The sequence below is a fragment of the Pecten maximus genome, chromosome 5 (assembly GCF_902652985.1).
Source record: "Pecten maximus chromosome 5, xPecMax1.1, whole genome shotgun sequence".
Taxonomy (NCBI): Eukaryota; Metazoa; Mollusca; class Bivalvia; order Pectinida; family Pectinidae; genus Pecten; species Pecten maximus.
In genome coordinates this window covers 12698985-12754073 of record NC_047019.1, presented here as the reverse complement: position 1 = coordinate 12754073, position 55089 = coordinate 12698985, and the positions used below count along the sequence as shown (strand labels likewise).

Sequence of the window (55089 nt, the reverse complement as noted above, 5' to 3'; positions counted from 1 at the left end):
GGCTCTGATATCAGTAGGTATATGGTTATTATCTATTTATAGGCTGTTCTTAGTCGTGTACATAATTAAAGAACATATTTATGATGTTATTCGATTAATTATTGGATTGTGTTAGTAGTTTTGGTTAAGTAAGTGATGTCACTATTTCAGAATAGTTTTGATCTCAATATATAAAGGCCTGTTAACTTACAGTAGGGAGCTGGGATGGAGTTTTCTGGAGATAAATGACAGAGATATTTAGGGAGACAAGGCGGGTGCTGATGAGACTATTAGAAGGTATTATCAATAGAGAGACTTTAAGGTTTTGTGTACCGAGTTTGGGAAAAGATTTTAGAAAAGTGTCGAGAAGTTTTGCTTAAGTTTCTTTCGTAGTTTAGTAAGTAACGTTTTTTGTTATACAGTTGTTTCAATTACTAATTATAGTGATTCATTTTAGTTGCTTCTGAAGGAAGTTGTGTGCTTTCTTTTTAATATTGTTGGGATTTGATTGGCTTGATTTGTTGACATTTTATTTTGAAATTATTCGTGACCTCCTTCTCTTGGACTGGAACATACATTTTAACTCTCGAATGGCGAGTACTATGAATAAAACAGATATTTCAAACTTTTGAAGGAATTTGACTTATATGAGTTTGTTTTTACCGTATTTAATATTGTAACGATTCAGTTTCAGAAGTGCAGGTGAAATTCATATGAAATTGAAGAAAAAAAAAATACTCTCTGCTTTCTGAGAAATAGCAGTAATAAAACTGCAACCTATCGACAGTTTTGTTTAGTGAAGTGTGATATCCGTCGTAGCCACATTTTTCGGTATTAACCTACCATCAGGATGTCAGAAAATTATTTTTCTCCCCAAGTAATTTTTCGTGCACTGAAAAGTCGGGGCTATGGCGATATATTTTCGGTTGGCGTCGTTTCCCACATTATTCGGCGACTGTGTTTGTTAAAACAATACGTGTATATACATGCAATGGTCAAAACTTCACAAATTGAATCAGAAGTTGCAGCTGGTAATAGCCATTTCAATACATCCCGTACTTAAAATTCTGGTGAAAATTAAAATCACCATCGAGTGTTGACCTTCAATGAACCAAACTTTCTTAAATGTCAATAATGTTACAGATATATCAACATATTCTCAACAACCTTTAATCTCCATTTAAGATATGCTTATGATATGACACGATGTTTTTCCTGTCGAAATAGACATTTTTCGTTTTATTGTTTTATTTTGGTTACAGTCAGGGAATCGTAGTTAGTCTGACTGATTAGTGACATCGTGATAGAGCACGCCTACCATAGTATGTATCTGTTTGTATATCTGGTAACAAACTACAGAAAAATAATCCTTCTTTTAAGATATACTGATTTGTTTTTTTTCACTTTGAGCGTGCAACCTGTTATATTTTTGTACTATCAACAAGAGACACAAGAGTGATCTTGAAGCCCTCCAATAAAAATTCGCAAATGGTTATTTGCAAGATTATGTAATGTTCCTTTCTCTAGTTGCCTCATTTCTCGTCATATTTACTTCTTTATATGTATATCATATTGGCAAAATATTACTGTTCTTTAGTTCTTAACATCTTATTTAAGACCATGTATATCTAGTAATAACAAATGACATTTGAAACATCCATGGACTCATTTCTATGAAATTATTATTACAATTTAAATTCATCTATCTAAATCATCAATGTTTATTCGTTTTCATATGAAAAACTAACACAATCTACAGGTACAATACATACGCATTCTGACCTAGATCTGGCCGTCCCAAGTACTCTAGAAATGACGACAGAACCGTCTTTTCACCCGGCACTCATTACGTAAGAATGTGAAGATGGTGTGGCAGACACCTGGTTCCTTGTTCATCGTTAAAATAGTTACTGGAAGGGGAACATTTCCGTGTTCCCCACATCCCACTTTAAGTGCACACGCATTCTGACTAAGATCCGGCCGTGCTAAGTACTCTAGAAACAATAATAGAACAGGATTTTGTCCCGGCACCATTCCGTAAGAATGTAACGATGCTTGCGCTGACACGTGGTTCCTTGCATACCAAGAAAGTGGTGACCGGAATGAGCCCATTTATGTGTTCCCAAAATCCGACTCGAGATGTACACGAATTGTCATCAAGATCCAACCGTCCTCATTACTAAAGAATGGTGACAGAACCGTCTTTTCAGCCTTCACTATTCCGTAATAATGTGAAGATGCTGTGGCGGACATGTGGTTCGAATTCATTGCCCATCATTAAAATAGTTACCGGAATGAGTACATTTCCTTGTTCCCACATCCCCCTTGAGGTGCACACGAATTCCGACTAAGATCCGACAGTCTTAAGTACTCTAGAAATGATGACAGAACAGATTTTTCAGCCTTCATTATTCCGTTAGAATGTAACAATGCTGCCGGGGACACGTGGCTCCTTGTCGACCATAAAAATAGTTACCGGAATGAGTACATTTCCTTGTTCCCCACATCTTACTCGAGATAACACGAATTCTGACCAAGATCCGACCTACTAAGTACTCTTGAAAGTATGCTAGAACCGTTTTTTAACCCGACACCATTCCGTAGGAACGTGAAGATGCTGAGGCAGACACGCGGTTTCTTGTCCATCATTAAAAAGGTAACGTGAATGAGCATATTCCGTGTTCCCCACATCCGACTCGAGATGTACACGAATTCTGATCAAGATCTGACAGTCCTAAGTACTCTCGAAATGACGACAGAACCGACTTTTCAGCCTTCACTATTCCGTAAGAATGTAACAATGTTGCCGCGGACACGTGGTTTCTTTTCCACAATTAAAATGGTTACCGGAATGAGCACAATTTCGTGTCCCAACATTCCTTTAGAGATTACTCGAATTCTGACCAAGAACAGTCCTAAATACTCTAGAAATGATGACAGAACCGTGTTTTTATCCGGCAACTTTCCCTCAGAATGTAACGATGCTGCCGGCGACACGTGGTTACTTGTCCACAATTTAAATGATGACCAGAACGAGCACATTTCCGTGTTTCCTTCATCCCCCTTGAGGTGCACACGAATTCTGACTAAGATCCGACAGTCCAAATTACTCTAGAAATGATGACAGAATCGACTTTTCAGCCTTCACTATTTCGAAGGAATGTAACAATGCTGCCGGTGACAGGTGGTTTCTTTTCCACAATTAAAATGGTTACCGGAATGAGCACAATTTCGTGTCCCTCACATTCCATTCGAGATGTACTCGACCAAGATCCTACAGTCCTATATACTCTAGAAATGATGACAACCGTGTTTTTATCCGGCAACTTTCCCTCAGAATGTGACGATGCTGCCGGCGACACGTGGTTACTTGTCCACAATTTAAATGATGGCCAGAATGAGCACATTTCTGTGTTTCCTTCATCCCCCTCGAGGTGCACACGAATTCTGACCAAGATCCGACAGTCAAGTACTCTAGAAATTATGACATTACAGCTTTTTGTCCCGGTGTAACGTTGAAAATGGACCCCCGTGGAAAATGGAACCCGGTTCCATTTTCAACGTTGAAAATGGAACCGGGATGCCGTGGAAAACTGACCCTCCTGCTGAAAATGGACCCCATCAGGTCTCTCTTTTCCACGTGTAGCCTGTTGAAAACGGAACCCGTTGAAAAGTGAGGCACATGTACATGTTTCTCTGAATAATAGCACTGTTATAAGATGCAAGTCTGTATACAAGCATACAATTTTGATCGATATTGATTAACATTTCGATCTTTGGTGACCCATATAATGACCTTTGGTATATCTTCAAACTGTAGTATAATATGCATATAAAATGTATACAATATTGATCAACATTTGTAAAACATTTGACCTTTGACCTTTGGTGACCCATATTATGACCTTTGGTATAACTTATCACTGTTATCAGATATGCATATCACATGTAAACGATATCGATCGACGTTGGTTGATAATTTGACCTTTGACCTTTGGTGACCCATATAATGACCTTTGGTATATCTTCAAACTGTAATAGAATATGCATATAAAATGTACACAATATTGATCAACATTTCACCTTTGACCTTTGGTGACCCATATAATGACCTTTGGTATAACTTATCACTGTTATCAGATATGCATATGACATGTACGCGATATTGATCTACATTGTTTGATAATTTGACCTTTGACCTTTGGTGACCCATATAATGACCTTTGGTATATCTTCAAACTGTAATATATGCATATAAAATGTACACAATATTGATCAACATTTCACCTTTGACCTTTTGTGACCTATATTATGAACTTTGGTATACCTTATCACTATGATTAGATATTCATCTAACACGTACACGATATTGATCGACATTGATTGGCGATGTGACCTGTGGCCTTTGGTAACCTATATAATAGCCTTTGGTTTATCTTCAAGCTGTAATAAGATATGCATATAAAATGTATACGATATTGATCGATATTTACCATTGACCTTGGTTGACCCATATAATGACCTTTCGTATATATTCAAACAATAGTAAGATAATCATGTATATTATATTCATCGACATGAATAAGCAATTTCTTTTTTTTTCATAAACCGAGATCCGCTGTAACATTTGAATACGGAGCCGGTGTCATTTAAAACATATAATATGGAAATGGGTCAGTATGTTGAGGAGTCCATTTTCAACGTTGAATATGGAACCGGTGTCATTTTCAGCAAATGATATGCAAATTGGTCAGTATGCTGTGGGGTCCATTCTCAACGTTGAATATGGAACCGGGGTCATAAAAAAAAAATAAGCAAATGGGTCAGTATGTTATGAGGTCCATTTTCAACGTTTAACATGGAACCGGTGTCATTTTCAGCAAATGATGTTGAAATGGGTCAGTATGTTGTGGGGTCCATTTTCAACGTTAAATATGGAACTGGGGTCATTTAAAAAAAAAATGATATGGAAATGGGTCAGTATGTCGTCGGGTCCATTTTTAACGTTGAATATGGCACAAGTTCAATTTCCCTTCGGGCAGGTGAGCTAAAAACGTTTAATACAATGGAAATATTGAAACATACTATTGATAGTATTAAGGTTTATCGTTTAGGCGTGAATCAACATTGCATATAAAACAAACAAAAAATAAGAAAGAAAGACTATCATCAGGTCATTATCTGGGTCACCAAAGGTCAAAGGTTGAATTGTGTACCAATGTCGATCAATATCGTGTACATGTTAAATGAATATCTTATAACAGTAATGAGTTATAGCAAAGGTCATTATATGGGTCACAAGAGGTCACAGGTCAAATTATTAATCAATATCGATCAAAATCGTGTTCATGTTGCATGAATATCTTGTAACAGTGTTAAGTTAATTCAAAGGTCATTTTATGGGTCACCAAGGGTCAAAGGTCAAATTATTAATCAATGTCGATCAATATCGTATACATCCCGTATACATATTATATTTCAGTTTGAATATATACCAAAGGTCATTATATGGGTCACGAAAGGTCACAGGTCAAATTATTAATTAATGAGGACCAATGTCGTATACATTTCATATGCATAACTTATAACGGTGATGATTTATACGAAAGGTCATTATCTGGGTCACCAAAGGTCAAAGGTTGAATTGTGTACCAATGTCGATCAATATCGTGTACATGTTAAATGAATATCTTATAACAGTAATGCGTCATAGCAAAGGTCATTATATGGGTCACACGAGGTCACAGGTCAAATTGTTAATCAATGTCGATCAATATCGTATACATTCACTATGCATATCATAATTTAGTTTGAATATATACCAAAGGTCATTATATGGGTCACCAAAGGTCACAAGTAAAATTCTTAATTAATGTGGACCAATGTCGCATACATTTTATATGCATATTTTAAAACAGTGTAAAGTTATACGAAATGTCATTATCAAGTTCAATTAAGGTCACGGGTCAAATTATCGATCAATGTCGATAAATGGTATACATGTATAGGGACATCTTATTTAAAGTGATGCTAATGGTCATTATCTGGGTCACCAGATGTCACGAGTTAAAGTGTTAATCAATGTACATAATTATTATTTACATTTTATATACACTTCTCATAACAGCCTAATGTGATATCAAAGGTCACCTAAGGTCACGGGCGATTTTATTTTACCATTGCCCTTCAATATCGTTTATACATTGTAGCATGTAAGCATATCTTATCGAAACGTCTATGACAATATAAACTGGTACCGAGATCCAATACTTTTATGTGGTTCAATATTCAACGGGGTCCATTTTCAACGGGTATGTAAAGAAAATTTTATATTTTGTTCCGTTTTCCACGGCATCCCGGTTCCATTTTCAAACGTTGAAAATGGACCCGGGTTCCATTTTCCACGGGGGTCCATTTTCAACGTTACACCGGCACTATTACGTAAGAATGTAACGTTTTAACTGGCACCATTCCGATAGAATGCGAAGATGCTTCGGCGAACACAAACAAAACCAGCAGTTTTAGGGGTTTTATTCGTTATAAATTGATTATAACCTCTTTGGTTTTGCGTTAAGAATTCGGAGAGCGCTTCTTTTTTTTACCACCGGTAGTAGAACGTCATCATCGCCACCCCCGCCATTGTTTGTCTGGATGGACCAGTTTCTGTCGTCAACGACTACGACGCTTCTGTAGCCGTGGTAGATGGCTTGGAACGGATTTTTAGCGCAGCATCCGTCGTCATCATTGTTCAAATGAATAACCATGACTTACGTTCAAGGTCACATGGGTCGAATAGGCTAAAATGTTTTAACACCTTCTTCTCAATAACCAAGGGGCCTGGGGACTTGCTATTGGGTCTGTAGCATGCTGAGGTAAATAACTAATAAAGCTAAAATAATGCAACCTCTGAAAACCCGAAATAAATGTAGCAAGTCAGAGGGGTAAAACAAGAGGCCCATGGGCCTTAACGGTCACCTGAGATTTGAAATATTTCAGTTAATTTAATTTATCCTTTTTGGCCCCGCCCATCAGCCTTCAGGGGTCAGTCAGGGCCAACATATGCATATTATCAAACATTCATCCCATGCTGAAAATGTTAACCAAGTTAGAATGAATTCCAATAGAAATCAAACAAATCAGTCAAAAATGTAATTTCCCTATATAAACTATAGTAAAATTTAACCCCTCCCCAGGGTCATTAAATTACTAAATTTTAGTATAGCACCTTAAGACCCTTCCAACTATGAAGAGTATTTGATTCGACCTTATTTTGGTCTTGTGAAGAAGATTTTTGAAATTTCAGCCAATTTGACCATTTTTAGCCCCGCCCATCAGCCCCTCTGGGTCAATCAGGGCCAACATGTGCATACCCTCAAACTGTCATCCCATGCTGACAATGTTTACCAAATTAGAATGAATTCCAATAGAAATAAAACAAATAAAAGTCAAAAATGTTATTTCCCTATATAAACTATAGTAAAGTTTACCCCCTCCCCAGGGGCAAACTTGAGACCCCGGGGTCATGAAATTCACAATTTTAGTAAAGCATCTTAAGACCCTTCCAACTTTAAAGAGTATTTGATTCCAACTTATTTCGGTCTTGAGAAGATTTTTGAAATTTCAGTCAATTTGGCCCTTTTTAGCCCCGCCCATCAGCCCCTGGGGGTCAGTCAGGGCAAACATGTGCATGCCATCAAATTGTCAACCCATGCTGACAATGTTTACCAAATTAGAATGAATTCCAATAGAAATAAAACAAATAAAAGTCAAAAATGTTATTTCCCTATATAAACTATAGTGAAGTTTACCCCCTCCCCAGGGGCAAACTTGAGACCCCGGGGTCATGAAATTCACAATTTTGGTAAAGCACCTTCAGACCCTGCCATCTATGAAGTGTATTTGATTCCACCATATCTGAGAGTAGAGAAGAAGATTTTTGAAGTTTTAGTCAATTTGACCCTTTTTAGCCCCGCCACTCAGGCCCCTGGGGGGTGGGGACCATATAATTTACAATTTTGGTTGACCTTTAGCCATAGAAGCTTCCTGCCAAATTTCATTGAATTTGGTTTAGGAGTTTTGGAGAAGAAGTCGAAAATGTAAATTGTGTACGGACGGACGACGCACGACGCACGGCGACGGACAAAAGGGGATTAGAATAGGTCACTTGAGACTTTGTCTCAGGTGACCTAAAAAAGATAAAGTAAAATAATGCAATATTTTTAATTTATTATACATCGTAAAATTGACAAAATAAATAAACAATATGAGGTGGCTTTACACCTCAGTTTCAATAGCATGCACACACTGTAAAAACTGAATATTCCACAATCATTCCCACAACTGTTTTAAAATCAACGTCAGTTTTTCCACGAATCAAAATGTATTAGACTGTTTGCTGAGGTAAATTACAGTCAATCTATAAATATGATTACAGACTCTTTTGTTCGTAGTATATACTCTCTCATTTGCTAACACAAGAGCAATAATTTTAATCCGCACTCCATTACACACATGTATTCTATACACAAATTCATTTGCTCCATGTACAATCCAAAAAGTCACCAAACTTGTCCAGATCTATCATAAATAGATGCTGTCGTTATCGATTGGCATCTTTTCCGGAGGGATGAGTGCCGCAGCCACATTTCTCCCATCTGTACTTAGCATGTTAAAGAGACCACAAGCCTCTTCCTGAAAGAAAAAGACACTTTATGAAAAATAATGTGCATCTTGCAATATATTATGATAAAATGATATAAGTACAGAAAATTGCATGTGTTATCCTGTAAGATCGACATCAAGGCATTTTCCATGAACTCAATTTCCAAAGTGTGTGTATACTTTGTGAATACCTCCTATTTTGAGGCTAAAGTTGTCATATATAGATACTGGTATAACATACTGATCTCTTTATGAACATAAAAACCTGTAGATTCCGCTTTAACATGCATGTACATAGCTGTTTTTAGTGTTCTTATCCGCACAGTTAAAAAACATCTTCCCTGCCCAGGAGAACGGACATCTCTGTAGAATTACTTACTGTTGGTAAAATTTCTACATTGATGCCCTTCACTCTCAGAAAATTCTGAATTTCAGGATTGACCTTGTCGATAAACATTCCTTTTCCAATTACCAACATATCTGGAAATATAAAACAAGAGGCATATAGAGCCTGTATCACTCACGACATAGGTATTAGGAAATACAAAGTAGGCATAAATATGTTACATGCAGGATTTGATCCCCGCTTCGATTGTAGTATTGATTTATAACTATATGGTACAGAGCTCAGTTTACTTTAACAGAAGGCTGATTAGACAAAGACTGTTTTTTTAATCTTTGTTCAATTTGTTAAATATACTCGTCTATCAAAAATAAAAATATATAAATCAACATTGAAACCATTCAATTACAGTTTTGTGACACAACTGTCTAAGGTTTCGAAATTTTGCCTACACTACCTGATTATTTTTTACCTCTAAATTATATTTTGTACATCTTGTGTCTTACGTAATGATTGTATGTATTGTGAATATACATGGTATAGAAAATCGTACCTAGTTTTGGTTCCAGTAAATGGAAGAGGACAAGACTGTTTTTATCTATACGCTTTGATGACGCCACCTGCAAGAAGAAGATATTTTTTTTATAGCATCAATTCAATATACGTATATACATTTTCATATACAGTATCTACATATTCTAATGTTCAAAATATACAGTAAAGATTGATTTATTAAACATTTAGAGAATCAACTCTTGACTTAAGCTTGCTCAGTAGATACTCTCTTACAGTGGTTGTTTGAGGGAGTTGATGGGTACCAATACTCACATTTCAGCTGAAAAATCACAGAAATGTTGAATACATATGATACTAGATAATGCCATCCATCTTTTTTTTAAATCCTTTAAATTCATGTAACATTTCTGATGTAAAATTCTTTTTTGTGAATTCACTGAAATTTATAACGCGCTGCTTCCTTCATAAAAACTAGAAAATGTCTGCAACACATAATTAAATGCCCCTGCTGCCATTTGATACCCCAAAAACAGTTTGGTGAGGATCGAATCAGCAGTTTCTCAGATCAGTTAGTGACATTGCATTGTTATTGGACGGGACACATATGGATGGGACGAATATTGGTAACACTATATACCTCCCCTCCCCCCTTTCATGCCGAGGGCAAAACAAACATTTATTTAATAATATGAATAAAGGGGGATAACTCCGTATAAAATTATTCAAAAATGATTCACAATAACTGATCATGATGCATATTTTAATACATGGTGTCAGAAAAATTTCAATTATAGATTGTTGCACATTGCAGCTAAAAAAACAATACCAATTCATAGGAAATATTATTTACTTATTAGGAATACAGTGATTTGAAATGAAGTTTCATCACTAAAAACTTATCACAACAGTTCCATACTAAATTGGTTAAAAATGTATGCAGCATTACTTCAGCTTGCTGTACAGTTTGGAGATAAATTGAGCATAATTAATTCCAATAATTTCATTTCAATGAAAATCAAATTGTAGGTATAACAACTATTATATGTTGTTGTGGTTTTGTCTTTGGGTAAGACAACTTATCATAATTGCTCTGGATGGTATGTGATGGGTGTATGTTGTTCAGTGAGGTAGTCACCAACTAATTAATACAAGAAGACCCTGGCTCAGAATGACCCCAGCTGTTCATGAGGCGATAAACCCAGCAAACATACATGTGATAGATTTTCCTTACATTCCAGTGAAGCACTGTGTTGGGGAAGATTGCGATGGGCCCAATCACGTGGATCCCTGGGTTGACTCTAAATCCAAGGTTACTGTAGCTGGATATAGTCATGTGTTCCTCATCTAGTTCAAAGATGGGTTTCAGCTTAGTCGAGGCAAAATCTGAACGGTCACACATACCTCTCACTGTGGCACTACAAACATGAAAAATAACAAAAAGTGTGTAACACATAGTACATACAAGATTATCCATTTTAACTCAACTGTTTCATTATAATTAACTTACTTTTTTTTCAACAATTATTTCATTTGAAACACTCAATCCAACAAACTGCACTAATTTGCCATATAGTAATAGGCATTAATCCCAGCCATTCACCAAGGTCCATCATATTATATACAATGTACATACAATATGACTGGAGTATTGTGTAGCAGAACTGGACTGGTTCAATCACCGGCAACCAGATAGCTCAGTTGGTACAGTGTTTGTCTAGAGTTCAGAGGGACCCGAGTTTGAACCATGGTCTTACCGCTACATTTTCTCTTTCTCCTGTTACAATGGAACAGTGTCATCTGTACAGTGTAAACTTGTGTTTGTCCAGAGATCTTCTCCTACATTTTTCAACTGATCATTTTGAAATTTTTTATTAAGCCATGTGCCCATTATAATCAATAGAGGTGATAAAGTTGCAATCTGTGGCTTTTATGGGGAAAAAAATGACAATTAACTCATCATGAACTATTCCTTTTTGTGTAAGACTGTACCAATATGTTGCTTAGTTATAATTATATATAATCTGCCCTTTTTGTTACAAAAGTGTAAGACATTTTCAATGAGTTGGAATTCTATTTCAATTCATCCACTACACTTGATTAAGTTATTTATTACTCAAATTACAGCAGTAAATTGTTACTCAAATGCATATTTATTTGCATACATGCAGCATTTGTTATGACATGAAACTGAACTTACTCGGTAGCATTTGATCGTGATAATCTTATATTTCAGTATTCACTTGGTTCAATATTTATATTCAATACATGTATCTGCATTAGTAGAAAATTTTAAAGCTATATATCAAATCAAATTTCTTTTACAGTAAATGCTTAAGCATGTACTTTAAATCTACATCTATGAAATAATGTGATGAAATTTAATCTATATGATCTTTCACACTTTCTTTAGGAAATTTATTTGAACTTGAATAATATGTTTGCTTTTTCATGAAAAGAGTAACACCATAACCATACAGGCATACACAGCACATACATTATATGTATAATGTAGATCAGTAATCACATAAATTAATATCATTCATAAATTATCATTAGACTGCACTCTAACAATGTTACAGCCTAGGATTACACGGCGAAATTCCTATGACGTGTACAGTATGATCATGAGTAACGTTAACGGTACTCCTATAACATAAGAGGCCGCTGGTCGGCTATTTTTCTATCAGATATGATTTTGCCGACTGCCTGTCAAAAGTATCTCGCCGTGTAAAACCTCTAACATTGTTGGAGTAGTCTACTGTAGTGATACGCATTCTTCTTTACGATCAACAGACTAGTAATAACGATGTCATGACCACTCTTATACAATACTATGTGATTTGTTTTACCTGTTGCGAGGCATCAGCCTCCGATACAGCTGCCCAAGTGCTAATCTTGATTTCAACATGTTTTTCATCAATGTCACGGTTTCATAACTGGAGTTATCTCACCTTGGGCACAGTAATATAACTGGACTCGAATGCCGGTAACAAATATCCGAATAGCAAAATCATCAGAATAATAAATTCCAAATTTTTACCATTTGTTTGTTTAACCTTCGGGAAGTTCAGATGAAAAAAACAAGAAGACAAAAGAATTCCCTGAATATTAGCTTTTATTTCTCCATAGCAAATAAAATGATTATTTGTAAAATAAGACAAAAATGATAACTCCTAATATGCTTTGGTACATTTTAGAACTTCAAGCTCTTAATGGATTAGGACTACCAGTAATATAAATATAGCAAAAATTCACAAAATGTAAATAAATCTACAACATTTAAAAGTGCTTGATACAAATTTAACAGCACTTTAAACAGTGTATGACTTGATTGTGACTATCAAAATGTATCAGTTGTAACATGTACTTGTAGGTGATCTTAGTATTATTATTATTCAGCCCTTTGATAAATAATTTAATTGTATAGTCAACTTATGTAGCATAATGATAACAAAATGTTGTTACTACATACAGTGTACCAGGAATTCAGCATCTTCTATTTGGTTTAAATAGAAATTGCATCCAGCATATAAAATACACGCCCTTTAATATGCCTTTAAGAGAGATAACAGATCATCTTTGACTCAAGGAAAGGGACAAATTTATTCCAGTAGTATTTAATGGGCTCATAGAATATCTTTACAGGATTTTTGTCTTTAACAAAATTGCAACATACATGTATATATATAGGTGGGTTTAACCCGAGGCACATGCTTATTGTCGTAGAGATATAATAACACATCAAAATGTACCATTACTTATAGAGATGTCAAACATCACAAACACAAATCATACCAGATGTACAATGTATTACATCATACTGTACATTGTATTCACCATATTGTACAATATATTACATCATACTTCACAATGTATTACATGATGCTGTACAATGTATTATATCATACTGTACAATGTATTACATCATAATGTACATTGTATTACATCATACTGTACATTGTATTACACCATACTGTACAATGTAACATAACCATACAGTAAAATATAACATACATCATACTGTACCATGTATTATATCGTACTGTACCATGTATTATATCATACTGTACCATGAATTATATCATACTGTACCATGTATTATGTCATACTGTACCATGTATTATATCATACTGTACCATGAATTATATCATACTGTACTATGTATTATATCATACTGTACCATGTATTATATCATACTATACAATTTGTTACATCATACTGTACATTGTATTACATCATACTGTACATTTGTTACATCATAATGTACAATGTATTACATCACAATGTACATTGTATTACATCATACTCTACATTGTATCACACCATACTGTACATTGTATTACATCATACTATACATTATATTACATCATACTGCACATTGTATTACACCATACTGTACATTGTATTACATCATACTGTACAATGTAACATACATCATACTGTACATTGTATTACAACATAGTGTACAATGTAACATACATCATACTGTACATTGTATTACATCATACTGTACAATGTATTACACCATACTGTACAATTTAACGTACATCATACTGTACAATGTAACATACATCATACTGTACAATGTTACATATTACACCATACTGTACAATGTTACATATTACACCATACTGTACAATGTTACATATTACACCATACTGTACAATGTTACATATTACACCATACTGTACAATGTTACATATTACACCATACTGTACAATGTATTACACCATACTGTACAATGTAACATACATCATACTGTACAATGTAACATACATCATACTGTACAATGTTACATATTACATCATACTGTACAATGTTACATATTACACCATACTGTACAATGTAACATATCACACCATACTGTACAATGTTACATATTACACCATACTGTACAATGTAACATACATCATACTGTACAATGTAACATACACCATACTGTACAATGTATTACATCATACTGTACAATGTATTACATCATACTGTACAATGTAACATATTACATCATACTGTACAATGTAACATACATCATACTGTACAATGTTACATATTACATCATACTGTACAATGTAACATACATCATACTGTACAATGTAACATATCACACCATACTGTACAATGTATTACATCATACTGTACAATGTAACATATTACACCATACTGTACAATGTAACATACATCATACTGTACAATGTAACATACACCATACTGTACAATGTATTACATCATACTGTACAATGTTACATATTACACCATACTGTACAATGTAACATACATCATACTGTACAATGTTACATATTACACCATACTGTACAATGTAACATATTACACCATACTGTACAATGTTACATATTACACCATACTGTACAATGTTACATATTACACCATACTGTACAATGTTACATACACTACCAATTCAAAGACGTGTAATTACAAGTAATTGTTTTTTAATGGTTGATGCAGAGACAAAGTAAACAGCAAGGCATATACATGTACAACACACAAAGGAGTTTTATTGTTCAGAAAACATATATCATAAAATTTGTAAACAAATCAATAAACAAATGAGATACATAGGCACTTCAACAAAGTTTTTGGGAAGGATTAGTAACTTAAATATCTGGCATATGTGTGGCACAATTAACTTTGAAAAGCTGGCAACACTATTTAATGCTAGATAAAGTAGATGAATCAGAAAATATATACATGTATATCATTTAAATGGTAATAAATAAGAGTATATTTTATAAATGCACAGTAGAACTGGACTCTCAGTATCCACATGCAAGGCATTCTGCTTCCTCAGTCCACATTCCACTGAAAATACATCAAAATAAGCAATCTTTAAGAAGGATGATAGATGCAATATTAATGTCAAGGTCATTTTCAATATGACTTGAGAGATCATCTATTCCCTACAATGTCTAGAAGTTAAATCTGGTCTGAGAGATCATCTACTCCTCTGTAATGTCTAGAAGTTAAAACTGACCTGAGAGATCATCTACTCCTCTGTAATGTCTAGAAGTTAAATCTGGTCTGAGAGATCATCTACTCCTCTGTAATGTCTAGAAGTTAAAACTGACCTGAGAGATCATCTACTCCTCTGTGACATCTAGTAGTTAGAACTGACATGAGACGTCATCTATTCCCAGGAATCCCTGTAATGTCTATTTAAGTTAAAACTGACCTGAGAGATCATCTTACTCCTCTGTGACATCTAGTAGTTAGAACTGACATGAGAAGTCATATATTCCCTGTAATGTCTATTTAAGTTAAATCTGGCCCGAGAGATCATCTACTCCTCTGTAGTGTTTTAGTAGTAAAAACTGATCTGAGAGATCATCTACTCCTCTGGTAATGTCTATTAATTAAATCTGGCCTGAGAGATCATCTTCTCCTCTGTAGTGTCTAGAAGTTCAAACTGACCTGAGAGATCATCTACACTGTACTCCTCTGTGACATGTCTAGTAGTTAGAACTGACATGATAAGTCATATATTCCCTGTAATGTCTATTTAAGTTAAATCTGGCCTGAGAGATCATCTACTCCTCTGTAATGTCTAGAAGTTAAAACTGACCTGAGAGATCATCTACTCCTCTGTAATGTCTAGAAGTTAAATCTGGCCCGAGAGATCATCTTCTCCTCTGTAGTGTTTTAGTAGTTAAAACTGATCTGAGAGTGTTAGCAGAAACATATTTTCAATGTAAAACCATTACAGTTTGTCTGTAATTTGTATCAGTACTATAAAATTATGTTCAGTAACATCATTGATCATAAGAGTCTTCCTCCCCTCTACCCAGACTATGGTATTTTAAGGAAAATATAACAAGATATTTAAAGAGTATACATACTCTAAGGTTCTCTCCATCTCCTCCTCCCATTCTGGCTCGTTTATTTTCTTCCTCATCAAGTCTTTTTTGAGCTTCTTGTTTACGTTTGACTGATGCTGGGTCTTTGATTCCACGGTTCGCTGCATTTTCTTGTCTCTTCATGGCCGCCGCTGCCATGTTTTGTCGCCGTGTTTCCTTTAATAACAAAATTCATATAATACTTCTTATGTGATCGATTCCGAAGAACAATATTCATTTTGACATCAAGGTTTTTAGAAACTTAAACTTAATGTCTGATAATTGCTTTTAATAATCAACAATATTAGGTATAGTATACATGTATCTGACCTTAAGCTGTACCTACAATCACAGGTGCCTGACTCGTTTTATGAAATAATAACATTTAAGAGTATATATAATTGCATTTATAAGTACTCTTATATGTTATTATTTCATAAAACGAGTCAGGCACCTGTGCTACAATGTAATCATCTGTACCATTGAACAAACTGCAAACTCCTGAAAACCATCCCTCCCTACTTAGGACCCTTGGACCCTGAAAGTTCAACACGTTTTCATTATTCAATTGTTAAGTCTAGATGTTTAAAGAGTCAACATCTGTTACATGCATACAAATATGTATGTCACTGTTGTAGTGGTCAAACAGAAAGTAAGAACATCGATTTATGAGACATTTCCTCCGAATCATTTTCTTGTGTATGTCGGAGCAACTAATGCAAAATATTATTATGTGAACTAAATTATGTGAACTTACTTGTGTCTCGTTATCATCGTATGAAGCGCCTCCTTCGAAGCAAGGGAAACAGATACCCATGTTTGACGTTTGACAAGTAGGAATTGTATGTGATATAAGCGACCCTACAATATGGCATTATATTTATAAGTAACTTCTATAAATAAATTCAATGTGTATTGAGATGAAAGGAAACAATTTTGAATAATATTCATAACAACAGAAATTGATATTTTAACAATCAAAATAATTTCACAGTAACGACAGCAGAATAATGGAAATGATAACACAATTTTTCCGTTTCCGTAATCCGTGCGAATATTAGTATCGCCTTACTAATGTCGCTTAGGTATCGTAAAAGACAACAAATATTTTCTGTTTCTTAACTCAAGAACCACAACGGCACGTTTTGAAATACTTCTTCACGCCCACATTCATGTGGACTCATGGTGTCTTTGAAGCCGACTTAAACCCGTAGAAATACGTTGTGTGTGCATAAAAACAGAGTAACAAAAAACAACAACTGGCATTGACTGGTAAGTGATTGTAGCTCTTGAGTATTGGTGTGGAGGATAGCCTGCTTGTACCCTTGAGTAGCCTTATTGGTGTTGAGGATAGCCTGACTATACCCTTGAGTAAGCCTTATTGGTGTGGAGGAATATAGCCTGATTGAAACCTTGAGTAGCAGCCTTATTGTTGTGGAGCCTGGTTGTGATCCAGCATGCTGCTGTGATAACACACATTATGTTGAGGCACAGTGTCAAAAAGAGGTAAGAAAGCTAGCTTGAAATCTGAAAACAACCTTAACTAGTCATCTGATAACTTAATTCAAATTAAGATTTTTCTGCAACTTTTAATTTTTCTTTTGATTAAAAAAGGATTTCCTTAAAAAAAGTTTTCACTTCGAATTCATCTAGAAGAATGTTTTTGAACTGAGGTCAGCCATGGGCAAACCTGTGAAACTTTTTATTTTACAGTACAAGAGAGAAGTTCATATTTGACCCTACACAGAGATGGCTGTCCGACATCCGCTGGTCCACAGAAACAGAATGTATGAGTGTCCTTCAGGGAAAGTCTCTCCTCACGGAAATGGATAAGTACAGCCTTCATGCTGCTGTAGTTAAAAGTAAGCATATTTTAAGAAAATATATAGAGATCACATTTTTCTGAGTGCTGAAGTCAACAAATCTACATGTATCCGTAAAGTATGGAATTTTGTTGATTTTCTTAATTGTTATTGCATATTTATTTGCTTCTGATGAGGTTTTTTATTTGAAATTAACATTTTTTAGCAATATTTTCATTTCCTCAGATGGGATCGATACAATACGGGATGATTCTCACCACATCAGCAATGAGTTCACGAAACTCTTCAAGTGAGTTGTAACCTTTAATTTACTCAAACTGACTACATGACATGTTGATGACTCATACAAAAACAGGTCTATTTCCTATATAATTAAAACTTAAAAAATATTATTGCCTATATGATTTAAGCAGATGTAAAATCTTTGCATTATAATTTGGTTATTATCTCATTATTACAAAAAAGTATATACATTAGTAACAAGTAGTTAAAATTTCATGTAGATTGAATATGTGATTATGGATTAACCACAGTATTACAGCTACATGTAATTCCTATTTCTTTTGTCTTGACATTAAAGTGTCATTTTCTTTTAAAGGTATCTATTTCAATGTTGGATCATCTGTTCTCTTGATTTATTAAAGGTATGTGGAGGCTGAGAAGTGGGCTGCTGTGCGGTCCTTGGTGATGCAGTTGACATGCCACATCAGGTCCCTCATCCAGGAATGTAACCTCTGTTTACCGGATCCTCCCTCCTACATACTTGAGGTAGACTAAAATCAAATTATTTTTTATTTTATCAGTTCATAATATATTTTGAGGTTGATACAAATTCCATACAACTGCCCAACAGAGTTGTACCTGGTGCTTCCGTTGCCCTACCCTGCAGGTAGAGTGTAAGAACCATGTGTAATAAGTTAATGGACTAGCCATGAACATGTTCAAGTTAACGAACCATTGACTGTATTTTAACAGCCATTATTGTTTTGTCTGTGTTTTCAACAGCAACAGGAAACAGTGATGGGTGAATGTGCCAAGCTAGCTCAGCAGGTGGACAGGTAAAGTGTTCGTTGTCATCAACTCATCCAGACAAATTTATCTACTTGTAAATCATATTTGAGAGATAATGTCAAACCTCTTTTTGTTCAAAACACAATTTTTCAAAGCATTATTATTACAAAATTAAACTAAACTGCTCGTGAATTAAGGTTTTCCCCATGATATTGTGCATTCCGTGTTCATCAACATGTAGCTTAGTTAAGTGCTGATAATCCAGTTGTTTAAGATATTTAAGTTCACATTTCAATTTTGTCTGATTAGAAAGAAACATTTTACATCAAGTCGATATATATACAGTATGTGTAAGTGGAAATTTGTTTCACCAGGAGAAGCAGTTCGTCAAAGGATGATCGCACACCGCCTAAAATCCCCGTCACTAACCAACTGACTTTCTTGGGTCAAGCCTTTAGTCGCCTTGTAGACCTTGCTCTTGGACATCTATTACAGGTATGTTACAGTACATATTGGGCAATAAGCCCATGTCTGGTAATAAGCCCATGTCTGGTAATAAGCCAATGTCTGGTAAAAAGCCCATGTCTGGTAAAAAGCCCATGTCTGGTAAAAAGCCCATGTCTGACAATAAGCCCATGTCTGGAAAAAAGCTCATGTCTGGTAATAAGCCCATGTCTGGAAATAAGCCCATATCTGATAACAAGCCCATGTCTGGTAATAAGCCAATGTCTGGTAATAAGCCCATGTCTGGAAATAAGCCCATGTCTGGTAAAAAGCCCATGTCTGACAATAAGCCCATGTCTGGCAATAAGCCCATGTCTGGTAATAAGCCAATGTCTGGTAATAAGCCACAATAAAATATACATAAATGTAAGTGGGGGGAAGTCCACCAACACCAATTGTAGTTTTAAATTGAAAATGGCTGGTATTTTCATTATTAGGATTGTTATGTTTAAATTCCACCTAATTTCTTGAGACACAGATTATTTACAAATTTAGCTTTGGTTTTCACATCACAGAAAGTTGTGGAGACTTTGGATGAAGCCAACAACCCTGTGACCTTGTCCAGCGCTCTTGGGACAGTGGTCAGTCTAGGACTGGAGGGAGAACATATGTGCTATATCTTTGCTAGAGTAAGAGATTTAAAATTTCATACAGACACAACACGAGAAGAATATCATGATTTTTTCTTGAAAGCTCTCTGCAATATATTATTTAACATATATGTGAGACAAAGATTTCTCCAGTTGCAACATTTTTAATAGGATAAGACTTTTATAAGGAAACATCATAATTAAGATGTTAGTTTCAGTAATGGTTAACAAAGGCCTATAAGTGGAGGATCTCTTGGAGCAGTACTTATCTGATTGACATAACATAATTGCGAGGATATAATCATATGATGAATTTAAATTTATATAAGGAAAAATAATATCTAAGTTCACTATGTTACAAAAATGTACCTAAAAGGTGTTCACATGAAAATACCCTCTTAATGAAAATGAATATTTGAAATATCAAAAGTATTAAGATTTGTGTATTTTCCTTGGAGGTTAACTTGTATATAATATATGTGCTTTGTACTTTGAATATTTAGGAGGGAGGTGTAAGGGCATTACTGGACATCTGCCGGACAGAATCATTGAGTTTCATACACCCACAGACTTTGAGAGCTCTAGCCACAATTTGCTGTGTTGCAGAAGGAATATTTGAAATAGAAAAGGTTTGTGTTTTACAAAAATATCATTGTTTGTGAAATAAATAAAATTTATTATGATATTTTATTCTTTTTTTTTTAAATAAAAAAAAAAATAAATTCTTCTTTAAAAAAAAAAAAAAATTTATTCTGAAACTTACACTTTCAATATTTTTAACAACAAACAGAACGGTCATAGAGCAGCATTTACTATTAAATGACTTGGACCCCGGACAACAGTTCTAGGTTAAAATTGATATATAAACTTGTTATTCACATGTGTACTTTTATAATTGGTTTTTCTCACAAATGTTATGGTATAGGAGGGAGGTGTGGAGTGCCTGATGGACATATTGTGTAACTACTCTAATGGCGAGAAAGTACGAGGAGAGGTTGCTGGCGTATTGGCACAAGTTACCTCCCCGTGTCTTGAAAACTTCCAGCAATTATCAGGCCTAGTGGAAAACTTGGATGAAATCCTACGGGCATTGATAGGTAGGCCATTGTTGAACAGTCATTATTTTGATATATGTTTAAAGGTATTTAACATAAAGTACACCCTTTGATAATTTTATTAGCATGAGTCATATGATGTATATCAATCATCAATATTATATAATGGGTCCTTAGAAAAAAATATTTGATTGTTGAGGGGGGCAACAATATATATATACATTTCCTGTAATACTCTGCCAATATGTTTATTCTGGAGGAGTAGACCAAAAGTTAAAATAGTAGTACTTGGTGAATTGACTGGCATATCAAAATAAATTTGCATACTGATTTAGTATTATAATTGTAGGAAGCTGATTGGTTCTTGTTTGTGTTACAGGTTTATGTGCCAATACTCTATCCCACGAAGTCTTCCTGTTGTCGTCAGCAGCTATCGCAAACATCACTTTCATGGACAGCATGGCATGTGATATTCTGCTGAAGTACGATGCACCTCGTGTTCTCATCCAGTCATGCGGAACCAGTGTGGCTCAGTCTCTCTTTGCCAAGGACCAGGTGTGTTTCAGAAACAAGTGACATTTGTCATACAATCGGAGCTGCTTTTTAATTAGTTAGAACACACCAAAAAGTTTCATATTGATTGCATATTTTATGGATATTTCATGGAATAGTGCATAGTGTAACTAAAATAGACATTTTCATAATTTTTTGTGTCGCCTACGGCAGACATTTAAAAGTCAACACATAGGGGTTGCTTTTTGAAAGTGACATTAACAGTGTTAAGATTTTGGGTTTATCTGTTTCTGACAAAGCTAGACCAAAAAAAACCTTAATCATAGATGTAGCATGGGTAGTTGAGTATGCTACACTAAAAATATTTCATGGATTTCTGCATTTTTGGGGTAGATATCTCAAATTTTTGACTTTTGAAAAATATCAATGGTAATGTTTTGCACTAAGCTCTTGCATATATTAGGCTGTTTCTGACAAACTATAAAATATAGGAAAACCAAATTTAGGTTATAGGTGTATCGTGGGATGTATATATATAGCTGAATGCATTACACTCTTTATTAACATTTCTATGATTTTTGTACTTTTTGGGTGAAAGCCTCCAATTTCTGGACTTGGAAGAAAATCAATGAATTTCATTGTCTCTTCAAATAAATTGTTAAGTACCCATGTAAAATACTGCAGCTTATGATATTGACATAGTGGGACAGGCAACACATATAATTGCGCTTAATTCTTGTTATGTCTCTAAAACACAGTGATTGAGTAAAACTTTGGTACATTTTTATTTGGCCTTATTCAGAAATGAACTTTAAGATTTTAAGTCTATCACAAAAAGAATTAAAATTTGGCAAGAGTTATCGCCCTTAAAATTGCTAAAGGGATGTGTCAAAAATCACTTTGTATGTTGAATTTTCCAAAGCATTATATGAGTTGGTGTGAAGGAAGAAATAATACATTATAGCATTCTGTCTTTGAGACAGCAACCTTGAATTCCATCCTGTGTTTGAGACACTGCTACATTAATTTCCATCCTGTGTTTGAGACACTGCTACATTAATTTCCATCCTGTCTTTGAGACACTGCTACATTAATTTCCATCCTGTCTTTGAGACACTGCTACATTAATTTCCATCCTGTCTTTGAGACACTGCTACATTAATTTCCATTCTGTCTTTGAGACACTGCTACATTAATTTCCATCCTGTCTTTGAGACACTGCTACATTAATTTCCATCCTGTCTTTGAGACACTGCTACATTAATTTCCATTCTGTCTTTGAGACACTGCTACATTAATTTCCATCCTGTCTTTGAGACACTGCTACATTAATTTCCATTCTGTCTTTGAGACACTGCTACATTAATTTCCATCCTGTCTTTGAGACACTGCTACATTAATTTCCATCCTGTCTTTGAGACACTGCTACATTAATTTCCATTCTGTCTTTGAGACACTGCTACATTAATTTCCATCCTGTCTTTGAGACACTGCTACATTAATTTCCATCCTGTCTTTGAGACACTGCTACATTAATTTCCATCCTGTGTTTGAGACACTGCTACATTAATTTCCATCCTGTCTTTGAGACACTGCTACATTAATTTCCATCCTGTCTTTGAGACACTGCTACATTAATTTCCATCCTGTCTTTGAGACACTGCTACATTAATTTCCATTCTGTCTTTGAGACACTGCTACATTAATTTCCATTCTGTCTTTGAGACACTGCTACATTAATTTCCATTCTGTCTTTGAGACACTGCTACATTAATTTCCATTCTGTCTTTGAGACAGCAACCTTAAATTCTATTCTGTCTTTCTGACAGCTGCGTTAAATTAGACACTGCTACGATAATTTCCACTCTGGTTTTGAGACAAATACATTAAATTATGAAGTTGTTAACATTTTGATGTGTTTAAGTAGAACGAAAAGGTCCTGTCTGCAAATTTAAATCATATGAATGTCTATAATAAATCATTTACTGTCACGTATGTAGCTCATATATTCATAACCAAAATATATATTTCATATATTAAACTGTTTCAGGTAGCCACTGTTCTAGCAAATATGGTTGCCGTTGACAACTGCAGACAGTGTATTATAAATAGTGGTGGCCTTGACCTATGCCTACAGTTGCTACAGGAACGACCTTTGGCCTACAAGTCTCCATCTGAGATTGCAGCCTGTGAAAGGGTTCAGCAGAAGTCGGCGATTGCCCTGGCAAGACTATGTAGGGAGGAAGAGATTGCGCAGATCATTGTTGAAATGGAAGGTATGATTGCTATTTTCTAGTGATGTGAAACAGGCACCTCCTATCAGCAAAAATGTGTTCTATATAGAAATTCTGGTCATATAAATTATGTATGAGAGCAGTATGCTTAAGGATTGTAGAGTTAATTATGTGTTCTCTTCCATTGAAGCGGAAATATTCTATTAGTACCTATTCTTCTTCTAATAGTTTCTTGTCCAGGCCATAACTTCTAAACCATTGAAGAAGTCAAAGGTCAAATAACAATTACAATTATCTTTTGTCTGGGCCTAAATGTCAAAGGTCATTTGAGTGAAAAAAAATGCCTAGTAAGGGAGAAGGGGAGACATAGATTTTTGTACATAATAACAATCTCTAGTAATGGTAAATTTTCTGGTATGGTTGCTAGCAATCCGATCTACCAGAGTTACTTTTAGTGATGAACTTGACACCTAATAGAGACCATTGACATGTGAAAATGGTCTCCAAATGAAAAAATATCAAATATTTGGTACAGATTCTTTGAATATTGTCAAATTTTAGACTGTATATATATATAGGCTGAAAGTATGAAGTTATAAGTTCATGATGTTTCGATTTTCACTGTAGGTATACCCCGCCTGGTGGAGCTCTGTAGAAACAAAGGGGAAAGAAATAACAGTGATGCAGTATTAGTGGCCTGTCTGGTGAGTTTATATCTGTTAAGATCCTTGGTATTATACATACAGTTACTTTAGACTTATGAGTAATTGTAATGTTGATGAAATGTGTGTCTATTGTCCCATGCTTGCTCTACAGTAAACTTACTTCCCTTCATGGTTAAATGAAGACTGTGCACTATCCAGAAATCTTGAAAATACCAATAAGTTTTTGGCGATTTAATATTTTTTGACCTCAAATAAAAACCAAAAAACAAAAAGCAAACAAAAATGCAATAATCATCCATCAACAAAAATGATTAACTATCGGTGGTGTAATTAAATTAATTTGTTAGTATTTTTGTGTTGAAGACACTATAAAATATATGTAGGTATTAATCGGTGTCATGAAAGAGTGCTCCCTACATAATGCTCAATAAAAAAATAAATGTCTCAATATAAATTTCTGATAACATGCCTTACAATATGGTTATTTTTTTTTCTAAAACATGGATTGTGATATTTCATATTTTATATCAGTTAGAAAATTAATTTGTTAATTTAAAGAACTTTATGATTTCATATTTCAGGCTGCTCTTAGAAAAGTAAGTGCTTTGTACAAAACGGAAAACATCATAGATATTGATTTCAAGCAATTGATTCAGCCACGACTCATGGATTCCTTTCTCATTTGTACAAACACGGATGAGAACTTTGTATGAGAACTGTAGGTCAGAGTTGGTGAGAAGAAATTACAATTACAACGATATTTCCTACAGTATTCAAAAAGGCTGAATAATGTCTGACTTCTTGATAGCAAAGCAAGTTGGAAATGTTTCTAAATGAACATATAGTTGATATAAGTACATTCAAATAAGTATTGAAGGGATCATTTTTGTTTCAGCTAGAAGAGAGATTAAGATAAAAACTACAGCAAATCAAAATTGTCCGATATATCATGCCATGTGATCGTTGACAAACGAGACACTTATGTGTGGTTTGGTGACACAGTGGTAACACACTTCCCATTCAACTAAATGTATTGACATGGGATTCAATGCCCTGATCAGGCATGAAAAGGCACATGTATGGGGTCTACCAGCACAACCACATGGGATTTCTCCTAGTACTGCGATTTCCTCCCATACATTTCCATCTGGGCCAGCGAGAGTGATTAATACAAGTCGGTGTAACTTGTTTCGCAATTGTTATCAAATAATAAATTTTACAATAGAGTTAACTTACACCATTAAGTTTAATTTGATGGTGTACTGTAGATTCTACATCAGTTTTATCAACTTGATTGACCAGGTACAAAAACCAGATTGCTATAAACATTTTGAATTCGTATGAAACCAGCAGTTGTAAATAATAGGCTGTTACTTTGACAGTACTGCCACTGTCAAACTTTGATGTTATATTGACCTTTGTCTATATAGACTGTATACACAGACACATATACATTAATCATGATATAATGATTTTATATGTCAATATCTTCCAACACCCCTTTTCCCATATTCTTTACCTTCTTTAATCCTCTGCCTCAAACCTCTGTCTATGCCAAAAATATTGCTTGACAATGGTGCCATTCATAATAACTCAGAAACAAGTTCATTTAGCTATCAAAAGGTATAATTTTATAATACAACAATTACACTGATACATTAATTTAGGATGTACCCACATACATACATACCTTGGGGCTTGAAATCCTTTGTGCAAAGTTTTTAAATGCCTAGAAACGTACTTTGGTAGAGAAAGGAACAGATGGACTGAAGATCAAGGATGTTTATTTATAAATTAATATTATATATTATAGATAGTACCATATGGTGTAGCTCATCCATTCATGTTTTGTTAATTGATCAATTTATATGTTTATATGTACATGTAGGTCACTGGTCAGCCGGCTCAAAACCTTTGTTGTAGAAGAGGCTTGAAATTTATTTTAAATTTTCCTAATTGATGTGTTATCTTATAATTGCAACAATTTGAAGTATTATGAATGTAAAATGGAAGTACATGTATCACAAAAAGATATTTATAATAGTTGACTGATGAAATATATGTAGGTTTGAAATATCAATTTATCACTTGTTTCTTTTAATTTTCTTTTAATTGTATCTTTTGAAGATCTGTTGTATTCCGTTAAGAATTTATGAACAAAACTAGTATACATGCATAGTAATATAGATTGAAGGCCTGTTTATTGGCTAGATATATTCAATCCCTGTCCAAGGAATATAGATTTATAAAAAGATTGTTTTAATTGTAACCGATAGCTATTTATTGCTCACATGCACTTTAATACTGTAATTGTATCATATTTACCTGAAATGTAGATATTCTTCAGTCAAACTTATAGTCAAAGCCTATCAGTATTTGCCTGTGTTGAATTTACATGTATATGTTTTTAAACTTGACTTTGTCTTTACTTTCATTAATTGAGACAGATTTCAAAATAATGATCTTATCTGAGATGAATTCTATGTTTCAATGATAACCATTTCATACAGGGTTTGATAAGTTGTAATATTAATATTTTTTATTTATGAAATATATGGGAAATATTAACTTGTCATAATAACTGTGATAGATTGGCAATTGCAGGTAAAGTTTTGTCTACAGTAAGTGTTATTGATATTTCATCAAGTTGTATAAAATCTGCATTTTAAATGCTTGAGAAGTGTTGTAAAAAATATTGGGATGTGTTTTTGGTAATACTTGAAGAAATGATGAGGCATTTATGGAATCTCACTCTTGGATGTCATGCATGATAAGTCAGCTCAAATCATTGCAAATATACATAGGAACTTGGGATAGATTCCCAACCTAAAAATACAATTATGTAGGTATATATGGCCGTGCGTTGTGAATTTGTGCCATGTCCCTGTGCCAATATACTGCATAATTTATTCAAAATGAGCTTTGAGCTGATGACACTGCCTTTGAATCAAGGTTTGATTTGTATGAATAATATAATTCAACTACATTACAACGATATTTCCTACAGTATTCAAAAAGGCTGAATAATGTCGGACTTCTTGATAGCAAAGCAAGTTGGAAATGTTTCTAAATGGACATATAGTTGATATAAGTACATTCAAATTTCTGAAACCCTTTTCTTCATAGTGAATGATTACATGTAATATGTTTATGTAAATAGACTGAAGATCTCAATTCAGACAAATTGGTTGAGTACTCTTTCATATGAGAAGCACTTATACATTGTACTTGGTATGGTGTACATGTATATTGGTAGTGGGTAATGTAGTAATTAAACACATCCCATAAAAACCTACAATAGTTGTAGTATTTGAAATATGTCAATTAAGTTTACAAAGTATACAAGTCGTCTTCTAAACCTGATACTAAACTTATTGAAATATCACAAACATAAAGTATATCATATGTGGTCAAAGTCTTTGAAATGTCAAGGTCGACACTGTGTTTTAAAGAGTCATTATTAACTGAAAAGTCCATATGATCAATTTCATTGTATAGTTATCAATATAAGATATTCAAATTTTGTATACACTGGCAGTACATCACAAAATTGTCCTACATGTATGTAAATTATGAATATTCACACATGGTGCTAACCAATCAACTGCCATTTAATTTTTAGAGGATATCGTCATAAAATGACTGATTTCAAATTTAACTTTTCTTAAAGAAAAGTTTTAATTGTTGTTTTGAATCACTAATGAAAGTTATAAAATTACTCGTAATTTTTGAAATTTGTACCGTTGAGAGCAGATAATCTGGTTTTGACCATCATACACATTGTGTAATTGATTATTGCTAAAAATATCTACCAAAGGTTTTTTTGAGATGTCCTTTGAGTTCAATGCGAGATCGCTATGAGTTTGTTTATAGAGTTTATTCAAATATCTAGAGCAATTAGTGTCTTGCCCAAGAACACAACCACAACAGCACAGACTGGCCCATTTCTCAGCTTCCCGAGAAACACAAACCTACATGGGTAGGGAGTGTCAAACCATACACTATGGGCGGTGCTCTGACTGAGCTATTGTGGACCCCTTGATCATTGAAGAGAGAATATTGCATAGCTTGAGTTTTTGTTGAGCTGATATATACACGATTTATGGCAAATGTCATGATAACAAAAATGCCATGACAGCTCACATATTGGTTGTCCTAGAATGTTTAATGAAAACCTTCAGTGTGTTTTGAATATGATGTAACAATATCATACCAATTGTCTTCAGTGTGACATTGACATAATGTATTTTTCAGCATGATTTCAATTGTAGTGCGTTTTTCATAATTTGGCGTCAGAATAAATACTACATTTGTACAAAAGTAAGATATTGAAAAAATATGATACAAGTGCTTTGCCTTTTGAGGCAGTCATATGATCAAGCTTAACTTTATTTAAGATGATGTTAAAATTCAAAGTTTCCTTAAGTTGAGAACTTGGAATAGCATTTTACAGAATGCCAATCTGGAATTGGTTGCACTGTTCAATAAAATGAACATTTTTTGTCATTAGTGTGTTCAATCCAAGATTGAAAACATCGCTGTTTTATGTGTTTTCTGATATTTTATCATTAAGAATGAATGTATTTCTTGTCGCCAAAATAGTTTGCTATGATACATTTTCGTAATTGCACTTTTGCTATGCTCTCTATAATATTCATATACATGTACTCATGTGCTTACAAATGTATAATTAATCACTCAATTGATATATACATGTAAATATATATATATAAATATATATTGTTTCAAATAAAAAATAAAGTGTACCTTGATATGTTTGCAAAAAAAATCACTGTATAGAACAAATTTTATTTAGAGTCAGTTACTTGGGAGAATTTCTTTTTTTTTCAGCATTTAAATTGACACTGAAGGTCAATATCACTCGCTGCTTTCTCTCAACCCGGCATACACCTTTACTTTGAATCAAAATACTACATATTATCAGTCATTAAAAATATGTGATATTGAAACTTGTTTACCCAATATGATTTTGATCAATTCATGTATATTATATTACTGTGAAATCTATATTACTTTTATTATTATTATTTTAATGAGATATTTGTTACGTATTGCTAGTTCAAAGAAATAGACATCAACAGACATGTTGTGTGTGTCTCTAGATTTGGGTTTGAGGACAAATCACATTCCAATGTATGGTTTACATGTTTTATATTTTATAAGTAATAAATAATCTTCTGAATCTTTATCGTTTTGTGTCTTAGTATTTTCATATTAATGTTTTCAAAATGGTAGTAATAACAATGCATTATTGTTATAACAGTGCATTACTGTTAACAATGCATTTATTTGGTTAAGTACGTAACCTGTTAGTAAGACTCTTCATTCTTTATTTCTTTCCTTTTTTGTGGACATGCAGGGAACATAATTATTTCTGTTCTTTACCTTCCAAAATATACCCTCAAGATATGAACTAAAACCCGTACATGTAACAATTCGTTAGCTGTAGAATCGGAAGGGTATGGTAATATCGCAAGTGCTTGGGGTAAAAAACTATATATTGCATATATATATTATATGAGTCTCGTATTACTATATAAAATAGAGGTTCTATTTTACATAGTAATACGAGGCTCTTGCACATATGCAATATATAATTTCTTACCCCTATCATATGTGGGGCCAACGGCTTAATGTTTGAATGTAAGCTGGACTAAATGTCTTGAAAGAACAGGCAAAAATAAGCAAAGCATTAATTTATTTAAACATGTATTGCCCCAAAGGTTAGCTGAGGAGAAGTTTTTTTAACTTCAACAAAGCATTATCAATCTCTGATTAAGTTTTGTTTTGCCAGGTATCGAGTAAATTTCTTGGTGCAGTACATAAAGGTCCCCACAAAATGTTGCTTAATACAATAATCTATCAAATCAGGGTCGTGCTGCTAGCCATGGGACCTCCAAAACAACAATAAAAATATATAACACTATTAGGCACTGCGCTAGACTCCACAGTACGATGACCGACAAGAGCCTGGCAAAATGAAATGAAAAAACTGTAACACTTTTTTTCATGGTACATTTTTTTCACATCTTTTTGTACCATTGTATGGTACAGAAAGATGTGAAAGCGGAGTTGAAATGAGTCAGTCGCTTTTGTATCTTTTTGTACCAAAAAGCGGCCGAAAACAGCCATGGTATAGAAACATATGAAACGGCCAGTCATAAGGGTTACTGAGTTTGACAAATGACTCCAAGATAAAGCTGTCATCACATAGCCTGCCAATTAGTATCCGGAATGTCTGGCTACTGGATGATCCAATCGTCATGTATATTGATGTTGGGCCTGCAAAATGATCAGTTGTCTATTTTAACTTTTAAATTACTTTTCGTTTTAAAAATAACGTCGTTAATCATTTTTCCAGTGACGAATTATTTGCACTTACATTGTCAATGTATCCAATCTGCTTCAACTTCTCGAGTAAAAGAAACTATAGACACCGATGGGGTCCGTTTTGGGGAAATGGGACCATCAATTGTATTACGTAATAAAAACATCTCGAGTAAATTTAGCAGTGAAATATCGAAAATTAATAATTCTATAAAAGTGATATTTAATCAAAACCCTGCATACAAACGACAATGGAAAAAGTTAAAAGATGATCCGGTATATTTTGCTATGAAAATGTAATAAACAGCATATCTAACAGCATCTTCAATAATACCAAATGTATTTCACTCAGGTGGCTAATATTTTGATATTTTTCACGAATGCGCAAATATCAAAATATTAGCCCCACTCGTAAAATATAGTTGGTTTTACTGAAGACATCGAGGAATATATATATTTTGTAAGACTATTAGAGAAATGCTGTAATGTTTTTTCAATCGTTCAATTGTTTATCTCTAAAATAGAAATGACGACATTATACAGGTTTAATTTAATAATTTTTAGCCCCTAAGGTACACCCCAATACTTACACTAAAGTTTCGACTCGATTTGTGTCCTCAGAAGTGATTAATAAACTTTGCGACTTGTTGTGACGGTGTTATCAAACCTTTGCTATTCGGGGTCAGCCCTGGTCATGGTGTTGGATAACGACATTCCGATGTTCTGATGGTACAGTTTTTTCACATCTTTTTGTACCATCCGTACCACGGATGGTACAAAAAGATATGAAAAAACTGTAACGTTTTTTTCTTGGTACACTTTTTTCATATCTTTTTGTACCAAAAATGGTACAAAAAGAAATGAAAAAAGTGTAACGCGGTACAAAACCTTTCACATCATTTTGCCGGCTGATACCGGCTATTGGTACATAAACATGTGAATGTAAGCTGTGTTTTTTCCTAAGTAGTTTATAATCTTTCTGTAACACATATAGTACAAAATGATTTGAATTTTCACATCTTTTTGTACCATGGTACACTTTTCTATGGTACAAAAAGATATGAAAAAACTGTACCATTGAAAAAAGTGTTACAGTTTTTTCATTTCATTTTGCCAGGCTCTTGTCGGCCATCGTACCACAGTGCACTGACCATTCAAACAAGCCTGCTTCAAGTGCTGGCGGCCCTGGTAAAGGCAGCGACTACCCACTGGGGCTCGGTTTCGGGATTCTAAGTAACATTCTGAAACCGTTTAAAAGAAATGGGGTTTCTCTTTTTTTATACATCGATAACCCTGATTTTTTTATAAGGTTTCAGAATGTATATAAATACTTAATATATAGAGTTGTGGTTGTTAACTGATGTCATATGTTACTCAGAATCCCGAAACCGAGCCCCTGTGTGACTACCTTGCTCACCGGCTTTATCCAACAAAGCTTGCTAGCTTCACATAGCGTAATTGCCACCATGTGCAATGGGTAACAAACCACTACTGCCTCAACACTCATGGTTACTGATTCTGCGACCACCACTTTGGTACAGCGTAAAAGATTTTCACAGTTTTCCAACAAAGACTTCTTCTGTCAGTCTGCAGCTTCCAGAGTTTGAAACCTGTTAACCTCAGTTAGAATCACACCCAATTTTCATTGGTTGATTCCCGCTCCAAATGCATTTCTAAGCCGGCTATTTATGTGTCAGACTATCAATCTTCATATAAAGACATATTTACATTTGGTGTGGCAATGCCCTTATATATTACTAGTAAATCCCTACCAAAAGCAGCTTCATCTATGAGAGTATAACTGAAGTTGCCCTGGTAGAAAGCGGGAAATTTGAATGTTGGAAGATTTTTTTCATATTTTTTTATTTTTGCGATTCATTAATAGAACGTAAATATAAGCGATAAACTGCCTAGATGCGGCAGACCTACTGGTATAACTGCCACATGTGTCACAGACAAACAATCATGGTGCGCTTAAATAGTCACATGGTAAGTTCACTTTTACATGTATATCAATAAAAGTATAGATAGGAATCATATTCAATTGATACAAACCAATCTTTAATTATAAATCAACTGATAATCACCGAGTTATACCAATGCAATGACAACAATTTTTCACCACAGCGATAGCCACATTTATGCTAATCGTATCATTTATATAAATATATAAACCATACAAATGTATTCATTGGAAGAACGTTACACCAAGTCGAACCTTTTTCAGTACATGGATAATTATTATCAATATTTGTATTTAATGTCCATTATCACGAAATCACATTTTCTTCTAAAATTGAAATGTCTCGCCGAGTACTGTAGTATTGCAAGGCTTACTCTACTGCATCGAACATAAAAGATTGTATCTTCTTATTCTTTGGGTCTGTGGATCTAGATAAACTGTTGGTGAAGTCAGGACTATATTTACTGGCGCCTGTTTTTCTACCATACACATCTGTCACCTCGCGGAAGAATGCCGGAGAGTTCCCGCAGCATAGCCCTATGTACTGCACACCCAAAGCCTTGGCCTCTTCTGCAAATTCACGTACCTCCCATCGAGTACAAAGCTGAGCTGACAGGTTGTCGGGGTATAGACGGTCACCTTGTGTGTAATATAAATTTATTGAGTATCTTAATTGATTTGCTATAGTTGTTAACTGGACAATTATTGACATGCCCAAATAATATACAAGATACAAGTATAGCTTTCAATACAAAAAACAAGACATAGAATACGATAGAACGAACAGTCAAAAACGAATTAAACTGCAACATACAGCTGGTTCGTTCTTCTTGGACTCATCAGGCATGGTGCTCATGTTGATAAGGATTTTTTTCATTCTTGTATTAATTGTTTTAAACAATGATAAAACTTGCATCAACAGTTTATACACGAATTCAAACAATTTTGACATTTTCATAAAGAACTTACCTGTATCAGGGTCCAATAGTGACTGAAATGTTTTGTATTTGCCTCTACAGCGAAATGGAACCGGGATTGCCGCCAGGGGACCCTAAGATGTATTTGTTAATTTGTTTACTTATAGAAGTATAGAGTAATATTAACTAAAATCATTGAATAGAAATTTAGGATAGTATATCCTGAGGGATATGCGATACTTTAATATACACCGTTTCTCTCCAAATGTGTAGTCATACAATGTTCGTATGAATTGGTACTACTATATGCCTTGTGCCTTTGATGTCACTGCCTAGTTCACATTTCTAGACCTTGATATTTCATGTGAACTAGAATTACCTGACGAGTGACGTGGATTAAAGTTCTCACCCTTTTCGAACGCGTGGTCTTATTCTAGAACTTTGTTATGACTCTTCGTTTGCATTTTTCTTTTGTTCATAGTTTACCATTATTTCAAAATTTGAGTTAGAACCAATGTTTCGTTTAACACAATATTCTTTCTTTTTTCCAGAACCATGATTTATTCTGCACTAAATATAGTTTTTACCTTACAGACTTTTCTGATCTCTTTAAGTAAGGGTAACATGGTTCTCGGTCCCCGTGCACAGTTCAGGCCCACGACGGCAGCCCCAGCATCCTCGAGTCGTTTACAAGCCTCTGGAATTGGTACGCCGTCCAACATTACATCTGGTTGGTATGCCGTCAACGTTATGACAGCCGGAAGTCCTGTGGATGTACGGCCATCGCATCATGATTGTACATGTCATGATGTTTTCGTAACATACATTGCTAACACAGGACATTGGATTTCATTATTTCATCATGAAATTATAACTATAGTTAATATGATGCTTAAGCAGTTTGTCTTTCTCAATATATTCTTGAGTTAAAATTTCTTGGTTTATCATTGCGTGTTGGGTATGGCATTGCCCTTTTCTATGTCTGCGGTTATATTTACCGTTTCCATATTTCTTGATCATTTCCAAGGCGAACAATGCTTCCCCAAAGTCTTGGAATGTCTCTCCGATGATGTAGTCAGCTTTTTCTTCAACCGCCCATTCGATTTGTTCCTGAGAAAACCGGTCTATAAGTTTAAGCTTTATTCAAATGGCTTATATATTTTTATGTGAATTTGATTTATATATAAAAGCCAAAAATTTGAATCAACATCTGATCCTCTCGTTAGATCAGGTAATATTAGGATTGTTAAATATTTTTTATTTTAAAACTGTTTTCAGCGCAGAACATAGAACAACTTATATTACTATTTGTAAGATGACGTACGAAATTCCCAGTCGGAGTTATATTTTTTGTAAGAATTGGGTAAAATTGGAGCACCCTGGTTAACTCCACTAAAGCCTACTTTTAAAAACGCCGATGAAAAGACGAAAAGAATGCAGACCTATATCCCACTCCATTGTAAATTGTTAGGTTTAAAATTAAACTTACTTAAATATTGTTGTAATCTATACAAAAGCGTAGATATCGTTTTTTGTTTGAACGTCGAACACAAAAGACATGATTTTGGCTGAATTTTCCCTGGCGATAAGATTAAAAGACAGACATCTAGCATGCGTTCGTGTTGGAATCCGAAAGCAAGTTTAAGGTCGCAATGGGAATTCGTGGCCATTAAATCGCTCAGAAACACACTTTAGGAGTCGTTCTTGATTTTGTCTTTCAATCTTAATACCAGGAAACAAATCAATGGTAAATATCTGGCTAATGATATTATCAATTGTTAACGAAATACAAATGACTAGTTATTTAAAAGTGGTTGATGAAATATTCAAATCTACAAAGGGCAACAGCTAGAGAACCTTGAACATGGCTCGTAGTTCCTCCATTGCCTCGGGATTATCTGGCTGGTAGTGCCATGTATGTGAGATATCTCCCTGCCATAAGGGACCCGGTGGCATCAGCAACTTCACGAGCCATTTTAAGGGCACGTCTGTTAAGTTCTTCCAGTCCTTCCTCTATACCAATGGCCCTTAGTCGTTTCCTGTTCCCTAAATACTGTTGAACAAGTAGTGTCAATGTAAGTTTTGCTTCGTCAGTGAAATATTGACAAATTCAATCAAAGAAAATTGTTACAGGCCTAGCTGTAGCGTGTAATTTGCGAGAGAGTTGCGCATGCGTTGTCCGGCATTTTCAAGTCACGCGAAGGTGTCGCTGCTTGCAACTACCATGGTACTTGGAAAGCACATGATAGATCGCATTTAACCCGTGTCCCAATAGGAACTGAAAATGTTTGTCTGGGATGTCAAAGTTCAGGATTCCATGCCATTTAAAGTCCATAATATACGTAACTGTGACGAAAACAAATCCAGTTATTTATTCAAATTACAGAGAAATCATTAATATTATAAAGCACGCTCTTTTGAAACAATATCAAATACATCAAATTGATACAAATTAGTATTGATGAAAGACCACTTAAACGAAGTGAAAGAAATGATACTAACTTACAGACATCTTAACGATATCATATGATTCATTTCCGGACTGTATGACATGAGTTTTAGTTAGTTAATGGACAATTTGGACAAATCCCGATGTGTAAAGCGATTGCTAGACTGTATGGGTCAGAGCAATATTCGCTTAAAATGACACACCTCGCCTACTGCAAAATTAATATGTTATAGATTTAAGAGTTATAGGCATATTGGTCTCTTATGATGCACGTTTTAAGTTCGGTACCTTTATTTTACAACAAAGCTTTGTTTCCATTTATATACTTTTGTCATATAGCTTAATCTGACTATATTTGTATGTTATACACGTTTGTATGTCATACGCATTTTTGTATGTTAAACACATGTTTGTATGTTATACACATGTTTGTAAGTCATACTCATATTTGTATGTCACGCGCACATTTGTATGTCATGTGCATGTTTGTATGTTATACTCATGCTTGTATATCATGTATATTGCTATAAGTGATGTTAATTTAGCAGAACAACCTTTAACCATTCATAAAGAGTTGTTCGGACACAAAGCTGATAGAATACAAATGATTAAACATTATTGATCTGATGTTCCAAATAATTAATATTTTTTAAAGTTTTTATAGCACATTATATCAGAAAAAAAATTTGTTTGCATAATTTACTAACACAACATTAAATCAAAAAGTGAGAAAGCCTTAAGTTGTGTTTACGTTTGATTCTTTTAACAAAAGGGGCATACGTTCCACGTTTAATGATAAGATAAGCTATCGGTGTGCTCTATATTTTTAAAAATGTTATACGTATTTTATAGTTACCGTAAACGCTTCAACAACGTCACTTCCGGCATGTGCATATTCTTCGTGCATTATTCGAACTACTTCTGGATTGTTAAGAACTACTTCCGGTGTGAACTCCCCGAACTTGACGTAACCTTTTCTCTCAAGCTCCCACATGTATCCCTCCGCGATAATAATAGCTTCACCATCGTTTAGTCGTTGTAATAAACCTATATGATATAACATCTTATGGGTAAGATACATACATTTATTTTTATATGGACGGTTTTCCTTATCAACTGTCATCAGCTCTTTCCCATCATAATTTGAATTCGATGTCATTTCAGAAAGTTGCAAAATAGAAAACATTCTCAAGTTAAAGACAAAACAAAAACTTAACTCATAACTTATACACATTTACTATAAAACCATTGAGATTTCACTTGAAAAGAATGAAAAGCCTTACTTTAATATTGTATTTAGAATAAATATCATTGAAATTTATAGCAATGACTATAGAGTATTTAAGTGTCACTACATTCAATACATTAATTCTGAACATAAATATAAAAATATAAATATACATATTAGTAATTTATCTTTTTTTGCTTCGTTAACTGTCATCAAATCAATATAAATGTATAATCTACCTTTCGATGTCATTTTCAGGATATTCTGACGACAACCAACCGGCCAATTTCTGAAATGTCGGTCAGTACTACAATAGCTGTATGCCGTATCTGTGCCCACGAACCCTCGGGTCGACTGGTCACACACACACGGGCTTCGTAATCATAGGCCCATATCTAGATATGCTTGTATACGTGTGTTTGAATATAACGTTAAATGGTTTTATGCTTCCAGCTCACTTCCCAGCTGTTAAATAACAGTATACAATGTTACAATTGTACATGAGATTGAGTGGCATATGTACAAATAGCATTAACATATAAAACTAGGAACCATTATATAAGATGCAAATGCTAGGACGCATATACTTAATATATATTAACGCAGTCTACCTGTAATCAATGTGTGTATGGCATTTCGGAGACTATAATCTGAATGTGTCCACAGTAAAGATTGTACAAACGACACATGCACGAATTCATATATGGATTGAATAGATTTTTTTTAATTTTCATTGCGGCTATGAATACCAGTAGCTACATTTGTAGCTACATATCCCGTGGAGGATATGTAGCTAGCTACTGGTATTCATAGCCGCAATGAAAATTAAAAAAATCTATTCAATTCATATATTTACATAACCTTTTCTTTTTTTTTAAATTTTATCGAGAAAACGATTTTACTAAAATTTTACTAAAAAGAAAAATTTGTCATGTATACGACGAAACGCCAAATTATTAGAACAGCCGGGAGATCCCGCCTATGCACCATCGTTTACCGTGTCCTTCCGCTCAGTTTCAGTAGTTTATTTATTTATTTTTTGCTTGTTATTTAAAACAAAGAGACATGAAATAACATCGAATACAATAATTTGTGTTAAATTAGATTTAATTTATGTAGATAGATTACAAAGAAAACATAATTTACGGAAATGAAACGAGGACTATTTTTCAAGCGTATTGATATTTTTCTGATGTTATGTGTGGAAAATCAGCACGAGGGACAATGTTTTCATACGGTTTTCATAGTGTATTCATGGTCATATGTTTGTTGTTTTCACTTGGTATGTTCATATCAGCAAACCACATTAGGAATGTAAATATAATAATATGACGGATAATGAATATAAAACAACACCATACAACTGTTTTGTCCCTTTTTACACAAGTACCGACGTGCTTCTGAAATCAAATATTGAAAAAAAAAAAAAAAAAATTTTAAAGAATCAAAATTTGTACAGTTCCTTTGATCCGCTTTGAGTTCCTACCAAACCAATAGATACCTCCATATACTTAGGATCTAAGCATCACTGACGAGTCCTAGGATAGCCACACAGCTGTCTGATACAGTTTAATGACTTTGGATCTTCTGTATCTTATTTTCATCTGTATTTGCATTGAAAGATATCTCGTGTGTCTTTTGTTTAAGTCCGAGACAAATAAGATTTCTGATGTTTCCGACAAGAAAAATGTATCGTGTGATAGAGATATTGTTACGAGCACTTGATGTTTTTATTTGTCTCTTGGTCATTAACTGTCATACAATCAAGCGGCCACAATGTAAAAGTGCTACGAAGTTTAATGTCTTCCATGCTTGTAGCGTGCCGATTACAAATAGGTGCAAAACATGTAGACAATTTGAATGACCGATTTTTGGAATGAAATTTTCTGTAGATACTATTTTCTGGGTCTATAAAAAAGTGTTTCTTGCTTCAGATACAAAACATGGGGAAATCAATTATTAAAAATAGACGCTTAAAACATACCTTAATACACGTACATTTATATGTCGTAACGTCGTTTTACGTCAGATAACGTCAACGTGTATGTGTAGCCTTCGCATGCACGATTGCTGATCTACATTAACATGGACTCGGATATCGTCGACTAAGTAGCTGAATCAGTACATTACATATATCGTCGAGGAAGCAGGGCGCGTTCACTCTTCCAAAACACCTGGTCTTAATTATCATATTTTTTTAAATGTAATCCATGTATATCTAACTTATGTTCATATTTTATTCTCTTTTATCAATTTGTAGGTACAGTTTTATATGCATGTTGATATTCGCTTGCGTTTGAGTAATTGTGACAGAAATGGACACATAGTTTTGTTTGAAAATCAGTTTATTTATAAATGGGCAAACTCTTGGCTTTTATAATAACATATATTCTCACTTAATTCCAGTTCCAGCATACACCCTTATCTTTGAATAACTGTCTTTACTATCCCCAGCAAGAACACTTAATGAAAGATCTGATGAATATTTGCAGGCTCCCGGTTTTCGCCCATACACTTCCGCTAACTCACGGAAGAAGAATGGAGCATTCCCGCAGCAAAGCCCGACGTAATTTACACCAATCGCTTTCGCTTCCTCTGCAAATTGTCTGATGTCGTCCCGATTACACGCCACGCACGACAAATTCGAAGGCCATGCGTGTTTACCTACAAAAGATACACTTACATATCACAATATTACTGTATTTCATTTATGCAACTTAACTGGAGATTTTAGAATATTGCAAAGCAAGCTATCAAGATCACATTTGTAATGGACACTTGGTAGCTTCGTTAATACCCATGTCTAGTTAAAATCAAGAAACATATCCATATACCGATAGAACTATAAGACAGCAAACTAACCATGTCGCTATAGGACTAGTCAACATATCTACATCGTAATAGAACAAGAAAAGCTGACCATGTCCCGATAAAACCAGGAACAATACATGTACTGGTAAAATTAACTAATTAACATATTTTCAGCATCGAATCAAAATGCCTAAATCTAAAAGAACTTGATATACGAATAAACATATGCTCATATCCCTTTCTGTTTAAGACTGAAAGCTTTACCTGTTTCCGGATCTTTTAGCGATGTCCACGTGCGATCTTCCTCTGTAGTCCTAAAAGTCACAGGCAGTGCGGCTATGGGGCCCTGTGAACAACAAAACAATTTTGATCATAGTCGACCGTGGAGTATTTGTTTCTAGTTAAGGCTGGTTCTACTTCTTACTTCAATGTGTGGGTAACATGTAGGTAACACCTTACCTTGCAAACCTTCCGAATTTCCCTGATAAGTGGTAACATGGTCCTGGGGCCACGCCCACAGTTGAGGCCTACCACAGCTGCCCCGGCCTCCTCCAGTTTACGGCATGCCTCTGCTATTGGAACGTCATCCAGCGTTATGTCGGGATTATAACACACAATAGTTATTACTGCTGGCAGACCTGAAGACCGACATATGGAACCACAGTTCAATTACATGTACATATAACATTAATATTCTAACCAGGTTCTGGTTTCATAAACTTTATTTAAGTTATGTTTTTTTTTCTTGCCATTTTCCATAGGAATGCATGCCATAATTTAATAAAAACTTCCTCGTCTTAGGCCTTATCTTAACGGAAATGAAGATTTCTTATCAAACGTAAGTTCTAAATGATCTTTAGTAATGAAACGTTGAAAACAAGAACATGCAAACTATTAACGAATTAAGCAAACCTTGCCGACAAAACTTTGAAATAAAGCTTTTTAATTAAAACTCTCAATGAAATGTACATATTTGTAAATGACAATGTTTTGTTTTAGTATTTATGTGTGTTTTGTTGTTGGTTTTTTGTTGTTATTTTTGTTACGCATTTGGACGCTAACCTTTAACACGTTTTGTGTGTGTATTTGATACTAACTCTGGAGTACATTTCACGTGTTTCGATATTGTGTGTTTGAATTTGCCCTGCTGTAGACGCTGTGGTATCACAATGTGGTGCCTACCTTTTCCATACTGTTGTATTGCCTCTAGTGCTAGTTTAGCTTCTCCATAGTCGTTTATTGTCTCCGCTATGATGAAGTCCGCCCCCTCCTCTACCGCCCACTCCACCTGCTCCTGACAGAAGACAATATTATGTGTATCCAGAAGCTCACCTAATACAATCATTGCATCAGTTACTCTTTGTTTACTTTATCTAATTTTTTATCGCAAAGAAGCCTTGTATTCAAGAAGAGATTTTCTCCTCCGAAAAACAAACTATTCATTTTAATATAAAAATCATATAGACTATTGTATTATTGTACCTTAAACATGGCCCTTATTTGTTCATCTATATCCGGTTTATTTTCCTCGTAAATAGTAGTACTGCAAAGTCCACCAGCCATAAGTGTTCCGGTCTCGTCTGCCACCTCTCGTGCTATCTTGAGAGCCGTTCTATTGAGTTTCTCGAGGTTGTCCTCTCGTCCAATCAGCTTTAGTCTCTCCCTGTGTCCGTAATACTAAACAACACAAAAATTATGTGACCAAACAACGTCACACGTGCGTCAAACACACGAGGAAAATATTTGTTTTTGTATAAGTATATGTATATGATTATTTTCATCCTGGATACTCCAGATTTACGTTTAATTTCGCTTTCTGCATCGCTGCGATATGTGGTAACAAAACAGAAGGCTGAGTCACCGCCATCTTATGGATTTGATGCACGTATTGACAAGCTTTGAATTTAGTTATCAACGTAGCAACTTGTGCAGTTTTCATGTAGACCATTTAGATAGTTGCTTCGATGAAATACAACAGGATTAGAGAGAACGAAAATGAGCGTAATCTGTGTAGTATTGTCGTTTAATTACTGTATGAAAACATTGGGAAGTATTTGTGTGTGATTAAACTATGTTTGTAAAAAAAAAAGCTTTCTGTCAACAACGAGGGACTATTAGTTAAGCTTATATTACCGTGAAAGCTTCCACTACATCAGAACCGGCGTGAACAAACTCCCGATGCATGCTTCGAACCATGTCTGGATTATCTAAAACCACTTCGGGTGCAAATGAGCCGAACTTTAGGTAACCTCTTCGTTCGGTTTCCAGCATGTATCCTTCCGCGACAAGAACATGTTCACTGTTGTTAAGGCGTTCTAGTAAACCTGTTAGTGAAACGAACGAAAGATTTTGTTTAAAACCCCTTCATATGCAATATATCTACTCTCTGTGTTGCATTTGATTGTAAACCCAATTGTATATATATGAGACGTATACTACAATTCGTAGTGATTCGGTCAGTGTAAGAATATAGATAGATGTAGATCCACTTCGATACGGATGGTGTTGTTAACACGAGCCAAAGACCGGGGTTCTAAAAAGTTTAATTTGCGGATATGTTTCCACACTTGATTGTAGCTGGGAAACTAGAGATAGCCTAATATAGCCGCCAGGCACATTCGGTATCAATAAAATAAGCTTTCCTAATTTGGTAAATGTATTAAGCTATTTACAATATAATTTGAATATATATATTGTTTATAAGTATCTTGTTATTTGTTTATCGTGATGTGAAAACTACCTTTTTATTATTTATAGTTTAGTGTTGTGTCCTATCCGTATTGTGCACCGCAAGGTCTGTTGGTCGTTTTTATTTATCCGTATTTAGTGTTGTTGGTGCGGTATATGTAAATTAGGTTTTGAATATTTAAGAAAGCGTGAAAGTGTGAATGAGAGTGTTGATAAAACCAGTTCACTCCGCGGTAGTTCACAGTTGACCTCCAAGCGACACTGATCTGAGCGATTAGACATGGAATCTGAATTTGTCACCTACTGACCGGGTGACTTTCGTTTACAATTTCAGAGGAGATTTTCTTCTGAAATTATTTTAAATTCCGCCTCATCAAATTTATCACTGCGCAATAACAGTTTTTATTCCAAATTAAAAAAAAAATATAAAAAAACTACAAAAAAAAAAAAGTTTGACAAATCACACTTTTGTAAAACAATTAAAGAGATAAGTTGTCTATAACACAAAGAACTAAATCATTTCTGTCGGAAATATCGGAGGTCCCTAGTGCTTTGATATACTGCCCTTTCGGATGATCACTTGCCTCAGTATTAAAGCGTTCTTCATGAGAAACCAATTATTTTCGATTTGACTTAAGTCAAGACTCTGAGCTGGCCATTGTAACACAGGTAGACCGTTATCAGTCTTCCGGGTCACACACAATCGCGACTTGTGACAGGGAGCATTATCTTCCTGGAACGGGTAAGGTTTGTCACTGACATATTTCACAATCACATTCCTTAAATTATTTTCAAGGACCTTAATGTACTTCTCATGTTTCCATCGACATGTGTTCCCACCCTTTCATAGGTATTATATTCCTTTTAAGATCATCTGTTGACCAGTTCCACTCATATAACCGAGACATTCTGGTTTCTATCTTTCGGGATTTTTCTCCACATCTTAATTTCGCCTTCGGGTATCCAAACCACTACAATTTCATTAAAAAAAGTAAAGCTTTTCCAGTAGTCGTTCACATCGTTGATGCGACGAGCCAAACACCCGGCAAGGCGCTATCTTCTTTTCACCTCCCCGATTTCAATACGTTTCCATTCACGTAATTTCTCCTGTTTTCCTGGATACTTTTGGAGGAGCATGTTAATTAATATAAATTGTTTTGTGAAATCGTCCAAAAGGGAACGTCTATCATTATTCACCAACCTGCAGTTTCCTTTGATTGCGATCTGTCAAACTTTTCTTCCCCTCACTTCTTTGCCGATTTTCATGTTCACCATAGCTGTTATTTTCCTGGATCATTTCCCCTACTATTGATCTGTTTATGCCGAGGATCTTACTTATTTCTCCGACTTTCTGGTCACCTTGTGTCAAAGAAAAGTTTTGTTTCGTTGTGCTGGGTGACAGCTCCCGGTCTTTTGTGCCATTTCTACAGACCTCTTCAAAACGTTTACATTAGTGACAGACGACACTTTCATTTCCGGTATAGTGACGTCATTGCACAGAGTGTAATTAAGGATTGAATCTTGATTTGGTCGACTTCATGGGGTCATGAATTGAGTTGCTCTTGAGACAAATTTAATGAACTGCGAAGCAGTTCATGTTGAATTTGTCTCAAGAGCAACTCAATTCATGACCCCATGAAATCGACCAAATCTAGATTCAATCCTTATATTTCAATTGTTTTTTTTTTTTCGAATAAAAAAGTCGGTCTAGATATTAATATCTTGTAGCTTGTGCAAGTCTAAATGCGGAAAAGTCCGAGGAGTTCCGGATTGTGCATGTCTTGTCGGTCGAGTAAAATAGTCCGCAATTTTAGGATTAAAATCAGCATTATTTTGTCAAAAAAAAGTATCCAGCATATCTGGTCTTTCATCAAATACAAGAATACAAGAATAATTTTAATAATTAATCCATGTTTATAACAACAATGTAGAAAAAGTGAAATAGTTCCGCGGAAGGATTTTAACCATGTATTCATACGCACTGATCAGTGTTAATCTGGTCAAATTCATGAGCAAATGAAACAGATTAAGTTTGGTAGTTTCATCGAGTCCAACTTGAGTAGAAATTGAAATATTAGGGTATGCAAGAGAGAGTTGAAGATATAAGAAAAATACTCGGAATAAACAGATCAATATTGGGAAAGTGTTCCGATGTCTCTACGCTCAGAGAAACTAGCGCGCCGCCATTTTCCTTTGGGACATATATTTTTGGCACTGTAGTATACAGTCGGCGGTATATATATATAAATTGGATGACAGATAAATGATCGTGCCGTTTTATCGGGCAACATTCTAGTCATCTGTCATCAAAATTGCATTCGTTATATCACCTAACTAACGGAGATATCGTTTACAAGTGTGTAAACATCAAATTTGACGCTTAGGAATACATTGCTCATAGCCGAAGCTGTGCACACATGCGCAATTAGTGTGAATGCGCATCGACTGTTTTCGTTTTTACAACAATACCCCAATACCCCAATACAATATGAATGGAATATGGTTTATTTAACTGAAATATACATTGTATCGATGAAAAAATAAAAACGATGTTACTGCGGAACTTTAGTTTGTTCATTCCTGAAGTTGACAGCATTTCCCGTCAAAAAGGAATCGGCTGTTTAGCGATTCAAATAAGTGTCCGGGTGTTACGCCTTTTCGTATAACACCGAAAAAAGAATGCCGATTTCATTTTTTTTTTTTGATAACACTAGATAAAAACTCAGATTAGAATGTAAATCTAATGAATTATTCTTGATTTTTATTATCATTATCGTTTATTGGTGAGTAAACTGTATTTCACAGATATTTCAACATGGTGTCATTAAAAGTATCCGTAAAAATGCAGTTTACACTCCAGTAAACGATAAAAAACAAGAGTTATTCACTGGGCATACTAGAATCCGGTAACAGTCTGATCATACGACATCAAACATTTGTGTATAAAGCAGTACTAACCATCATGATACAGGAAACTCTATATAGCATCCTGAGATGGTTAATATATATGCCCCGTAATCAGGCACCATTAACTGTGATATATTGCTAATGCATAACATTTTGTAGCCAAATTAGTCTGTGAAGTCATCACTAAGTTATATTATTTTAGTTATTTCATATTTTCGCCTGTCGCAACCAAGAATTTACGGAATATTAAATGTAACTTTTAGAAACAAAAAGTATACTGTACATTACTATGTATGACAGTGCACTGACTGAATGCTTATAACAGACATTAAAGGACGTGAATTATTACAAATCATGAACAATTCTAGAGGAATTTGAAAATGATCTAGATTAAGCATGCCAGTGATAGTGAACGTCACGCGTGCGGTGAATAATTAGTTCAAGATTAAATGAGACACCTGTGGTGAACAATTAGTATAAGTTTAAAGACAACACAAGCGTTATAAACAGTTATTTTAAAGTCAAACGACACACGTGGTTGATTATAAGTTTATGTTTAAATGACACACGTGTGGTGAACAATTAGCTCAAGGTCAAACGACACAAGGTGTGGATAATATGTTCAAGGTTAAGTGACGTCACATGTGTGGTGAATAATAAGTTCAGGGTTAAAGGACGACACACGTGTGGTGAATAACCATTTAAAGAAAACACGTGTGGTAAATAGCTCTATGTTATACAAGTGAATATCTCATGTAAAGTTAAACGACATATGTGGGGATAGCCCGCGTTTCTAGCCCTGACACTATTTCAGGGCCAGAGGAAACTCGGGCTATTGTTGGGAATAATAAGTTCAAGGTTAGCAGCGTTGAATCATATGATTGAAAAACAATTTCGGTAAGAAAGATATACACAGACTAGTGTTTCATAGTTGATATCATGAATCTTTACCTTTTGATGGCATTGTGTCAGCACAGATAGGCCCGCCAGTACTACTCGACTGATATACACAAACATACACAGCTTCACTGCAGACATACGTATAACGCTAGTTGTGTAGAGCACATGTGCTTTCTAGATAACAGTTGAGTCAGAGGTCAACAAAATTTCGCTTTGAGGAGTAAGTCATTGTCTAGTAGTTTCACTCTATTCTAGGTCACGGGTTATTTTAAATTGTACTTCACACAAACTATGATCCACTAGCATTTACCGAACCTAGATGTAGTACGACTGCAGTTTTCTAATCGAATTTACACAAATAGTGCGGATGCTATTTTTGAAAATCGTTAGGGATTTTCAGACAAGATTGTTTTTGAAATGTTACGGCTATCGATGCATTTCTTTCATCAATTTTGCTGCACAATAAGTCCTATGAGTTTTGATATATCGTGAAAAGATAAGAGAATGATAGTTAAACAGTTTGACCTATGACCTTTAAAGAAAGAATCATAGATGTTTCATCCACATTAACCCTGGACTACTTTTATAGAATCTTATAGTTATAGCTATCATGTTGTTTTCATGATTATTTTATGTTGATGTCGTCATCAATATCTCATCATTACGATAAATCATGCAAGATAAGGGGGTTCCAAAATTTAACACTGTATTACATGATGTTAATGACTTCACGAAATTAAATTATCATTAGTTGGGTGGTCGATTGTTTGATGTTGTCACAGTAGCATTAATTTTGAATGGAATACCAAGTAAAGTATTGCAGCAATAACACAACAGGACAAAACTGGAGAATAACAGCTGGAAATCAAACGAAAAAAAGCGAAATATGTAATACTATCGTGTAGCGAAGTAGGGAATCATTATTAGGTTATGATGAATGATGGTTTGGTAAACCATTCTAGAAGTCAAACGAGAATGCCAAAATATAACGTGGGAAAAAGATAAATGCACATGAAGAATGTTAAAGTGTTTAAGAAGAATGGGACGATGCATTTCTGCAAGTAAAGGTAAGCCTCGATCTGCTTGAAGATTAAATCAAGGTTAAGGGGATACGACAAAACAGTGAATCGATAGTCATGAAAATTGACACAAGTGACATTTTGCGCCACATTTTGCTTTGTTACAAAAATCATATATGTCTTTCATGCTTATTTTCTCAATACCTAGAGTTTTTGGAGAACTTGCAATTAAAAAAAAGTTTTCTATAAACGTTTAGTGTTTACAGGCAGAATACTTTTTTAGTTGAGAAACTGTAAGATTTTTTTCCGGGAGGGCGGGGTGGGGGTTATTTAAAAATAGGAATGACGTTCGGTTGGAGTATCGTAGGTAATCTGTATTAACAGAACAAAGATATGAAAACACAATAACTGCAAGTCACAAGGCATTTTATTGCTTTTGAAGGATACATAATTAAACATTTTATTCACATAGCTTATATCAAATAAAAATAATTTTAAATCCGGAATATAGCTACAACATAAATATTTTGACCTGCATTTCTGAAGCTTTGAAAGCAGTCATTTAAATTACATGAAACAGTTGGCTAAGTGTTCGCCTTTAAATGCTGTCAACACTCGTAAACTCTTTTATTATTTGTGTATGCTTTGTTGATGTGCCTACAATTGCATTTGCAGATACATCAGGGGAATATCTGCATGCAGCAGGTTTTCGGCCATACACTTCCGCTAACTCCCGGAAGAAGAATGGAGCATTTCCGCAGCAAAGTCCGACGTAATTAACACCAATCGCCTTCGCTTCCTCTGCAAATTGCCTGATGTCATCTCGGCTACACGTGACACATGACAAATTCGTCGGATATGCATCATTTCCTACAAAAAATACAGGACTTGTTAACATATTTACTTGGACATGTCAGAGAGTTGCAGCGGAACAAAGCAATTAATGGAATAAAGCACATAATGCTTATCGTTCAGTAGTAGAAATATACTATACGCTGGCATATATAAACAAAATAAACAAGAAACTTAAGGACCTGACTTAAAAGACCTCAGTGCTATATACTCAGTAACAGTATAATTGCACTGAGGACAATAGTGTAATACTCTAATTATCTTGGTCATGTTGACTATTTTGGATTTCTGATCGACCCAGAAAATACCATCACTTAGTGAAGACCATCTCGGGAATAGTGCAGGCAAGAAAGAGCTGATTACAAATGGTAGAACTTAGGTTCGAAATTGTACGGACGGCGAGCAACACTCAGCGGACGACCTCAGATGGAGAAGGAGGATGGCAATAAAACCTGAGGTCGAAATATAGCTGAGACTAGGAAGGGCACGAAGAGAAATAGTATCTGGTCTGGACCTACCTGAGTCTGCTTTGAACTTACGTCAACATGTCTAGACTCACCAGTTCCTGGACTGAGTTTAACTCAGCATCTTAAGTTACGATTCGTATCGTAAATTTAAGTTACGTTAAATCTCTGTCCTACCAAACTCCGTTACTTAAGATGCTTAGTAAAACTCAGCCCAGATCGAGATTTCCTCGACTTTATTCTGGATTTACCTGAGTCCAGACGCACCCGTTTCTGGTTCGCATTTCTCTAAGACTGCTCTGAAAGTACCTATGTCTAGGGATACCTGGAAATATCCCCTATGGCTAGACTCACTAGTTTCAGGTCTGGATATCCCCAAGTCTGCTGTGAACTAACCCTATGTTTAGACTCACCAGTTTCTGGTCTGGCTATCCACAAGTCTGCTGTGAACTAACCCTATGTTTAGACTCATCAGTTTCGGGTTTGGATATCCCCAAGTCTGCTGTGAACTAACCCTATGTTTAGACTCACTAGTTTCGGGTTTGGTTATCCCCGTGTCCATTCTGGATTTACCCATGCCTAGTCGTTCCTGTTTAAGGAATGACTTACCTGTGTCCGGATCTTTCAAAATGATCCACGTGGGACACCTATCCGTTGTCCTGAATGCCACGGGAATGGCGGCTATTAGTCCCTGTAAGATTAATCATTATGCAACAGAACTTGTTCAATTCAGCAATCATCCACACCTCTTCTTCGGAAAAGTTTCTCTTTGTACTTTTGTTACAATCTTTACAAACCTGCCCTACATAATATGAACCTTCCGGAAGAAGCATTAGTAACTATACTAATCTTGAATATACTTATTAACAATGTAGTTACATACATGTTTGCTGTTGCTAAGGTGAGGGTGCAAGTGCATTATTAACTTTACAAAGTTACAATTCAGGACTGCTTTAATTTTTCACTGAACAACAACGAAGGAACTTTCTAGGCAAGGGATATTTCTCTCCAGAAAGCATAAATATCTTGTTCTGTATCCACACAGCCAGTCTGCCATGTAACATCTAGCATACAAAGTAAAAATATTTTTAATTTGACACAATATCAATTTCACATCTAAATCTTAGAATTACATTACTCTGTTTTTTGACTGTTCATGTTATTTATTTTCTTTAAGCGTGACAAATATATATGAAATGTATCTATTCAGAATGAACTTATATTTATGACAAATACTGTAGTATCAATGCAAATGCACGGTGGCAGATGTTTGCCATGTTGTTGTGTTTCTCCGTCTGACTTCTCTATACAGAGATGTATAAAGCTTAGTATGCCCCTTACCTTACAAACTTCCTTATTTTTCTGATTGTAGGTAACATTGTCCTTGGACCACGCCCACAATTTAGACCCACCACGGCCGCTCCATCCTCCTCCAATTTACGACATGCATAGGCTATCGGTAGTCCCTCAAGCGTCTTGTCCGGTACATAGCATGTTATAGTTATCACTGCTGGGACACTTTATGTAATCATAAATAACTGCTCTAACATACATAATGTTATGTTCACACATGCAAACAGCTAGCAGAGCTTTGTTGGTTAGGGCCTAATTTTTGCTGCATGACGCAACAAATTTGTGACGTCACCAATGATATAGATATAGATATGTCAAATTATCTGTCCTTGAAAGCTTACAAAATGTTCTCCCTTATGTCATAAACAATCCGAAGGAATTATATGTATCGAATATAAATTTTAAAGATCTATTGAAATATTATGATACACATAATGGTATTGATATGAGAACAGCAAGCTTGCGGAATTGAATTACTTTTTACTTTTTGAATACTTTTTTTCATCAATTTCAATGAAACGAAACATTGAAAACAGCATTCAATGATATCAATAGGAATCAAATCGAATATTTATCAACTTTTGTTTTAATCGGTATCCCTGCAAATGTATTGTTCACATTTTAGCTATTTCAGTTGATTTTTACGTTAGAAAGAGTTTGCTTGTTTGGCTTCTTTCTCTGATTGTGAAAAAAAAACAAAAAACAAAAAAAACAAAAAAAACAAAAACAAAAAAAACCCGACAAACTCTATAACTAGTAGATATCATCATTCATCCGACAAGAACTCTCACAATAATGACTATTAGGTCTTCTACCTTTTCCGTATGTCTGTATTGCCTCTAGTGCTAGTTTAGCCTCCCCGTAGTAGCTTATTGTCTCCGCTATGATGTAGTCCGTCCCCTCCTCCACTGCCCACTCTACCTGCTCCTGTGGTCGTACGAAACAAAAATGTTGCGTTCAACATGTGAAAAACATATAGTTGATATTTTATACTTTAAATCTGGAGATCCGATAAAATCGAATAAATTGTGTCTTATTTCCAAAATTCATACAATTTTTTTTATTTAACATATCGAACAGATGATTTTTCTTTCGAAAACAAGCTGTAAGTTTAAATTAAATCCGATTAATGTTCAGTCAATGCATCTTATTTGTTATCCGTGATTACTTCACCTTAAACATAGCCTTGACTTGGTCATGTGTAGTAACATCATCTTTGTCATATATGTTGGTGTTGCAAAGTCCGCCAGCCATTAAAATTCCGGTCTCGTCTGCCACTTCCCGCGCGATCTTAAGAGCTGTTCTATTGAGTCTCTCTGGGTCGCCCTCGCGTCCGATTGTTCGCAATTTCTCTCTATGACCATAATACTGAAATACAACTTAGATACAGCAAGATTTACATTAATTTCTCATATCTATAAGATAGGGTTCAGTTGCTTTATTCCCGCAGTATTACTTGTGAAATGCCTATTTTGGGATCTCTTGATTTATCTCACTAACAAAATGTAGCCTCAGACAGGAAGTCTCCTTCTCACTCGCTTCTCACTTCTGTACTCGCTTTACTTTCAGTAATTCATTCTCATACATGCAATATGTAAAACAATAAAACTGCAAGGGGAATATTAAACGCCGGTCCGATATGAAATACCATAGCTTATTCTATAAACTTAAAAATAATTGTTTTGTCAAAATGCTGCTTCACAAATGAAACCTAAATGCTAAGGTAGCAAACAATGATTAAATATCTTCATCGATAGAAATCCTTATTCATATAGAACTAAATTAATTCCACTATATACATGTATACTGATTTGGTCGTGGATAATAACTTAAGCTACAAATATATTCCATACAACAGCTGGTATATAATGCACTGATTGCTGGTAATAATTTAAGCAAGATTTTAATTCACTACAGCGACTGGTAAATAAGGTATATATTTACTGTGAATGCTTCTACCACATCGGTGCCAGCATGTACAAACTCTCGATGTAGTTCTCGGACTACCTCCGGATGTTCTAAAACCACTTCCGGTATAAATCCCCCAGACTGCAGATAACCTCTTCTCTCCAATTCCATTAGATATCCTTCCGCAATGAGGACTTGTCCGCCATTTTCTAGACGCTCAATCAATCCTTATTAATTAAAAAAGAGATCAAGAGATATATTCAATGGAGATACATTTCTCTTTATATGTAATAGATAATTATATATTCAAACACACGCTCATTAAATTAATTGCAACGAGTAACCGTACATAATCTCTTGATGTTTCCACAAGCTTCCATGTCGGTGTCAGCGTCAAGCCCAAAATGTTGGGGTTACGGTTTTGAATGGCTTATAATGAAGTACATAAGTAAGTCCATAAGTATACATCCCAAACATTCCCTTTTCGCTAGATGTCTCGGAGTGATAAAAGAGCGATTTGATATTCGAATATGTTGTGTTATTTTTTTCAAATTTCACATTGTATTGGACTCATCAGTGATGTGAAGGGCTAAGTTTGTGAAAGTGAGGTAACCAATCAATAATATTCAAAACGGGTGTCCGAATTATGGATGAGTGGGTGCCTTAACTCCATAATTATATTTTTAGAATTCAATTTTTTTTTGTTAATCTGTTTTATTATTATTATTTTTGTTATATTTTCTGGATATTACCTAATTGAATTATTGTATTCTGAGACGAAACCGCTATTCACAAATTAACTTAATGAGATATGACATAATCAGAAATTAATGAACCGATTTTCATGAAAATTGCTGTGATTGATCTTTTCGCCATCAGTTGATTTGTTGGAAAATATAACTATAATTTTTCCTGTTAATTTTCCCGAAATCTAGACTTTTTGGAAACAATTTTTTTTCAAAACAAGGATGAAAAACGCTGCAATTTTCTGTCAATCTTTAGTGGCTACAGGGAGAATCGTAGTTAAGAAACGTTACCTTCAAGTAAGAATTTATTTTGGGGGTATGGTCTAGCGCTTTTGTGATAAATAAAGTTATATAATTTTTCTTGTAGTGATGATTTATGACAAACAGATATTATGAAATAATAAAAACATTACCTCACCCTGGGAATACAAACCCACATGATATTATTGTGGTTTTTCTTTTGATCATGATATCACATACCCTCCGTCCCCATATAGCTCATTGCTTTGCTCTGTGTTTTTTCTGGTGACACCACCAACAAATCTTCTGGCTACATCTAATATGTGTCAACACTCACAGGAGGAAAACTATTACAAGCTGTACTCAAACGTACATGTAGATCTGACGTTTGCTTTGAACTAATTTTCTCAGGAGATAGATTTTTATGAGTATTTCTTATCATGTTAAACAGAAACTCACACCGGTATTACATATATACACCATTTCGTCACGTGAAACGCAGGTTTTTGACCTTCAACAACTCGCATTGACCTAGTGAAGGTCACAGGATTTTTTTGTTCAGATTGATTTATCTTATCATTGCATACACACAGGACATTTCAATAGCTAACACAAGCTGACACTCTTCGTCGCTTGCGCACGACAATCGCGAATGTCGCATTACCTTTTCTTTTAACCTCTTTGATTTGTTTAGTTAGTCTTGGTAGTTTTAAGTAACTTTAGTTTGCATTTCCCCAATATCCCTGTGGAATGGCCATACATTTGATCCCATAAGCATTGCTGAATAGCATGATGCAACAATGCAACATATGTGTAAAAGGATATTTACATGTCTTGCATTCTTTTTATTTATTTATTTTTGCTTTAGTCATTTATTTATCTTTTTAATGTTTTGTTTTTGGAGTCAGATTTTAATGCAGGCAAAACGATATACTGTACTTCTTTTCAGCTGTGAAAATAGGCGTTTTCAAAATAAAATGTATGTGCTTTTAAGGTGGCTATTATCCCTGTGTCGTAACAGTACCTTATTTGAGATAATTGATAAGATATACATTACGTAAACCTTCTCTTTAAAGGGTGAATATATCTACACTTCCCATCAAAGCGTGATTAATGCATATATATTTGAACCATAATTTTATAAAATAGATATATCCCACAAGTATGTACAAGTCGACAGAAAGTTCGGCAAACTATTATCTTCTGTTAACATCAAGCAGTCCTGATTGAGTACTTTGAACGGTTTTTATGTCTCTAAAATAATACACTATGCCGTATTATATCGTGAATAAAATTAAAGTAATAAAATGTCAAAACATGTACATACCTTTTGATGACATTTTGTTCTAGAACGCGGAATCCCTCTTTACCTGTCTGGTGTATGCGAACAGCCAACGGTGGCAACACATGGGCAAAAATATATGGAACGTCTTAAGGGGTATATAGGGTTTCTTCGTAGTACACTCATTTTGTGCCATCAATTTTTGTATGTTTTTTCGCGGGTATTTAAGTAACGATGCAGGTTTATGACGAAGACAATTCATTACGTATCGA

General features: G+C 34.7%; 5 protein-coding genes across 5 annotated transcripts; 1 reads left to right on the top strand and 4 right to left on the bottom strand.

The window, feature by feature from the left end:
* Positions 1-8183: 8183 nt before the first annotated feature.
* LOC117327197 (NADH dehydrogenase [ubiquinone] 1 alpha subcomplex assembly factor 3-like) lies at positions 8184-12466 on the bottom strand. The gene is made up of 5 exons (XM_033884052.1): positions 12349-12466; positions 10731-10914; positions 9537-9603; positions 9020-9120; positions 8184-8670 (listed from the first exon to the last, which is right to left on the bottom strand). Exons 1-5 carry the CDS (start codon positions 12414-12416, stop codon positions 8560-8562), a joined length of 531 nt encoding a protein of 176 aa, XP_033739943.1. The 5' UTR covers positions 12417-12466; the 3' UTR covers positions 8184-8559.
* A 2520-nt stretch (positions 12467-14986) lies between these two features.
* Positions 14987-17229, bottom strand: LOC117327196. Its single transcript, XM_033884051.1, has 3 exons — positions 17105-17229; positions 16351-16524; positions 14987-15316 (listed from the first exon to the last, which is right to left on the bottom strand). Exons 1-3 carry the CDS (start codon positions 17162-17164, stop codon positions 15302-15304), a joined length of 249 nt encoding a protein of 82 aa, XP_033739942.1. The 5' UTR covers positions 17165-17229; the 3' UTR covers positions 14987-15301.
* A 204-nt stretch (positions 17230-17433) lies between these two features.
* On the top strand, positions 17434-29951 carry LOC117327195 (protein inscuteable homolog). Its single transcript, XM_033884050.1, has 13 exons — positions 17434-17853; positions 18061-18209; positions 18396-18459; positions 18815-18938; positions 19176-19228; positions 19556-19676; positions 20201-20314; positions 20779-20904; positions 21201-21372; positions 21710-21885; positions 23894-24119; positions 24705-24781; positions 25324-29951. Exons 1-13 carry the CDS (start codon positions 17828-17830, stop codon positions 25453-25455), a joined length of 1560 nt encoding a protein of 519 aa, XP_033739941.1. The 5' UTR covers positions 17434-17827; the 3' UTR covers positions 25456-29951.
* A 3472-nt stretch (positions 29952-33423) lies between these two features.
* Positions 33424-54875, bottom strand: LOC117326860. The gene is given in 21 exon segments (XM_033883645.1): positions 33424-33692; positions 34023-34104; positions 34558-34736; positions 34969-35080; positions 35828-35902; positions 35904-36023; positions 37276-37466; positions 37887-38020; positions 40044-40311; positions 40723-40804; positions 40918-41096; positions 41641-41752; positions 41941-42135; positions 42592-42782; positions 48573-48842; positions 49862-49979; positions 50635-50807; positions 51457-51568; positions 51815-52009; positions 52586-52776; positions 54863-54875. Coding segments are annotated over 21 exon segments (3261 nt in total).
* LOC117327193 (betaine--homocysteine S-methyltransferase 1-like) lies at positions 39960-47105 on the bottom strand. The gene is made up of 7 exons (XM_033884047.1): positions 47005-47105; positions 42592-42782; positions 41941-42135; positions 41641-41752; positions 40918-41096; positions 40723-40804; positions 39960-40311 (listed from the first exon to the last, which is right to left on the bottom strand). Exons 1-7 carry the CDS (start codon positions 47015-47017, stop codon positions 40040-40042), a joined length of 1044 nt encoding a protein of 347 aa, XP_033739938.1. The 5' UTR covers positions 47018-47105; the 3' UTR covers positions 39960-40039.
* Positions 54876-55089: the final 214 nt, after the last annotated feature.

Excerpts from the sequence above, each read along its gene's own strand:
- LOC117327197 (XM_033884052.1), bottom strand. The coding sequence starts at position 12,416 with ATGAAAAACATGTTGAAATCAAGATTAGCACTTGGGCAGCTGTATCGG. Across the intron at positions 10,915-12,348 it reads AGGCTGATGCCTCGCAACAG|TGCCACAGTGAGAGGTATGT; the intron begins GTAAAACAAATC and ends TCATGTTTGTAG. Across the intron at positions 8,671-9,019 it reads ATGTAGAAATTTTACCAACA|GAAGAGGCTTGTGGTCTCTT; the intron begins GTAAGTAATTCT and ends TTTTTCTTTCAG.
- LOC117327196 (XM_033884051.1), bottom strand. The coding sequence starts at position 17,164 with ATGGGTATCTGTTTCCCTTGCTTCGAAGGAGGCGCTTCATACGATGAT. Across the intron at positions 16,525-17,104 it reads ACGATGATAACGAGACACAA|GAAACACGGCGACAAAACAT; the intron begins GTAAGTTCACAT and ends TTGTTATTAAAG.
- LOC117327195 (XM_033884050.1), top strand. The coding sequence starts at position 17,828 with ATGTTGAGGCACAGTGTCAAAAAGAG. Across the intron at positions 18,460-18,814 it reads GAGTTCACGAAACTCTTCAA|GTATGTGGAGGCTGAGAAGT; the intron begins GTGAGTTGTAAC and ends GATTTATTAAAG. Across the intron at positions 18,939-19,175 it reads CTCCCTCCTACATACTTGAG|CAACAGGAAACAGTGATGGG; the intron begins GTAGACTAAAAT and ends TGTTTTCAACAG.
- LOC117327193 (XM_033884047.1), bottom strand. Across the intron at positions 41,753-41,940 it reads AAATAAGGGCCATGTTTAAG|GAGCAGGTGGAGTGGGCGGT; the intron begins GTACAATAATAC and ends GTCTTCTGTCAG. Across the intron at positions 40,805-40,917 it reads AAATTCGGAAGGTTTGCAAG|GGCCCCATAGCCGCACTGCC; the intron begins GTAAGGTGTTAC and ends TGTTGTTCACAG.